At 45.4% G+C, this 72,089-nt stretch overlaps 4 protein-coding genes and 2 pseudogenes across 4 annotated transcripts in view; 1 reads left to right on the top strand and 5 right to left on the bottom strand.

Annotated features, from left to right (window-relative positions):
- Nucleotides 1-62, bottom strand: part of LOC123059605 (uncharacterized) — a 778-nt gene extending 716 nt beyond the window's left edge. Inside the window, exon 1 of the mRNA XM_044482135.1 lies at nt 1-62. This exon is cut by the window's left edge and continues 716 nt beyond it. Coding sequence (XP_044338070.1) covers nt 1-51 — 51 coding nt within the window. The 5' untranslated portion in view covers nt 52-62.
- Nucleotides 63-29,629: 29,567 nt separating this feature from the next.
- LOC123059604 (uncharacterized) lies at nt 29,630-30,277 on the bottom strand. Its single transcript, XM_044482134.1, has one exon. The coding sequence runs from the start codon at nt 30,264-30,266 to the stop codon at nt 29,874-29,876; it is 393 nt and encodes a 130-aa protein (XP_044338069.1). The 5' UTR covers nt 30,267-30,277; the 3' UTR covers nt 29,630-29,873.
- Nucleotides 30,278-36,705: 6,428 nt separating this feature from the next.
- LOC123059603 (uncharacterized) lies at nt 36,706-37,502 on the bottom strand. The gene has a single exon (XM_044482133.1). The coding sequence runs from the start codon at nt 37,398-37,400 to the stop codon at nt 36,939-36,941; it is 462 nt and encodes a 153-aa protein (XP_044338068.1). The 5' UTR covers nt 37,401-37,502; the 3' UTR covers nt 36,706-36,938.
- Nucleotides 37,503-45,954: 8,452 nt separating this feature from the next.
- On the bottom strand, nt 45,955-46,326 carry LOC123057339 (uncharacterized; annotated as a pseudogene).
- A 2,276-nt stretch (nt 46,327-48,602) lies between these two features.
- Nucleotides 48,603-49,290, top strand: LOC123059602 (uncharacterized; annotated as a pseudogene).
- Nucleotides 49,291-55,505: 6,215 nt separating this feature from the next.
- LOC123059601 (uncharacterized) lies at nt 55,506-56,570 on the bottom strand. Its single transcript, XM_044482132.1, has one exon. It carries the CDS (start codon nt 56,282-56,284, stop codon nt 55,715-55,717), a length of 570 nt encoding a protein of 189 aa, XP_044338067.1. The 5' UTR covers nt 56,285-56,570; the 3' UTR covers nt 55,506-55,714.
- Nucleotides 56,571-72,089: the final 15,519 nt, after the last annotated feature.

Below are 72,089 nucleotides of genomic sequence, written 5' to 3'. Positions count from 1 at the left end.
GCTGACGGCGAGCGCAAGCACAAGGAACAAGAGGAGGCGGTAGGCAGCCATGGCAGCTAAGTACAGTGTGCACCTATTCATCTCCTGAACAAGGATGTTAAGTATATATCATGTGATCGCAGTTACAACACCGATCGCATTGCACAACTGAAAGCTGCGTGAGTGGCAGAAGAAATCATGTGACTTATCTGATCGATTGACGTTGTGAGATCTGCCACAAAGCTATGTCACGTTTAAACCCTTATGAACTTTATACGCCTTTAATAATTCCTGGTATATATACCTTGGGAAGATATTTGTATGGATTTTGTTTTTGGATTACCATGCACTAAGAGGGGGAGTGATTCAATTTTTGTGGTGGTTGATAGGTTTACCAAGACGGCTCATTTTATCCCGTGTCATAAGAGCGATGATGCTTCACACATTGCCGATTTGTTTTCCAGAGAAGTCTTGCGACCACATGGAGTATCACACACTATTGTTTCAGACCGTGACACGAAGTTTCTGAGCTATTTTTGGAAAACGATGTGGACAAAGTAAGGAGCAAAGCTTCTCTTTTCCACTACATGCCACCCACAAACAAATGGAAAAACTGAAGTTGTCAACCGCATACTATCTATGATGCTAAGAGCAGTTTTAAAGAAAACAAATTAAAAATGTGGGAAGAGTGTCTCCCTCACGTGGATTTTGCATACAACAGGGTGGTACATTCGACTACTAAATTCTGTCCCTTTGAAGCTGTTTATGGTTTCAAACCTGCTACTCCCATAGATTTTTTTCCTTTAACATTGCAGGAGCGAACTAATCTTGATATAAGTAAGCGTGCTGACTTCTAAAAAAAATTCACGAGAAGACCAAGGAAAATATTGAGAAGATGACTGAACAATATGCAAGACAAGCAAACAAGGGAAGAAAGAAGGTGTTTTTTGAAGAAGGTGATCTTGTGTGGGTACACCTGCGGAAGGATCGTTTCCCGGACCAATGCAAATGCAAGTTGCAGTGTAACACCCCGGATATAATTTACCTTATTCGTATTCCAACTCTTGCCGTTTCCGGCACTAAGTTATTTTATTTCATCGTTGTCGGGTTTCTGTCTCCGTGTGTTTTGTCTTTGTCATGCATCTCATATCATGCCATCATATGCATTACATTTGCATACGTGTTCGTCTCATGCATTCGAGCATCTTCCCCGTTGTCCGTTTTGCCTTCCGGCGCTCCTATGTCCTCCGGTGTCCCTTTCTACCTCTTTTCGTGTGCGGGTGTTAAAAGTTTTCGGATTCGACCGAGACTTGTCATGCGGCCTTCATTTACTACCGGTAGACCGCCTGTCAAGTTTCGTGCCATTTGGACTTAGTTTGATACTCCAACGGTTAACCGAGGGACCGAAAAGGCCTCGTGTGTGTTGCAGCCCAACATCCCTCCAAAGTGGCCCAAAACCCACCTAAACCTCCTCCATCATCTAGAGCGTTCGATCACGATCGCGTGGCCGAAAACCACACCTCATTTGAAGCTTCCTAGCTCCCTCTACCTCTATAAATAGACCTCTCCTCGAAAATTCCGGGTCAAAACACCCCTAAACCCTAGATCCGCTCCTATGCAGTCGCCGGACATGTCCGGAGCCTAGCCGGACACGTCGCGCTGCCGCCGCTGACCAATCCCGAGCCGCCACTTGTCCCTGTCCTGCTCCGCTGCCGTCGAGGCCCGCCGAGCCCAGGGCGCCTCGTAGCCCATCGCGCCTCCTCCCCGCCGCCTGGGCGCCCCGCCGCCCGCGGGATCATCGCGCCGACTCCCCGCCTGCCCTTGCCGGATCGCCGCCGCCGCAAGGTCCGGCCACCGGAGCAAAGCTCCGCCGCGGCAAGCACCCCGACGTCCGCGCCTCGCCGTTCTTCCTCGAGCGAGCGCCGCGCGCTCGCCGTACGCCGCCTCACCGGCGACCCGCTGCCCCGGCCTCCTCTTCTTCCTCCAGCGAACCTCCCATATCCGGCGACGACGAACTCCGGCCGGCGAACCTTGGGATCCGCGCCCGGCTGGATCTGGATCTGAGATTCGAGACGGTTGACTTTCCCCCGAAACCCTAATCCCAGTTATATTTTGCATACTTTGACATGCCATAACTCTGCATCCGTGGCTCCGATTCGTGCGTGTAGCATATCAAAATGTTTGTCTCGAAGAGTACATCATTTCATCTCATTGGATCATTTTCATTTGAGCTCATCTTGATTCCCGAAATGCTGTTGGAAGAGGGCTATGTGATGATAGTTTCAGATCTGTTTCAGCAAATGCACTTTTATCATTTTTGCCATGATTAATGTGTGCATGCTATGATCCTGAGCTCTACATATGTTTTGAAGAATGTCATGCCATCTTTACAGGGGTGTATGCCATGTATTTTTGTGATCTTTGTGGTGACTAGCACAAGCATGCAAAGTAGCTTGCTCCATGATGCCGATTTCAGGGACTTAGAATTTCACTAAGTCCTTGCCCTGTCATTATTTTTATGCCATATGTTCATGTTGTTTCCTAGTGATCCGTGCCTCTTTTGGGGATGATCAGTAAGGATGTTGTGTAGATATTGTTGTGCGCTATCCATCCATGTCTTTGTTTGCAATTATGGAGCACCCTAGCTTGAGTTAATCGAGCTCTACTTTTGCTATAAAATGTTCCTGGCAGATTGTTAACATGTTTAGCAATTTTGCCAAGCTTGTTGTTGTTGATCCGTGCATGCTATCACTACTAGGAAAAGGGCTACTAATGGCGCACCAGTTTTGCCTACTAATGGCGCATCACTGGTGCGCCATTAGTATCACACCACTAGTATTTTTTACTAATGGCGCACCATTGGTGCGCCATTAGTATCTGGTATACTAATGGCGCACCACTGATGCGTCATTAGTATAGGCCATGGTGCGCCATTAGTATAGGCCACTGGTGCGCCATTAGTATTTTTGAATTTTGAAGGCGGGAAAATAGTAGTGGCGCACCGTCTAACCCTCACTGTGCGCCATTGCTATTTTTGAATTTTGAATTTGGATCTGGATCGTGATTTTTTGCCCATTTTTTGCTCGTTTTTTGCTCGTTTTTTGGCACGATATTATTTCAAATTTTGTTCCTGTTTTTGGATCTTGTACGTTCTTTTGCCGTGTTCTTTTGCCGGAGAGGAGTTCGCCGAAGAGGAGGAGGAGGTCACCGGAGAGGCGCTCGCGTACATCGCCGGAGAGGAGGAGGAGGAGTTCGCTGGAGAGGAGGAGGAGGAGGTCGCCGGAGAGGAGTTCACCGGAGCATCGGAGAGGAGGAAGGAGAAACCATGAGGGGATGGGAGGAGAGGAGGGAGGAGGAGCTCACCGGAGAGGAGGGAGTTGGAGCTCATCGGAGAGGAGGGAGGAGGAGCTCACCAAAGAGGAGGGAGGAGAAACCGTGAGGGGAGGGGAGAGGAGGAGAGGAGGGAGGAGGAGGTCGCCGGAGAGGAGGAGGAGGAGGTCGCCGGAGCGGAGGAGGGTAGTATGGTGGAGGAGAGAAGGGAAGATGGTGAAGGAGATGGAGTGGAGGAGAGGTGTAGTGGAGGAGAAGAATGAAGAGGTAAGGAGGAGAGGACCATGCCCAGCCATATATACGACATAGTAATGGTGCACCGCGGGCAGGTGCGCCATTACTAACTTTTTTTTATTTTTTTGATTTATTTTGAATTTTGAAGGCGGGAAGATACTAATGGGGCACCATGGGTAGGTGTGCCATTAGTAACTTTTATTATTTTTTTGGCTTATTTTGAATTTTGAAGGCGGGAAGATAGTAATGGCGCACCATGGGTAGGTGCGCCATTAGTAAGTTTGAATTTTTTTGCCTCTCCAGATCTTGAAAGCCCCGTATCTTTTTTTCTGTTAGGTTTTTGAGGATTTTGAAAATGTTTAACGGGGTTAAATTCGGATGTAACTTTTCGAGTAGATGATTTTTCATATAAAAAACTTTTTCATCCGAGTTCGTACGCAAAAGTTATGCCCATTTTACAAATTCTCGAGAGATTTCGCAAATAAAGTTGAAATTCATATTTGTAAATTTTCACAACAACTAGACCACATATCACATGAGAAACTTATTTTGTTTTATTTTTTTGACATTTCCATCATTTATTTTTATTTTTTTTAAACTGAAAAGGCGGTCCAGGGGGGTGTGTGCATTCGGTGGAAGTGCTGGCCAAGTTACTAATGGCGCACCGTGGGAGTGGTGCGCCATTACTAGTTACTAACTCCCACGATGCGCCATTAGTAGTTTTGAAAAAATAATTTTTTTACTAATGGCGCACCGTGGATGTGGTGCGCCATTAGTATTTGGACACTAATGGCGCACCAACACATGGTGCGCTATTAGTATATAGTAATGGCGCACCACATGTCTGGTGCGCCATTAGTGTCAATTCCATCTATAGCCCTTTTCCTAGTAGTGTATGATGTTGTTATTGCCATGTCTAGCTTCCATGCCATGTCTTCTTGCTGGGTGTATGCTTAGTTTGTCATGCAATGCCTCATAGTGAGTGCATCGAGCTCGTAAACATGCCTACTCGTTATCTGTTTTGGCATGCTCCAGTTTTTCACTAAGTCTGAATCTGTTTATGTTTTTGCTATGTTCCCATCCTTGCAATTGTATTTTCTGATCCTTTTTGGCTTATGGTTACTAAGACACGTTTATTATATGCTTTGAGTAGCTTCATGCCATGCCTTGCTTTGCCATGATATGTTCCCGTAGCATGTAGTTATCATGCTCTAAACATTGCTTCCTGATGATAAATTCCTGACATGCTATTAATTTTACTAAGTCTGTAACCTGTTATCTTTTGCACTTTTGCCATGCTTGTTTGAACCTGTTAATGAGTGTTGTAGCCGTAGCTCATTGTTCATCTTTTGTCAAGCATCATGAGTGGATCCCTGCCATGTATTGTGTTGTCATGTTTGAGTGCAGTAGCTTATTTATTATGATGCATTTAGAAGGCTACTTGCTGTTTATCGCAGACCGGTGTCATATTTGTTTTGCTTGTCATTTCCATACCGTGCATCCGATTCCGGTGATCTTTATATCGATTTCAACTGAAATCAACTCCCCTTTCCAGTGGCACTCTTGGTTTTCCAAGTTGAGGCCAGGTCCAATCATTCTTTTCCAAATCTTGCATATGCATCACATATCACATCCCGCATATCGTACCATGTTTGCATCATGTTGCTTGAGCATTGCACGTGGTTGATTGTGTTCCTTTTTGTTTGTTGTTCTTGCTTGGGTAGAGCCGGGAGACGAGTACGTGAACGAGGAGCCCGTTGAGTACGCTTACGAGGATCAAGTCGACTCTGAGAACTTTGCAGGTAAGATGACCATACCCTCGAAATCACTTATATCTTTGCTTGCTAGATGCTCGCTCTTTTGCTATGCCTATGCTGCGATACCTACCACTTGCTTATCATGCCTCCCCAATTGCCATGTCAAACCTCTAACCCATCTTGTCCTAGCAAACCGTTGTTTGGCTATGTTACCGCTTTGCTCAGCCCCTTTTATAGCGTTGCTAGTTGCAGGTGAAGATTGGAGATCGTTCCTTGTTGGAACTTGTTTATTGTTGGGATATCACCATATTATCGTGTTTATCTTAATGCACCTATATACTTGGTAAAGGGTGGAAGGCTCGGCCTTATGCCTAGTGTTTTGTTTCACTCTTGCCGCCCTAGTTTCCGTCATATCGGTGTTATGTTTCCAGATTTTGCGTTCCTTACACGGTTGGGTTATAATGGGAACCCCTTGACAGTTCGCCTTGAATAAAACTCTTCCAGCATGGCCCAACATTGGTTTTACCATTCGCCACCTAGCCTTTTTCCTTGGGTTTCGCGGACTCAAGGGTCATCTTTATTTTAAACCCCCGGGCCAGTGCTTCTTTAAGTGTTGGTCCAACCCAGAGCACCGTGCGGGGCTGTCCCTTGGCAACTTGCACTACAAGAAATATGTCAACTTATGACCTTTTGTCAGTGACCCTCGAAGAATTGGTCATAAATTTATGACCATTTTAGACCAATTGGTCAAAAGCTGTCTGGGGGCTCTAAACCCTAAACCATAACGACCATTTTGGTCAGAAAGGTCATAATTTCATTAGAGGAAATGGTCATAAAGCAAACAACGCTAGTCCGCTGCCTTATTTCGAGTTGTTAACGACCAATATAGATGGTCATAGCCTTGTAAATTGTGGTGGGTTGCTATGACTAGGCGCCACCTCATCAGTTTTGCCTATGTGTCATGTCCATGTGGCAGTTTTTGCCCTAGGTTGTGAAGCAACCTATATTTCTGTCATTCCCAAAATTCCCAAAAAAATCTCATAAATTCTTTGGGTCATATCTTCGTCAAATATGTAAAAACCTTCCTTGCCTAGTTCAAAAATAATTCAACAATATTCATTTTCCTATTCTGTTCACAACAACAGTTTGTGAAGGAAGTACCACTTTGACATGTCCAAATAGTATCCATTTTCTACAGTGCTTTCCTATGCCCAAATAACCATCCTCCACCAAATGCCAGCTCAATCCATTCATTATTTTGAGCCGAGCTTCAACATTCGTATTTATGTCCAGTGTGGTAGTTTGCAAAGCAAGTACCACCTAGGCTCCTCCTTTTGAGCTGAAAATTTATGAAGACGGTCTTCTTAGTAAATGATCATACTCAGCCAAAACACACACCCATTAGCCATGTACATTTCCTGTACCGCTAATCAAACAATTGGCTGCTAATTCATGTTTGAGCATCGATCGGTCTCCTCGTGAGAATCTTATGTTGTAATTTTCTTCCTAGCACCTACCTGGGGAGTGCCCAACCCACTAGACATGCCTAGGCCACCCAGAACACATGGCAACGCCATGGTCACGCGGTGACCACGCGACGGGCATGCGAGTTTACGCGCTCTAGAGTTGGAGCCCTCGGCCACCGTCCAAACCTCGACATATCGCAACCAAAGCATGTATTTATGATTAAATAGGTGCTTATGTAACTATAAATGATTTTTGGAAAAAATAAATAGCAAACTATGAGGCAGCTGCAGTTCAAATTTGACCCGCTTCCAACTGAATCGGCGGAAATTTGTCTTTTTCACGAGAGGTGGATCAAAACTTTTTACACCCAACCATTTTGTCAATTGTGCATTAAATATGTCTTAGTATTTTAGAAAAATGATTTGGTCCAATTTTGCAACAATTATTTTGGAGGTCCTTCACAAAAAAACTCCTTTTAGGCACTCGAAAAATGGAAAATGGTTTTTTGGTCCAAAGAAAATGAAAACTTCCTTAGGCAACATTGTTTGCCATTCCAATATGCACCCTTGTGCACAATATGAGATCATTTGAACAAACTATGCCATGAATGTGGCCATAAGATTGATCATTTGGCTTGAAAGCCATTGATCTCCACACGTGATAGCTCGTTTCTGAGAACACTTTTTTAAAATAATTGCCGTATTACAAGTTTGTTATTTTTCCTGGGAACTTGGCCACATATAATGACACAATGCGAAGGTTTCCCAATTTTTTAAATTTTTTTGAATTTTTTATGCCCGTTTCAAAATGCGGTCAAAACGGCGGGAATGACCGTTCCTAGCTAGTGGTTGAATCTTGGAATTTTTTTGGTGTTTCTATGATTAAATAGATACTTATGTACCTAGAAATGTTTTTTGGAAAAAATAAATAGCAAACTATGAGGCAGCTGCAGTTCAAATTTGACCCGCTTCCAACTAAATCGGCGGAAATTTGTCTTTTTCACGAGAGGTGGATCAAAACTTTTTACACCCCAACCATTTTGTCAATTGTGCATTAAATATGGCCTAGTATTTTAGAAAAATGATTTGGTCCAATTTTGCAACAATTATTTGGAGGTCCTTCACAAAAAAACCTCCTTTTGGGCACTCGAAAAATGGAAAATGGTTCTTTTGAGCAAAGAAAATGAAAACCTCCCAAATCAACATTGTTTGGAATTCCAAGATGCACCCCTGTGCACAATATGAGATCATTTGAACAAACTATGCCATGAATGTGGCCATAAGATTGATCATTTGGCTTGAAAGCCATGAATCTTCACGCATGACAGCTCATTTCTGAGAACACTTTTTAAAAATAATTTCCGTATTACAAGTTTATTATTTTTCCTGGAAACTTGGTCACATAAAATGACACAATGCGAAGGTTTTCCAATTTTTTTGATTTTTTTGAATTTTTTATGCCCGTTTCAAAATGCGGTCAAAACAGCGGGCTTGACCGTTCCTAGCTAGTGGTTGAATCTTGGAAAACATTTGATGTTTCTCTTATTCAATAGATACTTATGTACCTAGAAATGATTTTTGGAAAAAATAAATAGCAAACTATGAGGCAGCTGCAGTTCAAATTTGACCCGCTTCGAGCTGAATCAGCGGAAATTTGTCTTTTTTACCAGAGGTGGATCAAAACTTTTTACACCCAACCATTTGGTCAATTGTGCATTAAATATGGCCTAGTATTTTAGAAAAATGATTTGGTCTAATTTTGTAAGAAACATATGGTAGGTCCTTCACAAAAAACACATTTTGGTCACTCAGAAAATGAAAAATGGTTCTTTTGAGCAAAGAAAATGAAAACCTCCCAAATCAACATTGTTTGGAATTCCAAGATGCACCCTTGTGCACAATATGAGATCATTTGAACAAACTATGCCATGAATGTGGCCATAAGATTGATCATTTGGCTTGAAAGCCATGAATCTTCACGCATGACAGCTCATTTCTGAGAACACTTTTTTAAAATAATTTCCCTATTACAAGTTTATTATTTTTCCTGGAAACTTGGTCACATATAATGACACAATGCGAAGGTTTTCCAATTTTTTGATTTTTTTTGAATTTTTTATGCCCGTTTCAAAATGCGGTCAAAACAGCGGGCTTGACCGTTCCTAGCTAGTGGTTGAATCTTGGAAAACATTTGATGTTTCTCTTATTAAATAGATACTTATGTACCTAGAAATGATTTTTGGAAAAAATAAATAGCAAACTATGAGGCAGCTACAGTTCAAATTTGACCCGCTTCCAGCTGGATCAGCGGAAATTTGTCTTTTTTACCGGAGGTGGATAAAATCTTTTGACACCCAACTATTTGGTCATTTGTGCATTAAATATGGCCTAATAGTTTATAAAATTGATTTCATCCAATTTTGCAATAAATATATTGTAGGTCCTTCACAAAAAAACTCATTTTGGGCACTCGAAAAAGGGAAAATGTTTTTTTGTAAAAAACTCATTTCCGACGACACCTTTTTAAAGATATTTATCTTATTCCATGTTGTTATTTTTTCTGAAAACTTGTTCAAATTTTGGTGACACAATGAGAAGGTTTTCCATTTGTTTTAGAATTTCTCAGATCATAAAGTAGCTTAAATAATTTTAACACATTATTTTAAGTCAACTACGACCAATTTAGATGGTCATAAAATCGTACTGCATTCTGATTGGTCCGTGGACATATCACGCGGATCGTGCATCCAACACCGTCGGATGCTCGGGGATCCAACGGCTGTCCTCGACCCATCCACACCAACCCCGAAACCCTAGCTATGTCCTCCGGGTCAATTTCCATCCACCCCCCCGCCTCCTTTCTTTCCCTCGCTCCTCTCGATTCCGTCCCCTTCCTCACCAGCGCAAACCCTAGCTCCTCTCGATCCCGTCCCCTTCCTCCCCGCCAGCTCCACCGATCCTTCCCTCGATCTCGTCGGTGGGAAGCGCCGCGGCGATTCCCCACCCCTCCCCTTCTCTCCCACGGCCGCGGTCGGATCCGCGCTCGTCCCTTCCAGATCGCAGCCGCCACCTCCTCCCTTCCAGATCGCGGCCGCCACCTCCCTCCGATGGAGCTCCCCCCATCCATGGCCTCCCCCACGCCCTCCTCTCTCCCTTCCCCTCCCTCGCGCCGCCACCACCACCACTCCTTCCGAGCGCGTGCACGCGTTCCAGCTGCGGGCTTCTCCTTCCGCTTGCTTCGTGTCGCGGAGCCGTGGAGGAAGACCCACGGGCGCGGCGCCACTACTGCCGCCAACGACCATCGGCGGCGGCTGCTGCGTCGTTGGTCAGTCCCGCCTTGCTCATGCACTCCCCCCGCTTCCTCCTCCCTCCCCTCGCTAACGTCTCAGCCACGTGCAGGTAGTCAGGCAGGCAGGCAGGCAGGTGCGGATGCACCAATTCCGCTCCCCCACCCGCTCCGGCGATGTTGAGGAGGTCGACGGCGTGCGCTTCGCTCACCACCCGCTTCTCCTCCGCCGCCCCGCCCGCGTGGGTAAGTGCATCATCCTCTCCTCCCCCTCTCGCCTCCTCCATCGGCTGTGACGCGCGTGCGCCCACCAACCGGAGCACGGCTGGCAGATGGATGACGATTTTCATGTATTTTGACTCTGTTAGATCAGTCGATGCTTCCTAGTACATAATGAATGAGCGTTTGCTGCTGGATATTGCTCCTTCCCTACGGTTTTGTTCACCTTTGATTTCAGAGATGTTGTCAAACTAGAACCTCATCCAACCATCTGGAGTAATATCTTAGCGCGGTAGTTCCACAGCTGCTGCTACTACTAGGCTAATATTCTCATTCATAAACTTCCTGAAAAATGTCTTTTACGTACCTGCTACATGTGCATTGTCTCCATTGGAATTCTGCTCTTAAACTAGGCAATCATACACGATCTGCAACTTTGGGGTACCAAAATGTTTATTTTCGTAGACAGTACACAACTGATCTGTAAATTAGCTGAATAAATAGGCCCTGTAAACTGAGCATGGGCCTATGCCTGTTAATAATCTGCAAGTGGCAGTCACCACTATTTCTCTGAATAAAAGCAACATTGCTTGACAAGTCCAGTGTCTTGATTCTGCAGATCAAAATCCGGTCAGTGAAGTTAACAAGGAAGTATCTGAGAAGGGTTTCCTCCGAGCTTGAGGCCACACAAGCATTGCCTGGCAGTATGCTTCAGGCACGCGTTTCTTGTGGACGAGCTTGAACGCTTCGAGACGGCCGTCAGCAAACGCGCCGTAGAGATGGCCATGGGCACATACAGGTTAATTCTGCAGCTCCAGCGCCCCGGTGGCTGGGATTCTATGTTTTCTGTTTTGATGCTGTGAGCCCCCGCCATGATTGGTTCTGTTGCGGGATTTGGTTTGATTGGGATTTATTTAGGTCGTGTGGATTTAGGTCGTATGATTCTAGCACTGTGTACTAGTAGAAATTTAATATAATGACGATGGGACATGATCTCTTTTCTTTATGCTGTGTTAATAGGATACCGTAAACGTAGGCCGCCGACAAACATATCATAGTCTCAGTCAGTTCATTTTCTCTGTGGGGAATGAATTCTTAGCTCCTGCAAGTTTAGCAAATAGACACCGTACTCTTTTTTCTGTGTAAACATAGTTAGCACCTCTGTTTTTGAAGTAGTTCCTTACTTACCTCTGTTTTTGAAGTAGTTCCTTACCTCTGTGTAAACTGATTTTGGTTCAGCTAAAAAACTACACTACCTGACTGTTTTGGGCAGCGAGCTTCTAACTAAAAAATGAGTTCGTTATGCTCATAATTTCAAGTTGGCCTCTACATATGAGTTGTAAAGCATGTTCTAAGGTTTCCATAGAGTACTTGTTTGCTTCGTTTGGATGTACGGTTTGAGAGCAGCCATCTATTTAGTTTGCTGTCCAGAAATATACTACAGTTTGTAAAAGCAACCAATTCATGATAAGACTTGGTGAGGCTGATGCACATAGCTACTTTCAGTACCTTGTTAACAGTGTTGAGGACAAGTTAAATCCTGTATTGGGTCCTGTTCTTGTAAACATTATGTAAAGCTAAAATTCTTCTGTGTCTTGCTTCCTGTGTCTTGCTCATTTGATATAAACATTATGTAGAGCTCTGTTTCTTCTTCTTTTGCTTCCTGTATGTATGTATGTGTCTGACGACGAAGTTGGTTTCTTCAGAATTGATCAAGTCTGACAAAGTTGTTCTGAACATTTCTTGAAACAGGGCGAGGCCGGTGATGTCCATGCGGTGATGTCCCTGGGGTGGCGCCACTGTGCCCGACGCTTGCCCTGGTCACCGCGGTGGTGCTTCGGCGGCTTCCAGACCCTCTCCTGGATGTGGTGATGGTCACACCACAGCCGTGGTGTGGCTGAGCCTCTGCTACGGCTACAATGTCCCTCTGGTGAGCTCCTCCCCATTCCTTCTTCTCTGATGTAGCTCCTGCATGGCCTTGGCCATGATTTGGGTTGGACGTGGGGCTGTACTAGTTGCTGCTAGATGCTGTAACCAAGCATCAACTCCTACTGGAGCTCTCTGGTGATAAATTCATGTGGTTCTAGGGTCTGTCAGTAGCTGCCCACGTGTACTTGCTTTACATATGTGCCCCTGTGATGCTCTGGTGATATGGAGTGGCTGATATCAAAATCATGGTGGTGTTGATGCTTATCTTGCGTGTCTCTGGTGGTGGTGGTGTTGACAGCAGTTACACACCTAGCTTGTAACTAATATCATTACTGCTAATTTACCTCAAGTTAATCTGAACATGGTTGAAATGAGCGCTGCTAATTTTGATGTCTAATATCAATTTTTACCCCAAGTCCTTAAGTAATTATTTTCATTACATCAAAGTTAGCTGAGAATATTGACTAGAATATTTTATGTATGACATGATGCATGTACACATACGGTTGAGAAAATACCGAGCTGCAGTGGAACAACCTGGAGTTAGAGAACTTCAAGGACAAGATCAACGAGGTGACCGGCGTTATGGTGGCTGTGTACGGCGGCGACCACAAGTTCTTCGGTGAGCTGGCAGTGTCCATATTGTGTGATATATGATGCTGCTCCGTTGTGCATCTCTCTTTTCTTGTGTGTTGCATCATTGTTGCTTGATAGAGTAAATGATTTCAGTTTTGGTTGTGTCCAATCTTTACTATGTACCATGCTTAGTGTTTACTAAACTGAGGCATTGGGCATTGGAATTTAGGCATTTATGTATAATTTTAGTTTTGGATGTGTCCAATGCAAACATTGCTGTCAACTGTCAAGTTGATTTTAAAATGTCTCGTTAACTTCATTATTCTGTTATTTATTGTTAAATATGCTGTTAGATTTACTTCTATTTTGTTCCTAAACATTTTGTTCTGTAACATGCAGATGCTGGGCTTTCATGTTTCTTCGTGAGCATCAGGACAAAGAAGTCGGAGGAAGCATAGTTCTAACATTGCTGTCAAGTGTCAAGTTTTGCATTAATGAAGCCCTTTATGCTGCTCCTATTTGTATGTGTGTATGATGTAGCAGAACCTGGCTCATGTGATTGTACACTTGTGGAGCTTGTTATCTGATTGTAAACTTGATGCTGATCACATTTGTATGTGTGTTATATGATGTAGCACTTTGATGGTTGATAATATTTGAAGTATTTCATGTGTTTTCTGTGTGCCAATTTAAATACCAGGTATTTATTTGCGTGAAATAAAAAAATGAAGAATATTGCCCTGATGGCTAGGACCCAGTACTAGAACCTGACAATGGGGACCCACCTGACTAGTGAACCCAATTTATAAAAAAAGAAAAAAATGAAACTGTTGAGACAAAAAGGCCATGGGCCAAAAATAAAAAGGCTGCAATGTTGGGCTTGGTCCATGAAGCTGACAAAAAATTCACAGAAAAAATTTAAATGGGCTGAATTAATGGGCTCAGTCCATATAAACACCGAATTGGACCGGGCTGAATCTTGAGCCACGTCAGATTGCCACGTTGGGTGCCTACGTGGCCTGGGGAGGTTGCTAGTGACCAAAACAAAACAGTAGACGTATTTTGGTCGTAAACGTCTTCGACCATTCCAGAAGAAAGGTCGCTATAGTCAGTTTATGACCGCCAGCTTTTGACCTTCTGTTTTTGGTCACAAAAAGGTCGCAAATGAAAAACCATGACCTTTCAGTGACCAATAGTGGTGGTCACAAGTTGACATATTTCCTGTAGTGTTGGGTTACGTTGGCTCCCGTACGCTTAGCTTATCCGGTGTGCCCTGAGAACGAGATATGTGCAGCTCCTATCGGAATTTGTCGGCACAGTGGGTGGTCTTGCTGGACTTGTTTTACCATTGTCGAGGATGTCTTGTAACTGGGATGCCGAGTCTGATCGGATTGTCTTGGAAGAAGGAATATCCTTCGTTGACCGTGAGAGCTTGTGATGGGCTAAGTTGGGACTCCCCTGCAGGGATTTGAACTTTCGAAAGCCGTGCCCGCGGTTATGGGCAGATGGGAATTTGTTAATGTCCGATTGTAGATAATCTGAAACTTAACTTAAGAGCGCCGGAGGACATAGGAGCGCCGGAATGCAAAACGGACAACGGGGAAATGCTCGGATGCATAAGACGAATACGTATGCAAATGAAATGCACATGATGACATGATATGCAATGCATGACACGCAAGCAAAGACAAGGAAACAACAGCGAATAACTGGAAGACACCGGACACATCGGTCTCAGGGTGTTGCACTTAAATAGTCTTGATCGCGAGGGTGTGAGATTGCTGAGTCCCCGTGACTGACATATTACTTCCAAAACCAGATGCAGGGACCGATGATACCGCTCCAAGTGATTGAACTGAGCTCAAGTGGCTGTTCGATGAGGACTCAGGACGATACTACGTGTCTTTCCCAGATGATCAGTAGTGGTGCCCAGTTGGGGCGATCGGGGACTTTGTTGCATTTGGGGGTTGATCTTTATTTTGGTTCCGTAGTCGGACCTTGAGTGTATTGGATGAATGTAATGACTTATTTAGGTATTTGTGTGACCTGGCGAGTGTAAGCCAACTATGTACCTTTCCCCTTTATTTATTTACATGGGTTGTTGTGAAGATTACCTCACTTGCGACATTGCTTTCAATGCGGTTATGCCTCTAAGTAGTGCTTCGACACGTGGGAGATATAGTCGCATTGAGGGCGTTACAAGTTGGTAATCAGAGCCTTCCCCGACTTTAGGAGCCCTCCTGCTTGATCGAATCGTTGGCGTTGTTGAGTCTAGAAAAATGTTTTGAGTCTTTTAGGAATTATATATATCGGAAAGTAGGACTTCTTTTTACTCCTCAGTCCCTTCGTCGCTCTGGTGAGGCATCCTGACGTAGAGTTTTGACTTTTCTCTTCTCAAATGTCACTAATTTTTTTTATGATCACGCGGGTATCTTGGAATCGTTCCGATGGTTTTGTGACGAGAACATTGTTCTTGGTGCCTCCTGACATTTAGGGGTTGTGGCAGTGTCCCGGGGAGTTGAGCACCTAGGTGTTGTCGTCACAATTTTATCGTTGAGATTCTGGAATACCTGAGTTTCACCGACATCGAAAATCTCTTTTATGCAGTTGTTGGTGAGATAACCTCGACGCCACCCAATACTGGGGCGGGAGTTCAGGAGTATTGCCATAACTTGTATAACGGGTGCTTTTCGAAGGTTGAGGTAAATGATTTCCGAAGGTTTCTTGGTTATGTGTTGAAGGATGGATACAGCTGGATGTAGGATTTGCTAGCTTTGGGTGAGATATTATGCTTCCCCTGTATCCCCAACACCTGATTGCATAACCAGAAAGGTTCGGGAGTTTCATAGGTGGGAATTCATGTAGCTCTAGTTCTTCTTCTGCGGATATTTGGTTTGTGATTGGGTAATCCTCAACAAGTATTTGTTCTTGTCCGTACCTTGTTCTTTTATTCATCTACCTCTATCTAAGTGGCTTCTCAATTTATGGAAATGTGACCATTTCAATTGGTATTCATTCGTTCATGTTGTTCGTATGTGAAGACTTTATGTTGCAATTTCTATCCGTTGGATTCACCTTCAATATATGTCTGTCAAGATGCTAACGGATGTCACCCTCTTCAGGATGGCTCCTGCTAAGGGTCAGAATCAGAATCAGGATCCGCCACCACCACCTCCACCTCCGGAGGCATGGCAAGCTGTGATGGCTGCTACCAATGCAAACACGCAGCTGATCATGCAAATTCTGCAAGAGCGCAACCAAGGGAATCATGGCCATGGCAACAATCAGAATCAGTTTGCTACACTCAACCAGTTCCTCGCTAACCAGCCAAAGACCTTCAGCAACTGTGTCGAGGCCTCAGACGCTGATGATTGGCTCGTGTATATCTGCAAGCATTTCGAGTGCAGCAACGTCAGGCCTGAGGACTTTGTCAAGTTTGCCTCGTTCCAACTCAAAGACCAAGCTGCAGAATGGTTTCAGCAATACAAAGATTCCAGAGGAGGCCATGTGATTACCTGGGATGAATTCCGTCAAGACTTCAAAGCTCATCACATTCCTCAGAGTGTTGTTGAAAGCAAGCATGAGGAATTCCGCAACCTGAAGCAAGGCAGCTTGTCTGTTTACCAGTATAACATTCTGTTCCAGAGGCTCGCTCGTTTCGCCAAGCAAGACGTCCCTGACGAGAAGAGCATGATTTACCAGTTCAGGGGTGGCCTTAGAGAAGATCTCCAACTAGCTCTCGTCTTTTTTGAGCCGAAGAAGTACGATGATTTCTACAATATGGCAATGAAGCAAGAGACTGCTCAACTCAAGTGCGATGCTTCCAAGAAGCGAGTCAGAGATGCAACCCCTTCTTCCTCAACTCAAGTGGCTTCTAAGCAGCAAAAGTATTGGCTGCCTCCTCCTCCGTTCCGTCAGCTTTATCAGCAGAAGAGCAAACGTGGCAGTGGATCTTCCCACCCAGCCAACCCAGGCTTTCAGAACAAGACTTTGTCTCAAGCTCCAAGATCAAGTGCTCCGTATAACTGTCCACTCTCTGAGGTCACGTGCAACAAGTGTTAGTAGAAGGGTCACTATGCCAACAAATGCTTCAATCAGAGGCGTCTTCCTCCTCCTCCTCCCGTGAGGTCTGCCAGCACTGCAGTGGTCAAGCATAATCCCAAGCACGCCAAGGTCAACTTGTTGAACGCAGCTCAGGCAGAGGACTCGTCAGATGTGATTATGGGTAACTTTCCAGTTAAATCTACTCCTGCAAAAGTCCTTTTTGATACTGGTGCATGGCATTGTTTCATGTCAAGATCATTTGTTTCAAAGCATGACTTCGTTTCGGAAATGTTGGGTAAACCTATGGGAGTGGTTTCTCCAGCCAAGTCTATGAGGGCTACCTCAATAGTCCCGGATGTTTCTATCATGATGGGCGACTTCAAGTTTCTGGCTTCCCCAATGGTCCTTGGTAACTCAGATATTGATCTTATTCTTGGAATGGACTGGCTTTCTAAGCACAAGGCTCAGCTTGATTGTGCTGCCAGGCAGATTCAATTGACTCATTCGTCTGAGGATGTAATTGTCTTTGCTGCAAGGGATGATACCATTTCACTGTTTTCTCTCAATGAGAAAGGCGAGCTGGATGCCATCTCTCAAAGTCTGATCGTTTGCGAATATCAAGATGTCTTTCCAGAAGAGCTTCCAGGAATGCCTCCGCACCAGCCAGTTGAATTTGTCATCGATCTTGAGCCTGGCACGGAACCTGTTTGCAAACGTACTTACAAGCTTGGACATGAAGAGTTGAAGGAGCTGAAGAAGCAACTCGATATTCAAGAGCGAATGGGTCTCATCCGACCAAGTTCTTCTTCGTGGGGTTGTGGAGTTCTTTTTGTGAAGAAGAAGGATGGAACGGACCGACTCTGTGTTGACTACCATCCATTGAACAAGAAGACTATAAAGAATAAGTACCCACTTCCCAACATCAATGAGCTGTTTGAACAACTCAAAGGTGCTCAAGTATTCTCCAAGCTTGATCTCCGTATGGGCTATCATCAGATTCGCATTCGTGAAGAAGATATCCGCAAGACAGCATTCAGAACAAGCTATGGTTCATATGAATACACTGTCATGTCTTTCGGCCTCGTCAACACTCCTCCGACATTCTCTGACATGATGAACTTCATCTTCAACCCCTACACAAATGACTTCATCTTGGTCTACCTCAATGACATTTTGGTCTTTTCCAAAAACAAGGAGGATCATGCCAAGCAATTGCGTTTGGTGCTGGATAAACTTAGAGAACATCAGTTCTATGCGAAGTTTTCAAAGTGCTAGTTTTGGCTCGATGAGGTTATCTACCTTGGACATATCATCTCTGCCAAGGGCATAGCGGTGAATCCTGAGAAGGTGTCTGCAATTGTGAATTGGGAACCACCTCAGAATGTGAAGCAACTCCGCAGCTTCCTTGGGCCCGCAAGCTATTGTCGAAGGTTCGTTGAGAACTTCTCAAAGATTACGAAGCCTCTTTCCAACCTTCTCCAGAAGCACGTCAAGTACGTCTGGTCGCCTGAATGTGACATCGCTTTCAACACCCTGAAATAGAAGTTAGTCACTGCTCCAGTTCTGACTCCTCCTGATGAATCCAAACCGTTTGAGGTCTTCTGTGATGCTTCCCTTCAAGGTCTTGGTGCAGTGTTGATGCAAGAGAAGAAAGTTGTGGCCTATACCTCTCGCCAGTTAAAGCCCAATGAAAAGAACTGCCCCACTCACGACCTCGAGTTGGCGGCAGTTGTGCATGCTCTTTTAACTTGGAGACATCTCTTATTGGGAAGAAAAGTGGACATCTTTACTGACCACAAGAGTCTCAAGTACATCTTCACTCAGCCTAATCTCAACCTCAAGCAGACTCGTTGGGTCGAAATGATTCAAGAGTATAATCCGAGTATCAAATATACTCCGGGCAAGGCCAATGTAATTGCTGACGCATTGAGCAGAAAAGCTTACTGCAATAGTTTGATTCTCAAGCCTTACCAACCCGAGCTTTGTGAAGCTTTCCGCAAACTCAATCTGCAAGTTGTTCCTCAAGGATTTCTGGCCAACCTCCAAGTCTCTCCCACTTTGGAAGATTAGATTCGCGAGGCTCAACTTCTTGATGCTATGGTGAAGAAGGTGAAGATTGGGATTGCCAAGAGTCAACCTAAGAACAAGTGTTATCGCCTTGATGACAAGGATACTTTATTCTTCGATGATCGCATTATTGTGCCTAAAGGTGATCTTCGTAAAGTCATTATGAATGAGACTCACAATTCACTCCTCTCTATCCAACCTGGAAGTACAAAGATGTACCATGACCTCAAGCAGTCGTATTGGTGGACTCGAATGAAGCGCGAAATTGCTCAGTTCGTGAATGAATGTGATGTCTGCAGAAGAGTGAAAGTAGAACACCAATGGCCAGCTGGTCTCATCCAACCTCTTGCCATTCCAGAATGGAAGTTTGACCATATTGAGATGGACTTCGTGACTGGATTTCCAAAGTCCAAGCATGGCAATGATGCTATCTTCGTTGTCATCGACAAGCTCACTAAAGTGGCTCATTTCCTTCCTATCAAAGAATCAATCACAGCAGCTCAATTGGTAGAGCTATATACCTCCCGAATTGTCTCTCTCCACGGCATTCTGCAGTTGATATCTTCAGATCATGGCAGCATCTTCACCTCCAAGTTTTGGGATTCTTTTCAGAAGGCCATGGGCACCAACATTCGCTTCAGCACAGCTTTTCATCCTCAAACTAGTGGCCAAGTCGAGCGAGTAAATCAAATTCTTGAAGATATGCTCAGGGCTTGCGTCATCTCCTTCGGTATGAAGTGGGAAGATTGTCTTCCATATGCCGAGTTCTCCTACAACAACAGCTTTCAAGCGAGTTCGGGCAAGGCCCCATTCAAAATTCTCTATGGCAAGAAGTGCCGTACTCCTCTTAACTGGTCAGAGACTGGTGAATGTCAACTTCTTGGCAATGACTTGATCATAGAGGCAGAAGAGATGTGCAAAGTCATTCGTGATAATCTCAAAGCCACGCAATCGCGCCAGAAGAGTTACTATGATAGCAAACATCGTGACTTGGCTTTCGAGATCGGAGACCATGTCTACCTCCGTGTCTCTCCAATGAAAGGTACTTGTCACTTCGGTATCAAAGGGAAGCTTGCCCCTAGATACGTGGGTCCTTTCAAGATCGTCAGCAAGAGAGGCGATCTCGCCTATCAACTTGAGCTTCCATCCAACTTTGCAAACGTGCACGACGTGTTTCATGTCTCTCAACTCTGCAAGTGTTTCAAGACTCCTGACCGCACTGTCAACTTCGAAGACATTGATCTCCAAGAAGACCTGTCTTATCATGAGCACCCAGTCGCTATTCTTGTAGAAACTGAGCGCAAGACTCGGAACAAGTCTATCAAATTCCTCAAAGTCAAGTGGTCACATCATTCAGACCGTGAAGCCACCTAGGAACATGAGGATCACGTCCATTCTGAGTACCCAGAGTTTTTCCAGTCCTAGATCTCAGGACGAGATCCTTTCGTAGTGGTGTAGTGTTGTAACACCCCGGATGTAATTTACCTTATTCGTATTCCAACTCTTGCCGTTTCCGGCACTAAGTTATTTTATTTCATCGTTGTCAGGTTTTTTTCTCCGTATGTTTTGTCTTTGTCATGCATCTCATATCATGCCATCATGTGCATTGCATTTGCATACGTGTTCGTCTCATGCATTCGAGCATCTTCCCCATTGTCCGTTTTGCATTCCGGCGCTCCAATGTCCTCCGGTGTCCCTTTCTACCTCTTTCCGTGTGCGGGTGTTAAACGTTTTCGGATTGGACCGAGACTTGCCATGCGGCCTTCATTTACTACCAGTAGACCACCTGTCAAGTTTCGTGCCATTTGGACTTCGTTTGATACTCCAACGGTTAATCGAGGGACCGAAAAGGCCTCGTGTGTGTTGCAGCCCAACATCCCTCCAAAGTGGCCCAAAACCCACCTAAACCTCCTCCATCATCTAGAGCGTTCGATCACGACCGCGTGGCCGAAAACCGCACCTCATTTGGAGCTTCCTAGCTCCCTCTACCTCTATAAATAGACCTCTCCCCGAAAATTCCGGGTCAAAACACCCTAAACCCTAGATCCGCTCCTCTGCAGTCGCCGGACATGTCCGGAGCCTAGCCGGACAAATCGCGCCGCCGCCGCTGACCAATCCCGAGCCGCCACTTGTCCCTGTCCCGCTCCACCGCCGCCGAGGCCCGCCGAGCCCAGGGCGGGCCCTCGGAGCCCATCGTGCCTCCTCCCCGCCGCCTGGGTGCCCCGCCACCCGCGGTATCGTCGCGCCGCCTCCCCGCCTGCCCTTGCCGGATCGCCGCCGCCGCAAGGTCCGGCCACCGGAGCAAAGCTCCGCCGCGGCAAGCATCCCGACGTCCGTGCCTCGCCGTTCTTCCTCGAGCACCGCACGCCCCGCCGTACGCCGCCTCACCGGCGATCCGCTGCCCCGGCCTCCTCCTCTTCCTCTGGCGAACCTCCCATCTCCGGCGACGACGAACTCCGGCCGGCGAACCTCGGGATCCGCGCCCGGCTGGATCTGGATCTGAGATTTGAGACGGTTGACTTTCCCCCGAAACCCTAATCCTAGTTATATTTTACATACTTTGACATGCCATAACTCTGCATCCGTGGCTCCGATTCGTGCATGTAGCATATGAAAATGTTCGCCTCGAAGAGTACATCATTTAATCTCATTGCATCATTTTCATTTGAGCTCATCTTGATGCCCGAAATGCTGTTGGAAGAGGGCTATGTGATGATAGTTTCAGATCTGTTTCAGCAAATGCACTTTTGTCATTTTTGCCATGATTAATGTGTGCATGCTATGATCCTGAGCTCTACATATGTTTTGAAGAATGCCATGCCATCTTTACAGGGGTGTATGCCATGTATTTTTGTGATCTTTATGGTGACTAGCACAAGCATGCAAAGTAGCTTACTCAATGATGCTGATGTCAGGGACTTAGAATTTCACTAAGTCCTTGCCCTGTCATTATTTTTATGCCATATGTTCATGTTGTTTCCTGTGATCCGTGTATCTTTTGGGCATGATCAGTAAGGATGTTTTATAGATATTGTTGTGCTCTATCCATCCATGTCTTTGTTTGAAATTATGGAGCACCCTAGCTTGAGTTAATCGAGCTCTACTTTTGCTATAAAATGTTTCTGCCAGATTGTTAACATGTTTAGCAATTTTGACAAGCTTGTTGTTGTTGATCCGTGCATGCTATGATGTTGTTCTTGCCATGTCTAGCTTCCATATGCCATGTCTTCTTGCTGGGTGTATGCTTAGTTTGTCATGCAATGCCTCGTAGTGAGTGCATCGAGCTCGTAAACATGCCTACTTGTTATCTGTTTTGCCATGCTCCAATTTTTCACTAAGTCTGAATCTGTTTATGTTTTTGCTATGTTCACATGCGTGCAATTGTATTTTCTAATCCCTTTTGGCTTATGGTCAATAAGGGAATTTTGTTATATGCTTTGAGTAGCTTCATGCCATGCCTTGCTTTGCCATGATATGTTCCCGTAGCATGTAGTTATCATGCTCTAAACATTTCTTCCTGATGATAAATTCCTGACATGCTATTAATTTCACCGAGTCTGTAACCTGTTATCTTTTGCACTTTTGCCATACTTTTTCGAACCTGTTAATGAGTGATTTAGCCGTAGCTCAGTGTTCATCTTTTGTCAAGCGTCATGAGTGGATCCCTGCCATGTATTGTGTTGTCATGTTTGAGTGCAGTAGCTTATTTATTGTGATGCATTTAGAAGGCTACTTGCTGTTTATCGCAGATCGGTGCCATATTTGTTTTGCTTGTCATTTCCAAACAGTGCATCCGATTCCGGTGATCTTTATATCGATTTCGACCGAAATCAACTCCCCTTTCCAGTGGCACTCTTGGTTTTCCAAGTTGAGGCAAGGTCCAATCATTCTTTTCCAAATCTTGCATATGCATCACATATCACATCCCACATATCATACCATGTTTGCATCATGTTGCTTGAGCATTGCATGTGGTTGATTGTGTTCCTTTTTGTTTATTGTTCTTTCTTGGGTAGAGCCGGGAGACGAGTACGTGAACGAGGAGCCCGTTGAGTACGCTTATGAGGATCAAGTCGACTCTGAGAACTTTGCAGGCAAGATGACCATACCCTCGAAATCACTTCTATCTTTGCTTGCTAGATGCTCGCTCTTTTGCTATGCCTATGCTGCGATACCTACCACTTTCTTATCATGCCTCCCAAATTGCCATGTCAAACCTCTAACCCACCTTGTCCTAGCAAACCGTTGTTTGGCTATGTTACCGATTTGCTCAGCCCCTCTTATAGTATTGCTAGTTGCAGGTGAAGATTGGAGATCGTTCCTTGTTGGAACTTGTTTATTGTTGGGATATCACCCTCAGGATGCGCGACTCCCAAGGAAAAAAGGCTAGGTGGCGAATGGTAAAACCAAGGTTGGGCCTTGCTGGAGGAGTTTTATTCAAGGCGAACTGTCAAGGGGTTCCCATTATAACCCAACCGTCTAAGGAACGCAAAATCCGGGAACATAACAGCGATATGACGGAAACTAGGGCGGCAAGAGTGGAACAAAACACCAGGCATAAGGCCGAGCCTTCCACCCTTTACCAAGTATATAGATGCATTAATTAAATAGGAGATATTGTGATATCCCAACAAAATATCCATGTTCCAACAAGGAACAAACTCCAATCTTCATCTGCAACTAACAACGCTATAAGAGGGGCTGAGCAAATCGGTAACATAGCGAAACAACGGTTTGCTAGGAAAAGGTGGGTTAGAGGCTTGGCTCAACAATATGGGAGGCATGATAAGCAAGTGGTAGGTATCGCGACATAGGAATAGCAAAAGAGCGAGCATCTAGCAAGCAAAGATAGAAGTGATTTCGAGGGTATGGTCATCTTGCCTGAAACCCCGCAAGGAAAAAGAACGAGTCCATGAAGAAGACAAACAGACATAGTCGAACGGTTCCTCACAAACGCGACGTTATCGGAACCAACCCGAAGAAGCAACACCGGAAAGAAATAAACAACATAGTAAACAACCAACACATGAACATGGCATGATATGCGGGATGCGGTATGCGGTGCATATGCATGATTTGGAAAGGAATGATTGAACCTGGCCTTGACTTGGAAAATCAAGAGTGCCACTGGAAAGAGGAGTTGATTTCGGTTGAAATTGATATAAAGATCACCGGAATCGGATGCACGGTTTGGAAATGGCAAGCAAAACAAATATGGCACCGGTCTGCGATAAACAGCACGAGACCACCTAAATGCATCAAGAACAACATGCTACAGCACTCAAACATGGCAACAAAATACATGGCAGGGATCCTCTCATGATGCTTGACAAAAGATGAACACTGAGCTATGGCTAAATCACTCAATAGCAAGCTCAAACAATCATGGCAAAAGTGCAAAAGATAACAGGATTCAGACTTACTGAAATTAATAGGATATCATGAATTTATCATCAGGAAGCAAAGTTTAGAGCATGATAACTACATGCTATAGGAACATATCGTGGAAAAGCAAGGCATAGCATGAAGATACTCTAAGCATATAATAAAAGTCCCTTAGTGACCATGAGCCAAAAGGGATCAGAAAATACAATTGCAAGCATGTGAACATAGCAAAAATATAAACAGATCCAGACTTGGTGAAAAACTGGAGCATTCAAAACAGATTAACAAGTAGGCATATTTACGAGCTCGATGCATTCACTACAGAGCATGGAATAACAAACTAAGCATACACCCATCAAGAAGACATGGCATAGAAGCTATACATGGCAAGAACAACATCATAGCATGCACGGATCAATAGCAACAACCTCGGCAAAATCGCTAAACATGTTAACAATCTGCCAGGAACATTTTATAGCAAAAGTAGAGCTCGATTGACTCAAGCTAGAGTGCTCCATAAATGCAAACAAAGACATGGATGGATAGATCACCACAATATCTACAAAACATCCTTACTGATCATCCTCAAAAGAGGCACAGATCACTAGGAAACAATATGAACATATGGCATAAAAATAATGACAGGGCAAGGACTTAGTGAAATTCCAAGTCCCTGAAATCAGTATCATCGAGTAAGCTACTTTGCATGCTTGTGCTAGTCACCACAAAGATCACAAAAATACATGGCATACACCCCTGTAAAGATGTCATGACATTCTACAAAACACATGTAGAGCTCAAGATCATAGCATGCACACATTAATCATGGCAAAAAAGACAAAAGTGCATTTGCTGAAACAGATCTGACATAAACATCACATAGCCCTTTTCCAACAACATTTTGGGCATCAAGATGAGCTCAAATGAAAATGACGCAATGAGATGAAATGATGTACTCGTCGAGTCGAACATTTTGATATGCTACACGCACGAATCGAAGCTACGGATGCAGAGTTATGATGCGGAGAAAAAGCCTGAAAATACTAAGGACTTAGAGAAATATACCCTCTCGAGAAAAAAATATCAGGCCGGAGGAAGTGGAGCTGGGCCTCGAGAAGATGGGGCGGCGTTGGGCTGCGGTGGCGATTTCGTCCGGGCGCGAGGTAGAGGAAGGCTAGGGTTTCGTCCGCGAATTTGACGAGATGCACATATTTATAGGTAGAGGGAGCTAGGAGAGTCCAAATGAGGTGCGGTTTTCGGCCACACGATCGTGATCGAACAACCGAGAGGATGGAGGGGGTTTAGGTGGGGTTTGGGCCACTTTGGAGAGGTGTTTAGCTGCAACACACACGAGGCCTTTTCGGTTCCTCGGTTAACCGTTGGGGTATCAAACAAAGTCCAAATGGCACGAAACTTGACATACGGTCTACCGGTAGTAAACCAAGGCCGCATGACAAGTCTCGGTCCAATCCGAAAACTTTTAACACCCGCACACGAAAAGAGGTAGAAAGGACCACCGGAGGACATAGGAGCGCCGGAATGCAAAACGGACAACGGGGAAATGCTCGGATGCATAAGACGAATACGTATGCAAATGAAATGCACATGATGACATGATATGCAATGCATGACACGCAAGCAAAGACAAGGAAACAACAGCGAATAACTGGAAGACACCGGACACATCGGTCTCAGGGTGTTGCACTTAAATAGTCTTGATCGCGAGGGTGTGAGATTGCTGAGTCCCCGTGACTCACATATTACTTCCAAAACTAGATGCAGGGACCAATGATACCGCTCCAAGGGATTCAACTGAGCTCAAGTGGCTGTTCGATGAGGACTCACGACGATACTACGTGTCTTTCCTAGATGATCAGTAGTGGTGCCCAGTTGGGGCGATCGGGGACTTTGTCGCATTTGGGGGTTGACCTTTCTTTTGGTTCCGTAGTCGGACCTTGAGTGTATTGGATGAATGTAATGACTTATTTATGTATTTGTGTGACGTGGCGAGTGTAAGCCAACTATGTACCTTTCCCCTTTATTTATTTACATAGGTTGTTGTGAAGATTACCTCACTTGCGACATTGCTTTCAATGCGGTTATGCCTCTAAGTCGTGCTTCGACACGTGGGAGATATAGCCGCATCGAGGGCGTTACATGCAGCTACGTGGAGATGGTCCATTCAAAATGCTTGCGAAGATCAATGACAATGCTTACAAAATTGACCTTCCGATGGATTATGGAGTTAGTCCAACTTTCAATGTGTTCGACCTCTCCTCATACTTTGCACCATCAGACTCGAGGATGACTCAATTTTCAAGAGGGGGAGAATGATGAGGACACCACAACCATCGACAAGTCCCCAATAATTATAGGTCCAATCACAAGAAGTCGCGCCAAATTAATAAGTGATCAGATGAACGCTAACTTAAGTTTACCTTGTAACCTTGATGACACAACTATACTTTCATCTCCATTTTTTTGGTTGAACTTAGGTATCACATGAAAGAAATCCAACAACCTATGAGCTCTTGAAACAACCGGTTTGGAGGAACAAGTTTGGAGAATACTAGTTTCAAGTGAATTTGATGATGTCAGTTTTTACCCCTGATATTTCGTTGTGCTACACACATGTGATGGAGAGACAGGGCCATAGGGGTATATCACCAGAAGCTACATCAAATTTACTTTCCAATGTAAAAAACCTCACATCATTTGGAGTTGTGAGTCAAAAGCTCTAGTCATTCTTGTGGAAGGTTTCCAAGCTGTCAAGGCTTCGCAAATTTTTGAGGAGCTCTCCAACAACTCCCAAAGTTGACTGCTTATTCTCCAAAGAAAGCTATGCAAACCTGCTTAGTTTTAAAACCATTTTCACACCTAGCTAAGCGGAGTTGTCCCTACTATAAAACCCCATCTCCCCCATCCTCTTAGAAACATTTTGCCAAACCATTCAACTACAAGCTTATGCAGCAAGACTGGTAGAGAGATCCTTCCTACCTTTGCTTTTTTGAGTTCATCTGGATTCGCGAGAAGGAGCCTCTAGTCCCCCCCCCCCCAGCGCAATTGGTTCTCTACGGTTCCGGCCGTTTTGTGTTGGTTAGTCTCGATTTATGGTTCTGCGATTGTTCGAAGAGCGGGTTGGAGTTCTTGTAGCTCCAGTCAGCCATCCCAATGTACGGGTTGCATCCAACCTGGGCAGGTATAAAGCTAGTTATCCCAGCTGCTTACAACTAGTTATCCCTTCCGATTTGATCCTACCACGTGAAGAGCGGGCCACCCTCGACGTGAACTCGTTCATCGGGTTCCCACCTATGCCTAAGATAAATAACTTTTTTTCTCGCAAAAAAAAGATAAATAACTTTTTGGTTCATGTCTTAAATCCGTCCAGCAATAAAAAATATTGTGATGACGCGTGGACTACACTTAATTAGATATTCCATCGCTGGTGGTCCCGCAACGTCCTCCATCCTCTAAATTCTTAAATACTTGCATCCCTCACTAACTATTTTTTCTAAGCGCACAACCCTTCCACGTCAAAAAAGTCATGCATATCCGCCACACCAACAACCTGTCAAGTCACTACATATTTTTAGATGCATGCGGCCCTTCCACATCAACAAATCATGTGTGGCTACCATATACGAAAAATTAATCTCACAATTATTCATTTCATTGGACTAATTATCCATATCTTCAACCTACCTATTTTTAGCAGTGTTCCTGCGGCAATGTACGGTATCATCTATAGTTTATAGAATGTCTGTTACAGGTTGAAAAAATGTTGTTTAATAAAAAATAATATGAATTTCGCTATATTTTTTGGAAGCATAGTATTCCTGGCTACAGGCATGCCAAATAGTGTACAGATATGAAAACCACTAATAGGAAAGACACAATTTTTTTTGAGCATCAGTACAGACACAAGCGCTCATATACACGCACATACACTCGCCCCTAATTTTAAAGGACATCTAGGATGAAGGAGGTTTTTTTTGTTTGACAAAGAGACGAAATAAGGAGTTTATTTAGCGATTTTTTTTTGAAAGTCTGTGCTACTTAAACCAGGTGACCTCCTGTTTCGTCGCTACTATGGAGTAGTACTATTTTGTGAAAATATAACCAACCTTAAAAACATAACCTCCCTAGTACTATTACAAAACAGTAAGATTCAGCTACCTACGAGCCTCCACAACGATTTGAAGCTCTCAGCCATAGGATCACTCTAACGAACGCTTCAGATCTACTGGTCGTACCTCGAACGTCCCGCAGTGCCTCTCTGGCCCGTCACAGCGCGTGTAGGCTGACCCAACCTCACAGGGCCGCTGCTCCTCCAATTGACCTGGACGGCTTGTCGCTAATCGGGCCAAAATGACATGGGCCGCGCGGTTGCGAGGGGGATGACTCTGTTTTAGCGGGCCTACCAATCTACGCCGCATCGCAAGGATTTGTGTTCTTCGACCGAAGCCTCTCGTTCCTGTCCGTGCGGCCGGCGGCGGCGTAGCGATGCCGGGATGGTGATGAGCTCCTTGCGAAGATCTTGAAGGAGAAAAGGAGCCATGGAGCCGCAGTGCCCTGTAGACAGCTGCTCCACACCCGAAGATAATTCAGCTTCGAGGACTTGGGTCCGATCCATCCCAGTCCCATCTTTTTCCGTCCGCGACCTCAAATATGTACTACTAGACGCATGGTCTCACATTCGTAGAACTGCCTGGGTCGTGCTCACTGCTAAGGTAGTTATGTTCTTCATTTTTTTAATCGAAATACTATGTGATATTTCAAGCTCCTACAAAGTCTGATGTGCAGCTTGATGTGGGGGCATGAAATCATATTGCTGTATTTTCTATACAAATATATGTATGCACATGTGAATTTACAATTCTTTGTCCGCGTGTGCAAATCAGTGTCGTATTGTTTTACACACTGGCTTCGTTGCACGGATCACCACATGCTTGTTATTAGCACTTCTATGTCATATTTGCTCAATTCTAACTGAAAGTCAAACTTTGAACAAATATTGCGTAAAATCCAGATATCACATTTTCAAGAACTTTGCCCTATATATTTTTTTCTATTTCTCTGTATTTTTGTTCTCAAAGACAGACGGGCGCGGTAACGCGCGCCTTCATGTTTTAGTTAGTATTCAATAAAGTGTGGATACCAAGCTAAAAGAAAAGTACACCTGGAGGGACACATTTTTCAGCCTTTGAAGCAGCGCATTTCACGAACATCTGATTGTTCAAGCCAGCATGACAATGTTATGAGCCATGCATTGTACATGTCCTAGGTGAGATGGAGCACACGATAATCTATGCAGCTTCAACTTGGCTTAGATATTCACGGACGAACACAGGGAGCACTAACAGAGTAACAAAAGAAGCCACCTCGCTGACTAATGAAATACTGGTTACAAGCAAGCAAGGAAAATAACAGACGTTCCGCAGCCCAAGGCGTGAAGAAGGAACAAGAAGAAAAGTAAAGGTGGAGCTCCGACAACTGCGACATGCCGCAGCGCACGGACGGGAGCGCCATAACTAACATCAGCACACACATGGCACGCTAAGGCCAAAAAAGAAAGGTAGAGGTGGCGAACTGCCATGCATTTTACAGATCTTCGACTCCGAGGTCCCTTTTGAGGCATCTCGGACACGGGCCGAACTCCTGCTCCAGCAGCTCCTTGGCCGATGAGGACGCCTCCTCACTGCTACGGTCGTCGGCGCCGCTATCCATGGCCTTGTCAACGGCGTTGAAGATGGTCTTCCACCGCTGGGGGTGGGCCTGGACCTCACAGTCCAGCACCGCGAGCGCCCGCTTCACCTGCCTCACTGCTTCGGGGTCGGTGTTGGCCAGGTCGAAGCGGGTGACTACCCCGAGGGCCTGCACCATGGCCTCCTGCCGCAGCCGCACATCATCGTCGTCCGCAGCGGCCACTGTGCTGGCACTGTTGCTGGCGGCGAGCGCAAGCACGAGGACGAAGAGGAGGTGGAAGGCAGCCATGGCAGCTAAGTACACTGTACAACGATCCATCTCTTGAACAAGGACGCTAAGTATATATGGTGTGGTGGCAGTGGCAACGCCGATCGCATTGCACAACTGAAAGCTGCGTGAGTGGCAGAAGAAATCATCTGAGATATCTGATGGATTGGGCGCCGTTTTGACTGATCGATCTTGCCCACTTGCTTCAGCAGGCGCGTGGAGAGAAGACGTGCAGGATGTGATGTGACTATGTGAGTACTTAGTACGTGATAAAGCTGGCCCCCCACCCTCCACGCCTCCTGTTGTACCGTTGGTCACTGATCTAAAATCCAATATATAACCTAACCGTGGAAGTTTTGGAATCAATTAACTCCGGCTGTTGTATAATTCTGAATTTCTTTACAAGAAAAGCATTTACGTTTCCATACAAAGGCAGAAGTATAATCTAATTCGGACAAAAATGCCCAGTAGCTTCAGGCTGGCCCATAACCTCCTCCCAATCTTCATGCAACTCATTTTTTCTCGAATACACACGAGTGTGCGTACTTTATATTATAAAAAAAGAAAGGGTAAAAAGCCCTCATACAGCAGTTAATTACAAAGCGTGTGCACGCTTACTCCACCCGGCCTTGCCGGTGCACCTACAGACAACTAACTCCTCACACACGCCCACCTAGTTAACTCCTCGAAGAACGCTGCCGTGTCGCACTTGAAGAGTCCAGCCTTTTTCCATGTCTTCCCCTCCTCTTGTACTTGTTGCAACACGCGCCTTATGGATGGCGTTGCACCGTTGAAAACAATTACGTTTCTGTGCTTCCACAACTCTCATATCACTAGCATGAAGAGAGTTCTGACGTCTTTGCGGGCTGTTTTGTTCTAGACCTTGTCAGTGCACCACTCTCGTAGCGAACTGGGCCGGGCCAACACCCACTCAGGCTTCCCCAATGCCCGACAGAGCACCGTCCACGCCTCTCTGGCAAAAGACGCAGTGCAGCAGAATGTGTTGGATCGACTGTTCTTCTTGGTCGCAAAAAGGGCACGCCTCCTGGTGGTCCAATCCATGTTGTGCTAATTTGTCAGAGGTCCAACAACGATTTCTAAGTGCCAACCATGTGAAGAAGCGGCACCGCATTGGCGCCCCAGAGTTCCACGTGAATGCAGCTGCCGGATAACTTCACGTCCCTAGAACCTGGCTTCGTAGGCTGAGCGCATGGAGTGCTAAGCATTTTGCTCCCAGTCGCAGGACCAACTGATAGTGTCATCACATCCCGGCTGTAGTTGTGCTGTCCGCACCCTGGGCCACAACTGAAGGTATTCATGTAGCATCGGCTGTGTGCGCTCTAGGCCTATGTCCAATGCCCAGGTGCCTTCCTCAAAAGCTTGTTGCACTATGCGCGAGTAGCGCGTGCGTTTGGCCACAACGCTGTGCAGGGCCGGCGCAATCTCCTATATTCGCATTCCGTTCAGCCATCGTTCCTCCCAGAGTAGATTCGCTCTTCCATCCCCCACAGTTGCTCTAGCATCCGCACGAAAAAGCTGCATGGATTGTTCAGGCATCGAGATGGTGAACTCAGCCCACGGTTCGGTAGGATCGGACCTTTCTAACCATGGCCATCGTGACTGCAAGCCAGCTCAAGTTAGGGATACCAAGCCCTCCTGCCGACTTCGGTGTGCACACCTGGTTCCATGCCACTGCACATTGCCCACCATTTGTTTGTTGCTTTGCACACCACAGAAAGCCTCGACATATCTTGTTTTGGTCTACCCCGATCCAATAACTGTCATGCAGCTCATTGTTGTGGTTATCCATGCCCATACAAACTCAGATTTAGCGAATGTAAAAATCAAAGTTGTTGGCCTCGAAGAGGCATGCAACTTTCATGGCAAACTTTCAAGGCACGTATGCCGAGCCCCCCGGATGCTGAAGACATGGCCCTAGTAGGCAGTAACTAGGCGAGTCCATGCTCAAGTTTTGGACTCGTTTTCTCACGGCCACACACGTCAGGGCCACCACGGCCACACACGTAGCCAAAAACTAGGCCTAAATAGCACACGGCCACACACGTCAGGGCCACCACGCGCATGTACGCACTAGCTAACCCACTACGCGTGAACCAACCTCTAGTCGAGATGGTTAGGTGGACAGTGGTTCCGGTGATACGATTTCAGTGGGAGGAGACATTCCCGTTGACTACAAGGCGCCTACGGTGACTTCATAAAATCTCAAGATGATATGTCGGCTCAGTCTCTCAGAGATGCTCATAGGGGTAGGGTGTGCGTGTGCGCGTTCATAGGGGTGAGTGTATGCGTGTTTATATGAGCGCTTGCGTCTGTAGTGTGTTCAAAAAAAAAAAAAAAGCTAACCCACTACGCACACACGCCGGCCAAGTCACACAACGGTTTGATCCTTCTTTTGCTCTCCACTAACTATACGCATGCACACGTCTTATGATTGTGCTGCATCTCCACAACGGCCGTTTGACCCAGCAAAACAAACATGCATGTAGCTGCACAACGACCCGGCCGCCGCTCACGCACGAACGCGACTCCAGCTTGCCGCACGACGCCGTCGTCAAGATTAGTGGTGCTGACACAAACCTCATCACCACGCTGGCCTTCTCGCTGCTGCGGACGCTGGCGAGAGCAACCATGAGGAGGAGGAGGAACACGGCCATGGCGAATCGAATCGATCGGTCGTCCATCTCTCCTCTTGACTGAATGGTGACAATGGATCAACAAATAAGGAAGCTCAGTATATGTGGTGTGCTAGCTGATACTTCCTCCACTCCTAGATATAAGTCTTTTTAGAGATTTCAAATGAACTATCACATACAAACCTCTGTACTATGGTACGATTCCAACCTCTGCAGCCATCGCCGGCAAAAACGAAATTTTTTACCTGTGGACGAAAACAATTTATAAACTGAACTCGTTTGAAAAAAAAATTCGCTCAACTAGAGAGGCAAGAAAGGTGGACGTCCAGACTCCAGTTTTGCTTCACAAGGATGTGACTGAGCTGGTACTACCAACGTGATAAAGAGTGGCCGGGGTGACTGATGGTTTCCCTCTCGTTTGCTTTACAAATGGTAGCATGACTTGGTATAACTAGATGATACCCCGCACGTTGCTGTGGGAATGAGTAGACACATATTTATTGAACAATGCAAAAAAATAGAATATATTTAGTGACACTGAATAATATACATAAAACCATTTTCATATGCCTCATGGATGGCCGCGGATGCAAAACAAATCCCATGCATAATAAGTCCCAAAAACAAACAAAATGGCACCAGACATCCAAATAAAAAAAGTGGTTTGAATACTTGTAAATGTGCCTTAGTGTCCTGATCCCTGGAACCACACATGAAGAATCATCCTCATTAATGTGAAAGATATCTTTTATCTATAAAACTACAAAAAGTTCAGTTAAAACTTAGAATGATAGAACTAATTAACAACCACATTTACATTGGAAGTATGAAACTGCATTGACCACAGGACGGCCATCTTTAAGTTTGCATCTACGTTTAACAAAAGAAAACTGTGGAATGAACTTAATAGCAATGTCATATATTATATGGAAGTATTGTAACAGCAGTAAGTGAAACAATTCCTCAAATAAAAACTAAGTGAAAAAAATAAAGTATCCTAAAGCATCGAGCAACTACATTGGACACTAAATCTGCAGACAACATCTCCAATAAATCAGTTGAAAAAAGTCTCACCTCAGTTATAGAGTCTCACACACAGATATAGAGTGAGTGGGTGGTCACCTTTACTGCATCAGACATGATCATTATATTTGGCCATCAATGTTACTTGGATGTGACCGACTTAATTTTGAAATACTCCCTCTGCTGCCTTGATGCAAACTAATATTACATTCAGTTATGAAACCAAGGGGGGTGGGGGGTGAAAATATTCCAAGATCTGAACATTATATCATGGTAATAACAGGAAACAATTCTTTAAAAGTCAAAGCACTAACCTCAGCCTTTTGTGACTGTTCTTCTTGGATAAGCATATATATTGCCACACTCTGCTTGGAATAGATAAGTGTAAGAAAATCATCGAGAAAATAGTAGGGTGCAGTAATAATTGACCATCCTTTTCTTAAAAAAAGTAATAATTGACCATGCCTCATCCAAATTGGATGAGATGCAACAGGCAAAAAAATGTTTACACATATGAAAAATCAAGATCAGTTAGTACAATTCACAATAATGTCTTAACTATTAACAGAGAGAAAGGAATCACATATATGTACTGTTGAAGAGTATTGTATTTGCCCACCTTAGTGAATGACTTCATGAATCAGTTAATAGGCAACATCTTAACATATTTAGGATGGGCGTGACGGAGGAGGTCAGGAGCAAGGGAACACCCTGCACACGCCTAGCCGGGATGTTTTTAAACATCTGAAAGCTATATAGATAATGCAGAAGATTGATCACAAAGAATATTAGCAAGGATACTACAATGAGGTGATGATGCAAAACAGCTGAAGTATGAAATGCATATGTGCCAGCACTCATTAGAACAGATCTATCACAAAAATAAATGGTGTTAATATAATTAGATGTCATGCAAAAGCTGCAAACACAAATGGTCAGACGTTAGTGATGAAAGGGATAAATCACCAACATGTGCAGTTGGTGAACGAAGAAGGTACTACTCGTTGGCTTACATCTTTCGGCCTTTCCAGACATCTTGCAAATCATCGTTGCCGTTTGTACTCAGCGGCAGTGGGATGGAACACCGTTGATGTCTCTGGGCAGAGCTTTCGATGCGGATCAATCGTTGTCTGCTTATTGTGTCGTGGCCGGTGAGACGTACTGCTGCTGCTCAAGTGGAGCTTCTGGCATGGAGGCCTCCGACGGCAGCAGGAAGAGATCAGGCTTCTGCACCCAGATGAGCCTCCGTAGGTAAGCTTTCCTTGACGATCTCGATGGCCGGCAACAGAACTGTGACCCAGCGCACGTAGATAGGTGGAGATGAGGCAGACCGGTGTCGAGGAGTGGGCTCATGCGGAGGTTGCCTACTGGTCGCCGGCTGTAGCTAGGAGAAAAGGTGGTTTCCTTTTTGTTGAATGAGAGAGAGTAGTTGGCCATGGACGGCCGTGAGGTGCTTGTAGGCAAGGGATATGTGGGAGATCGAGATGCATTGCTTTTTGTTTTGATGGAGAGAGACTATTCGCCTCTTACGGTTGCAAACATTTGTATTAAATGTATTAACTGGAAAAAGAAGAGAGGCTGCTCGACTCCTACGTTTGAAACTGAACCATTTAGTACTCCATTAGAAGTATATATTGCGTATATGTTTCAGTAGGCAGCTGCAATTAATTAAAAAATACTGCTGACTTGGCATGAAGGTGATGTCGACAGTGTGCATGTTGAGAAAACCGATAGTAGTGGGGATCAAGTTCTTAAGAATGCAAGATGTGCTACTTATATATAGGGTTTGTTTGGTTCAGTGGCTATCCTTCGACGGGATAGGGATATTCACTTTTTAGGTTGATGGCGAGTGTTTGGTTTTAAGGATGAGAGGGATGTGGATAGCCTATATTCCAGCAATATTCACATTTTAGGTGGTTGAGCTTGTCCGCAAAAAACTGGCGGATATGGGCAGCCACTTTCGTCCGTTGATGTGCGGCGGCGGCGGTCGGGGACCTAGGGGTCAGGGCGGTGGCCTGAACTAGGCCGGTGGCGACGACAACCAGGTACGGCAGGCTAGCACGACATACTAGATTCGGAAAGTGCCGTGAGGAGACGGAGACCGGCATGTCATCTTGGCCATGGCGAACGAGAAAGAAAATGGTCATCGTGAAGCTTCATTGGACGAGAGGATGTGACATTCCCGGGGACGAGCTCGCCTCGTCAGTGCGCACCTTCTGGCAAAGGGAATCATCTCGAGGCAGTCTGAAGGAGTGAAACGACGACCGCGACACCAAGGCCGGGGTGGAGGCACGGATGGAACCACACCCACGCCATGGGAGAGCCGTGCTGAGCCGCCGCCAGGGTTGAGACCGTTGTCCGAGGCGTCGATGAGGAGGTGGACTTGTATGTAGGCATTTTATCCTATTGTCACGGGGCGCGAATACTAGAATTTGTGTGTAGGCATTTTATCCTATTTTGGCCGGTTATGGCTTGTGGTCTTGTAATTTTCCTTTTGCTTTTGTTAGAGATTCTTACTCGGGAGGACGAGGGCATTCCTCCTTTCCCTAAAAAAAATATGGCATTGTGTCGAAATCATGAGATCGTGAATGTTGTAGCTATATTTCCGAACGTAATGTAATCCGCCAAGAAGGCTTTCTATAAAAAAAAGGTCATGCGCCTTCGTAAAATTTGGCAAAGGCAACTACTTCTGCTTGTATTTTGGTTAAATTCCCTGTGAATTAGTGAAGCAAGGAGACATGCATGGTTGCTACTCATGGAAAAGACGGGGAGAAGAAAGAGAGTAACAAAATAACCACCTCGCTGACTAAGGAAATGCAAGCACAATCACAAACGTTCCGCAGCCAAAGGCGTCAAGAACGAAGCTCAAGGGAAATAATGGCGGTGCTCCGACAGCTGCGACAGGCCGCAGCGCACGGACGGGAGCACTATACATGACTAACAACACCACAGATATCTTGGGCGCGCTAAGGCCGATAGAGAAATTAAGGCAGAGGTGGGGAACTGGCGATGCATGTCACATATACCCGAAGTCGATCTTGAGGTCGTTGGGACCTTCCTGGCCGAGCTCGCGGTTGAGCTCCTCCTTGGCCTGGGCGAAGGCGTCCTCCTTGGTGCCGTCGTCGGCGCCGCTCTCCAGCACCGTGCTGACGGCTCTGAAGATGGGCTTCCACCGCTGGGCCTCGAGGTTCACCACCCCCAGCGCCCACTTGAGCTTCTCGGCGTCGCTGGTCTCTGGCCTGTGGCGAGAGATCACGGTAATGGCCTGCGCCATGGCTTCCTGCCGCAGCTGCAGGTCCTCGTCCCCAGCGGCGACTGGGCTGTTGCTGGCGGGGAGGACGAATTTGACCTCGATGGTGCGAGCATCATGTCTGAAAATCACACTGGCCCTCGCCTTGTACATCGCGCTGGCAGCGGCAATGCTGTTGCAGCTGGCGGAGAAGGCAAGCAGGAGGAAGAGGAGGCGGAAGGCGGCCATGGCGAATGGAAGATTGGTACGTCTCCTCTCCTGAACAACGGATGAAGTATATGGGGTGGGTGGCAGAAGAAATCATGTGACTTATCTGATCGATGGACTGGTCACACTCTCTTTAGCTTAGTACGATTACTAAGGCACGCCCATCGCATTGCACAACTGAAAGCTGAAGCCTTGCAGAGGAAAGCACGTGACTGATCTAATCGTTTTGGGCGGCTTTTTGACCAATTTGGCGCCCATCTTCAAACCTCTTGAGAGAGAAGACGTGCAGAACGTACGTACTCTACTCACAAGGATGTGATCAACAACTTGGGGCGGCTTTTTTGTACATGTTTGTTTACGTCCAACCACTTCTACCTTTTGTTTCACAAGGATGTGATCAGAGGACCGCGGAGATGATAAAGAGACCCGGCCGGCCGGTTGACTGGTTCCTCTCTCATTTTGCTTCTGTGATGCATGGTCATAGCAAATACATTACTGTGATGGATCTGGTCTTTGGCTCGGTTTTAATTCCAGGCCATCATCGTTCATCTGAATTTGTGTGTCTTCAGGTTAGATCCTTCAATTCTATGCTTCTCTTAATCGGCGGCGGTTGCTAACTTGCTTTTTTTTAGGCAAACTCCGAAGCTTTATTACGTCACAATGTTTACATGGACGAAAGAGAGTCCGTCCGGCTGTCCCAACCAAACATGTCGGCCAGCCGGAAGGGATAACGCGTGCTTCGCGAGCTTGTGAGCTTCGATATTCGAGCTCCTAAATTCATGGCATAAATTACACAAAAGGAAATTTGATCTATGCTCTATTATTTCATGTATGATCGCCCCATAAGTTGTAGGATTGTTGGCTCGGATGTCCTCGACCACCACCTTCGAGTCGGACGCCACTTGTATAGTTGAAACATTGAGGTCATCTGCAAGGGCCAATGCCTCCCTGATCGCCATGCACTCAAGGGTGGCCGGATCGGAAATTCCTGCAAAAACCACAGCCGATGCTCCCAGAAAAAGGCCATCAGAGTCTCTCGATATTGCCGCTACAGAACCGTGTCTACTACCCCTCCCCACTGCAGCATCCACATTCAGTTTTGTCAGCCCTGTTGGTGGGGGAATCCAGCTTGTCGGGCGAGGAATGGTGTTGCCACCCCGCCTCGTTTTAACAGTTTTGATAGCTTCCAGTTCCCTTATGTAAGACTGAATAAAACCATGTACCTGAAAAGGACTTTGGTATATTTGCTCATAGATTGCCTTTCGGCGCGCTCCCCACAGGGCCCATAGGGTGACCACGAGTGTTGTAAAACTCCCCTGGGATAGTGCCTCGTGCATGGCAGAGAGCCATTCACGTCCCCTTCTTCATTTCTACTCAGTGCATTGATGATATGCTCAGATGACAAAGCCCACATACTTCGGGAAACCAAGCAGTTTAGCAAAGCATGTCTCCAAGTGTCTTCCGCTCCGCAAAGGCCGCACGCCGGCGTGTCCGCCATGTTCCGATGATGCAAAAGTGCCCCGGTTGGTGTGGTATTCTTCGCAAATCTCCATAGGAACATCTTAAGCTTTGATGGAACGTTGAAACCCCATAGCTTTGTCCAGATCTCACTATCAGCTTGTGAGTGGGACGATCCCCCTTGCGGGAATGTATCTGGTGCACCGGGGCAATTTGTGCTACCGGTGCACCGGTCGCCCGTTGCACATTAAAAAATATTCGAAAAACTTCGAAAAAAATCTAATGCATTGACACAACATCAATGTATGTTGTCACAAAATTTTAATTCAATATTTGAAACATTGCTCGAGATACAAAAATAACAAATTTGACACTGAATAATACGTAACACAAGTTGGGCTTCAGTTTTGGCCCATTAGCACATTGAGGTCAAATTTATCATTTTTGTATCTTGAGCATTGTTTTGAATTTTTGTGACAACATATATTGATGTTGTGTCGATACACTAAATTATTTTCGATTTTTTTTGAATATTTTTGAATGTGCAAGGGGGTCCGGTGCACCGGTAGCACCAATTGTCTTGGTGCACTAGATACGTTCCCTCCCCCTTGCACATATAGCCATGCTTCTCTGCTTAGTTTCTTCTGGTGGATCATGTGGTAAGCAGTTCTAACAGAGAAAATACCCCGTCTGTCCTTGCTCCATGCCCAAAAGTCCTCAACCTGTCTAGTGCAGAGAGGAATTTGCATGATAGTTTCTGCATCGATTGGAACAAAGGTAGCCCGAACAAGTTGCTCATCCCAGGAGCATGTAGTACTGTTGATGAGTTCAGACACTTTTTGAGGAGGATGTTGAAGCAGAGAAGTTAATGGTCGCTTCATGTGTGTGCGAGGTAGCCAGTTATCGTGCCAGATGTCCGTGGTTTTGCCGTTTCCAATTCTTCTCACAAGTCCCTGCACCATGATATCTCGCCCATCCAGGATTGCCCGCCAAATTTGTGATGGATGATTCCCAAGACTTGCTTCAAAGAGAGATACATCAGGAAAGTAAACCCCCTTGAGAATACGGGCGCTCAAGGATGTAGGGTTTTGTAGCAACCTCCACGACTTCTTCGACAGTAGGGCAAGGTTGAAGATCTCCAGATCCCTGAAACCGAGGCCGCCTAGATGCTTTGGCTTTGTCATCTCCTCCCAGGCTACCCAACTCGGCTTGCGTTTTCCTCCCTTGCTCCCCCACCAAAACTGTATGATCAGGGATGTAATATTTTCACATAAACCTCGTGGGAGACGGAAGCAGGACATCGAAAAAACCGGTATTGACTGGGCTACCGATTTGATAAGAATTTCTTTGCCCGCTGAAGATAACAGTTTCTCCATCCACCCTCTTGTCTTTTCCCACACACGATCTCTCAGATATCTGAATGTGCCATTTTTTGAGTGCCCTACATCAGTAGGCATCCCCAGGTACCTGTCACTGAGCGATTCATTCTGAACGTTTAAAGTATTTTTGATACTCTCTCTCATGGCTTGTGGGCATCCTTTACTAAAGAAAATTGAGGATTTCTCATGATTTATCCGCTGTCCAGATGCCACACAGTAACTCTCCAGCAAGTTTGATACTACCACAGCCCCTTCAACACTCGATTTAAATAGCAGCAAGCTATCGTCAGCAAAAAGGAGATGGTTCACGGCTGGCGCCGTGGATGCCACCTTGATCCCTTCTAGCTGAGACGATGACGAACTGGATTTCAGTAGGCACGAAAGGCCCTCCGCTGCGATTAAAAAGAGATATGGGGATATCGGATCTCCCTGCCGAATGCCTCTGGATGGATTGAAAGTGTCAAGCCTCTCACCATTGAAAAGTACTGAAAAAGATACTGACCGAACCATGCTCATTACTATATGGACCCAAGATGGAGCAAAGCCAAGCTTTATCATCATCGCCTGTAGATAATCCCACTCTAGTCTATCGTATGCCTTCATCATATCAAGTTTAAGCGCACGAAAACTGTTAACTTTGGCCTTGCTGCGTTTCATAAAGTGAAGACACTCATAAGCACTAATGATATTGTCTATGATATGCCTGCCTGGCACAAAGGCTGATTGTTCCTCTGAAATGATGTCCGGAAGAATCATCTTCAATCTATTCGCAATCACCTTGGACGCAATCTTATATAATACATTGCATAAGCTGATGGGTCTAAACTGAGTTAGCATATGGGATTCATTACCTTAGGTATGAGAACCAGGACCGTATCATTGATGCTTTCCGGACTTTCCTCTCTTCGAATGATCCTGAGAACCGCCTCCGTAACCTCGGCACCGCACAGATCCCAGTGATGCTGATAAAAGTGAGCTGGGAAACCATCGGGCCCCGGTGCTTTGGTCGGAAACATCTGAAAGAGGGCTGTCTTTACTTCTTCTTCCTTGTATGGTGCAACCAGTAGCTCATTCATCTCCGCGGTGACCTTGGTTGATACACAATTTAGGACTGCTTCCATATTGTTTACACCTTCTGATGTATACAGGGTTTCATAAAATTGGTGTACCATTGCTTTGAGCTCATCTAGATCATTAGTCAAGACTCCGAGGGAATTTTGTAATGCCTTAATCATATTCTTCTTCCTGCGGATGCTTGCTCGCAAGTGGAAAAACTTTGTATTTTTGTCTCCGGATGTTAGCCACTCAATCCGTGAACGCTGTCTCCATAATATTTCTTCCCGATGGTAAAGTTCAACTAGATTCTCATTTATCTTGAGCTCGACGTGTGACGGAGCCCTTCGGCTAGGATCAGCCCGCAGCTTCTCACGCTCCGTCTTCAACTTTTTGATCTCTTTTCGAACGTTTCCAAAGGTCTCATTATTCCACCGTCCCAAATCCTGGGATATAGCTTGCAGTTTAGCCCGAAGTTCCACCACTCTATTGCTTGTTCCTCCGCCCGTCCATGCTGCACTGATTGTGTCTCTCCACGATTCATGGCCTTCCCACATTACTTCATAACGAAAAGCTTTCGGCTGCCTGCTCCGTGGCTGCTCTCTATTCAGACGCAGCAAGATGGGGCAATGATCTGAGGACGCTGCCGTCAAGTGTGTCAGGTCTGCAAGGGGAAACCTTGCGCGCCAATCAGGATTAGCTAGGGCGCGATCCAGTCGTACCCTCGTGTAGGATCCCCCCCTCACTTTCTTTTCAAAGGTCCAGAAACGACCCACATAACCCATATATAGCAACATGCAAACGTCAACCGCATCACGAAAATTCTGTATCTGCGCATTACTCCTTTGCCCAACTCCTTCATGCTCATCGGGACGTAGAACTTCATTAAAATCGCCCAAGCAAAGCCAAGGTAGCCTGCTGGAAGTGCTAATATTTTTCAAAGTGTCCCAAGTTTTATATCGAAGATGTGTCTGCGCTTCGCCATAAATCAAAGTAGCTCTCCAAGGCTCATAGCCTCCCTCCTCAACAGAACAATCAATATGGTAGTCCGAGTAACCAAGAATTTCCAACTTTATTTCACTGTTCCGGAAAATGCCTATACCTCCACTTCTACCACGACTATCAATAGCAAAACTATGATCGTAACCAAAAGTACCTGCTAATGCTTCTACCCTCGAGCCTTCTAACTGGGTTTCCACGATACATAAGAGGGTAGGGGCAAATTTGTTCGCGAACTCGTGAAACTCTCGAGCTGTCGCGGCTTTTCCCGCTCCACGATAGTTCCAACATAGCGCACTCATTGGGCCTGGCGGTGCTCCTCGAAGGAGCCCGCCAAATTCTTCACTATTGAAGTTGCAGCCTTGGTATCTTCCTCAGTCTTCTTGGTTCTCTTCATCTCTCTATGTGGCGGTGGGCTAGCAGCAGCCAAAATTGCTGGCACAATTGCCAGCGGGTTAACAGGCTCTCCTGAAGATTCAGTGCTTTGAGGCATGGTGACTTTGGCTCCCAGCTCGGTTGCCGCGTTTCTCTTTCTGTTCCAGTCCTCCATCTCCACATCGCTGGCCCCCCTGCTTGGGTCTACCACTGGATATACAGTATGAGCATGTTGATCTGACGCATCACCACGGCCTCCCCCTGAACGGGGACTAGCTCGGCCGCCGGATCGGCCTCCTCTCCTACCGCCCCTCTGGCTGCGTCCTTCTCCTGGACCACGACCAGAACGCATGGCCCAGCTGGCACGGAGGTCCTTGAAAACGAGCGCTGATGGAGGATGGATACCATTGCCATGTTCCTTGTATAAGTGACCTAGCATGCCACAAACCGCGCACCAGCCCGGAAGCTTTTCGTACTTTACTCTGTAAATCTGCTTCTTTCCATCTCTTATCATAGATACATCATTCTTGAGGGGTTTATGGACATTGATGCTGACCCAAACTCGATGAAAATTGCCCACAAAGTCATGTGAGTTCGGTTCCGAGAAAAGAACTTCTCCCACTTTTGCTGTCGACAGAGCCACCAAATGAGCATACAATTCTGGGACATCATGGATTTGAATCCATATCTTGATTGTCTCAAGCTTTACAGTTGAGGGCTTCGTGATTCCATCATACGGCAGCAGGATCACCGCGTCCCCCCTGAAGTTCCAAGGGCCCTCATTCATAACTCTCTCCCAATCACCTAGGCAGGTGAATTGGACAGTGCACAAATTTTCCTCCAGACGTTTGAACTTAGCCTCTTGCGCGATGTCCCATGCTGATCTCATGTTTCTGTAAAACCAAGTCTGGCTATAGCTCTTCGTCGTGTTAACCCTAGCTAGGGCAAGCCATCTAGGCCCCTCCGGCGGCGCGACTTGCTCGTCAAAGATCACATCATCCAGATCCTCCTCTCTCAGTCCCAGCTCTTGCATCATCTTCTCAACCTCAGTTATCCCCGAAGAACTTGATCCCCCGGAATTCGCCATTGGATCTCTCACCCGAAAAGAAAACAGATCGGGCTTGGTGCGGGAACCCTAATATCCACCGCTACCTCCCCCGACGCGGGCGAGGAGACAGCCTTGGTGGCCACCTCCCGCACAACACCGACGGAGAAGGAGTTGAACGGCGACGGTAGGGGAGCAAAACCTCAACGGCGGCGAGAGTCGCCCCGAGAGAAAAGAAACCCTAGCGAGAGGGAAAAGTCGTCAAGTCACCCCGCGGTTGCTAACTTGCTATTCTAATGTGCCTTCGCACGACGACTTACAACAAGGTTTGCCGGGCTGAGTGAGACGCAATAACGGCGGCGTGCCTTTAGCTTGCTCCAACGCTTGTAGTCGTCGCTAGATGGTCTACGATCTGGACACCATTTTTACTTATTGTGTTCATTGTACTGCCTTAAAAGATTGTGAATGGATAGAAAGTTTTTCCTGTAAAAAAATACATATTTTATCTTATACTCCTTCTGTTCCTCAATATAAGTCCTTTTAGAGATTCTAACAAGAGACTACATACAGAGCAAAATGACATGTCCATTTGAAACATCCGTATGTTGTAGTCCATTTGAAATCTCTAAAAGGACTTATATTTAAAAACGAAGGGAGTACTATATATCTACTTTGTTTCCACATATATATATATATACCTACTATTAAAGGGAACTAGCAAGGTGGCCCTAGCAAATGCGAGGGCTAGATTTTTGGTGCATTAAAAGTGTCGATTATTTATTTTTATCTCATGCACATATTTTTACGCACTTACACAGTTTCATTATGTAATGAATGCTGGTAGACAATGGTACATTCATAAAGGCGTAACTTTGATTTTATTTTTTATATGAGTATAGGATGACACTGCAAATAAATAATATAATAGTCAGGCACCGAGCCGCAAGGACAAAGAACAAATTAACCAATAATATGCGTCTATTTTTTTTCAATAATACATTTTTTTAAGGAATTAGAGAAATATTAAGCCATTTTCATTTTTTAAATAATACAGCGAAGCCGATTGGCTACAGTTGGTCACGCCGAAGCCGATTAGAATCCTATCGGCCAGTCAGCTCCAGGCGACAGCTCCAATCAGGTTTAGTGTGCCCATTTAGCACTAATTTTTCATTGAAACCAATTTGTTCCTATCGGCTTTGTCGAAGTGGACAGCTCCATCCAACCATATTTTTGTTCAAAAATACCACCTTGGCTAATCTAATTGACAAAAAGGACTACCTCGGGAGCAGATTGACAAAATGGACCCCCTTGGCTAATCAAATTCATAATTAAAATAAATAAATTATAATCATATTTATAAATCGTCGATCATTTTTTATTCACAACTGTTTTTCAAAATTAGCAAAAATACCGAGTGCTTTTCTTTTTCATGAGCAAAGCAGCAGGAGCAAATGGTGAACGGAAAGAAAATAACGTAGCCCACAGCCCCAGGAGCCTCCCGGTCCATTGAGCATGGTACATTGGGGCACCGTTCAAATGATTAGTTGTCCTTCCCGGCATATAAGGATACATCATAAGACTGCCACGTGTAGCCGTGTAGGATAAATGTTATCGTGGTGAAAATAGAAAGTAGAAAAAAAAGGCTTTCATTTTCTTAATTCAAAGATGAACTCTTAGCAATAATATCTCTCACAACATATTTAGGCATGTCTAGTTACTAATCACAAGACTAGCAGATAGCTTATTTTACATGATACTTGTATTGTCGTTTCTAGATTGCGTTTCAGGCTTAGGATAAGACTATCTTATGAGCTATATTCATGGAGGAACACGGGAGCGCCAGCAGTGTAACGAAAGAAGCCATCAAGGCTGATTAATGAATCAGGAAGGAAAGTAAAGGTGGAGGTTGGATGGTGGTCATGTAATAGGATAGTTGTTTAGTTTTCTATCTGTCTTTTGCCTGCCGGTTGGGGCTGTCCATGGTTCTGTTCTCGTGCTCTTTGTTGAGCACCTGTTCTTTTGTTTTGAGACTACGAGACTTCTGCTGCACTTTTTATTTATCAATAATATGGCCGTATGCATCTTTCCGATGCAGAGGTCGGGGTAAACCCTCTTTTCGGAAAAAAGTAAAGATGGAGGTCCACCATACCGACAACGGCGACAGCCGCCGTGCACGGACGGGAGCTCCGACAACTAACAACAGCATAGACAGGGCACGTTTAGGGAGAAAGAGAAAGGAGGAGGTGGCGAACAAGCGATTTAGAGATCACCGATTCCGAGGTCCCTTTTGAGGCAGTTGGGACTTGGGACACAGGCCGAGCTCGCGGTGGAGCAGCACCTTGAGCTCGGAGGACGCCTCCTCCCTGCTGCGGTCGTCGGCGCCGCCGTCCGTCGCCTTCTTGAGGGCCGTGAAGATGGGTTTCCACCGGTGGGGGTTGGCCTCCACCTCATGGAGTCATGGTTCAGCACCGCGAGCGCCCGCTTCACTTGCTTCACCGCCTCGGCGTTGATGCTGGCCAGGTCGAAACGGGCGACCACCCCGAGGGCCTGCACCATTGGCCTCCTTCCGCAGCTGCGCGTCGTCGACTGTAGCGGCCACTGTAGCAAGCCAAAGGAAGAAGAGGTGGAAGGCAGCCATGGCAGTTAAGTACAGTGTACATCGATCCATCTCTTGAACAAGGACGCTAAGGATATATGGTGTGGTGGCAGTGACAACGCGGATCGCATTGCACACCTTAAAGCGACGTGAGTGGCAGAAGAAATCATGTGAGTGGGCGGCTTCTTGACTGCTTGATCTCGCCCATGTTCAAACTTGCTGCAGCAGGCGCGTGGAGAGAAGACGTGCAGGATGCGATGTGACTATGTGAGTACTACGTACGTGATAAAGTGGTCCGAATGTCGAAAATTGCAAATGCTGCAGGAGAGGATAGAGAGGAGACACAGCTATCCTCGCATTACTGGTTTCACTCACTTGTACTCCCTCCATCCTATAATGTAACGGTTGTATGAATTATAGTGCAGGAGAGGATAGATAGGAGACACAGCTAGCCTCACATTGCTTGTTTCACTAGCTTGTACTCCCTCGTACCACAATGTAAGACGTTTTCTGCAAGCTAGTCTTACATTGTGCGATGGAGGAAATATATTTTAAAACTATTTGAAGATCATTCATCACCCCTGCCGTACATAAACCAGACATGATGCTAGATATCCTAGCTATGAAGTACGTGGTGGAATAAATTTTCATCCAAATAATTTTCATTGAATAAATTTTCATCCAAATAATTTTCATTGGTGGTACAAATCACTACAGTCGGCTTAAAAGTAGAAACCGCGTCAAAGAATTATGTTGGTCGGTTGGCAATTAAAACCGACAATAGTTTCATTGCAGCTGTTGTTCACCGAGACCGACAGCATGACCAAAGTTGATCCGGCCAACTTACTGGTTGAAATAATCCAGGCCAAAAAGGCCAATAACTGACTCTATGTTATTCTCCTCAGTGGGAACCCTAACCCCTCCCTTACAATCGCCCACCTCCTACTCCCGCATGACACAATGACATAGGTGCCCAACATAAGCAAAATCACCCCTTGCCCGGGCCTGGCCATGTGAGGTCAGTCGGTAGCCAAGCAGCCGAGGATGCCGCAGTGGCGCCACATGGCGAGGCGGTAGCTTCCACCCACACCCATCGCTCAGATGTAAATCAATAGGCACCGCATGGTTATGTCAGCTATGTCCAGCTGCCTTTGATTTGTTCTGTTGCTAGAACCATCCTATCTGAGCATAGGTCCACAATACATTATTTGTGTAACACTCCGTAAATATGTTTGCTACCCGCCCATCCCTCAATGTGAATTTTTTGGTGCTAAATAAGCACTCCGGAAGTAGAGTTTTTTTCCTAAATAATAATCAGCAGCTATTAATTTCCCGCACATACATAGCACCATAGCAGCTAAAAAGCACTTTTTCCACATTTTTTCAAAAAGAAGGATTACATCTGGCCTCTGCATCAAGCGATGCACACAACCATATATTGAAATGAATTAAGTATCAAAGTGCCAAGAACATCTCATGTGTACATGAACAACCGTAAGCACATATAGCAACAAACATATTCATATAGGTACACCCGTTGACAAGTTCCAAGTTCATAACAAAATCACATCATGCACGCTCAGTTCACAGAACAACCATCAGGTACAAAGTTAGAAATATAGAAGGTACCCAACCTATAACTATCTGAACACATACGTTAACGTCTTGAATGATCAACTCTTGATTCTCTTGTTGAGGCGCTTATCAGCAAACACATTCTATGTTTGTAACCTGAATATCAAGGGACACAAACTATTTCTAAGCATACCTAAATGTAACTTCAGACCCAAAGTACCGAAGTGTAAATTGTTTTACGAGTATTACTAGCATTTCCCTTTAACCTTATTTTCAGTTGATCGAAAGTACCTAAAAGTAACTTCAGACCCAAAGTGCATGTTTAGATGCATAAAACTGGAGCAGTGAACGAAACAGGCAAAACTCCGCTAGCCCGTTATTCCTATCTGTTACTCTGTCCCAAATTACCGATCATAGATTTGTCTATATACAAATGCACCTAAGACTAAAACATATTTTAACAAATCTAAGGCAATTAATTATCTAGGGCCACATAGTTCAGACTGCTAGCCTTTGTGAAGCAAATGAGAGGAAAACTATGGAACCACAGAACTAGTCAAACCGTCCGGGTCACCTTATCACATCCGCGTGAAGCAAAAACTGCAGCAGGCATAACAGGTTGGAACATTGGCGCCAGAGCCGCTCCATCTGTCCTCGATCAGCCACACTTTCTGCCAGTCAATCACGTTGCTTTCATGCAAGCCTCAACTGACCCCCAGTCGCAGTCGGGCAATGCGTTCTTGGTGCCACTGCCACCACACCATATATACTTAGCTTCCTCGTTGTGCAATGCACTAGTCTAGTATACTTACTTTCCATGGCGGCGTCCCCCCACCTACTCGTCTTCCTCGTTGTGGCGCTCGCGGCCAGCGGCAGCAACGGCGCCGTCGCCGCTGCGGGCGACCATGACGATGTGCAGGTGCAGCTGCGGAAGGTAGACCTGTCACAGGCCATCGAGGTCCTTTCCCGCTACCGCCCGGAGACCACTGATGCAGAGACCCTGAAGCGGGCCGTGGCGGTGGTGAATCGGGAGGCGCAGCGGTACTGGAAGCCCATCTTCAACAACGTCAACAAGGTGATGCACAGCGGCGCCAACGACTGCACCAAGGAGGAGGCGTTCGCCGCGGCCAAGGGCCAAGGCGCTGCTCAACCGCGAGCTCGGGCAAGGCCCGGACGCCATCAAGATGGACTTCGAGTACGTGTGACCTGCATGCACGCATGACACATCGCCACCTCTGGCTTTTTTTTTCTTTCCCTTGGGCCTTAGCGTCCCCTGTCTTTGTCTGCTGTTGTTAGTCCTGGTGCTGCCTGCTGTGGCCTGTCGCACTTGTCTGAGCCTTCCATTTTCCTTGTCGACGCCTGTTGTGATTGTGCTTGCCTGTAGCTTGTGTTCCCTTAATCAGCGAGGTGGGTAAGCTTATTTCGTTGTTACTCTCTGTGTTCATCACTTTCTCCATGTCTTCTCGATCGATTATTCCAAGCAACAAACACGAGCTAGACTTATTTAGTTGTGTGATCCAAGAGACTGAACTTCTTCGGTGTTCTGGTCTCCCAGACTTTGCATACATAGTGTGCTCTGGATCGGCCATGGAGTCCATGTATTTCTTCCGAGCGATGCTAGCTAGACGCACGAACGTTTACAGGGGGATCATGGAGTGATTAAAATTTGATTGGTTGGGATTTGGTTAAGTGAGGTGGGCCCACCATTTAAAATGAGGGGGGGGGGGGGGGGGGGGGCAATTAAAGTAGTGCATGCAGTTCAGTCCGTAAAAGCCCGTTGATTTGGTCCGTGCGTGTAGTATTATGGATTTCTTCCTGTTCGTCCATGTTCGCTATGCAATCAAATCCTATAATTATGGAACCTCTTTGAGGAAAACACTATTCTCTTTAAATAAATAAACAGGGAATTGCGTGAGTACACACAAATTGCGTGAGTACTGAAAATGCTAAAAAAAAATTCAGAAAGGCGACCCTGGTTGGCGGGGAAGTTCCCCTAGCCACATAACTGATGGGATCTGCACGCCATATTTCTTATTAAGCAACTGGGGCACAATTTGTGTTTTTCTTACCGATTAGTCCTTGAGTTGTGTTTTTTATTTGGACTAGGGGAACTTCCATCAGTTATCTTAAAGGGGGTTAATTTTGTGCAAGACAGAAAATGATGTCAACAAGTAGTAAAAATGTTTATTTCCAAATGTAACGTAAACATTGTTTGGCACAAAGTAATACTACTACATTGAAGACGCAAATAAAGCTTGGTCACACAGACAAACCTGATAAACGTACAATGGTAATAGTCATGAAAAGAAAGAAAGGCAGAAAGGAGTAGCATAGCCCATAGGATCCTGGTCCATGGGGCGTCATTATTCTAAGCATGATTTTAAATAGCCCGCTATAGCGTTTACAAAAGGTCCCGCGCTAAGAGTCTTTTGTTCAAACACTTGAGCAAACATTTTAAATAGCTCGCTATAGCTCCGCTATAGTACGCTATAGTATTTGAAAGAGGTCCGCCGCTAAGAGGCTTAGCGCGCTATTTAAAACTTTGATTCTAAAGAGTCTTGACTCTTGACTAAGAAACCAACATGCATGCATGCATGTTACAGAACTTCGAAGTGGACCGTGATGGTGTGAGCTCCAAACCTCATCACCACGCTCGCCTTGTCGCTGGTGTGGACACTGGTGAGAGCAACCATGAGGAGGAGGAGGAGGAACACAGCCATGGCGAATCGAATCGATCCATCTCTCCCCTTGAATGAATGGTGGCAATGGATCGACAAACAAGGAAGGTAAGTATATATGGTGTGGTAGCAGTGGCAACACCGATCGCATTGTACAACTGATAGTTAGTTGGTGCAGTGAAAGCGCCTGGCCTGTGCAAGTAGTGTGACTTATCTGATCTGATGCAGGAGGCATGGAGAGAGAAGAAGTGCAGGATGGCTGGTAACAGGGATGGCATGTGAGTGAGTACTATGTACTATGGTGGAGTCGGTTGATTGATTCCATTCTCTGCAGCAGTCGTATGGAGAGAGAAGACAGGGTGGTTCAGGTGCAACTTTCATTTTTGCTTCACAAGGATGTGACTGAGCTAGTACTACCTACGTGATAAAGAGTGACCGGTTGACTGGTGGCTTTCCTCTCATTTGCTTTCCAAATGGTAGCATGAATTAGCACAATGCGCTACATATAGTGTTACACAGAGGCAGGCCGGGGTTTAACCCCTTTTCGAAAAGAAGAAAACTAGAGGAACCGCAGTTTGCAGTGTGTTGCCTGTTACAGTCGCCGTTCGTGCCCACATGATTCTATTATTGCTTAACTTTATGCATCTAAACATGCATTTTGGCTGTGAAGTTAGATTTATGGTGGGCAACCACAAATAAACTATTGTGGAAGTTGCACGCTATCTTCTTCGGGTGTGTTCTCTTTTAAATCCTTGTACACAGACTGGATTAACATTGGATCTGTTATCCAGTCCCTACATGTCTGGAAAAGCAAAGTTTCTTTAAAGATTAAGATTTTCATCGTGTGATTCTCACCAAGGAAAAGTTGGCTAAGCGTAGATGGCAAGCTAGTAAAAAATGTTGTTTTTGTAACCAAGAGGAAATAATTCATCATCTTTTTCTAGCTTGCCCGCTTGTCAAGCTTTTGTGGTGTACTATTCATGTGTCTTTTAGTGTTCCTTCGCCGACTAGCATATCAAATATGTTTTGTAACTCGTTTGGTAGGGTGGAGCACAATGCTGCGGCGCGAATTCGGTCTGAGTTTCTGAACTACTTTGAGATATTTGGAACTATCGAAATGATTTTGTGTTTAACAAAACAAAGATTCATTTTTTCCAGCTTATCTACAAAGCGTTTGGATGGATCAGTGTGTTGTCATTACTTCACCATGAGGACGTGAGGGAACTTATGGCATCTTGGTGCAACCGATGTCAGACGGTAGCATGGAACATGTACAACTGTTTTTGGCGATGATTCCATACTAGGATTTGTGTTTACGCATTTTATCCTATTTTTGTTGGTTATGGTTTCTGGTCATGTAATTTTCCTTTTTACTTTTGTTGGGGATTGTTACTCTGTACTTGTTCATAAGTGGTTGTGTGCATCAAATGATGCAGAGGCCGGGGGTATTCCTTCTTTTCCAAAAAAAATGTGGCCTTGTATCAGACTCATGTGTTTATTGTTTTATGTTTTCTGGATTCTTGCTTAGGCAAGATGTATTTCCCCTTGGGTTCTTAAGGTTTTTGATATGTTTTTTGTATAAATTGGATCAATCTACTTTTGAAATGAAACCATATTGAGATGGGATTTCTCCCCTTCCCTGATTGTTGTTTCAAAACCAAAACAAAAGGCAAAGACTGCTGGTAAGGCATATATATCTGAGGTGGTTTTTGGTCACGACTTGCCCCAAAAAGGTACCTATCTAAATTGGGCTGAACCACATAAAGGGTATCAATTTTTTCCTCATAGAGGTGCCAACCTGGCTGGGCTAGCCAATTTAGGCCCGCCTCAGGCGATGTCCTATAGTATGCAAGCTGTTTTCCTGTAGTATTTACCTTTAGTAGTGACCTTACTAGAAAGTTATGTGCCTTGGTAGTAAGAAATGAATATTTTCCTAATAGGGATCTCCTGAACTGTAAACTGAAAAAGGTAGCTTCTTCAGTTGGCAGAGTTTATGGTCAGGAGTTCAAACATTTAAAAGAGGGCATATATGGAGTGTGGGGGATTTATTTTGAATGACCCATGGATCCCTAGAAGCTCCATGCGGAGCATTGTTACAAGAAGAGTTTGTGCTAACCAAAGTTTCAAAGATGATTGATCATAATTGAATAGTTTGGGACAAGGATCTTCTTAGAAATATTGTTTAGCCAATTGGTGCTAACTGTATACTCAAAATTCCTCTGGTTGTGGGAATGATGGAGGCCTTTGTTTCTTGGCACTTCAATAGGAACAATATTTTTTCGGTCAAATCATCATATCATGTTGGGTGGGATCATCAACATGGAATGAAATATTGGCGTACCAATCAATCCGGGAGCTCACCAAATAATAAGTTGCAGGAAATAGTTTTGTCTTTAAAACTGTTGGAGAGTTCTGTTGGGTGTAATTCGTTGCTTGGGTATATTGCAAAAAATCCCATGCAAAATAGTTCTCAGCTGGCGGCCATTGCATGCAGGATTGTGAGAGTGTTTGTGATGCTATTATCAAATGTTGTTGCATACTATCTGGATGAATCTTGGGATGGCTAAAATAATTGAAGGTGCTTGTGCTGTCGATGACGAAGGACCGTCGATCTTGGAGAGAATTCTTTTGGGCAAGTCTACTACAACACCTCTCTTGCCGGAGATATTTTGCATTCTAGTTTCTATAGCCATTTGGTATATTTGGTGGGAATGCTCGCTGGCAACTCGCAGTGAAACGATCCAATGTCCGGCTAGAACTACTCACGCAACTGCGGCTTTGGTGACGAATTACACAAGAGGTCAAAAGAAGCAATCTCCGGGGATCGATCAACATGGATGGCGAAAGACCAAGGAGTACTACATCAAACTTAACGTCGATGCATCCTTACACGATGACTCTTGTACTAGAGGAACGGACACGGCTATAAGAGATAATCATGGTCATTTAGTCGCAGCGGGAAGGAGTGGTATTCCGTTTGTTAATGTTGCCGCGCCAGCTGAGGACCGTGCTCTCATTAATGGATTAATTCTTGCAGGACAAATTGGCTGCAATAGGATCATAGCATCATGCAAAAAGGTGGTAACTCCCTTGGATCGGCTGTGGCGATTTACCAAGAGTGCTCTCTTTTATGTTGCAATTTTGATCATTTTATCATTAGTGTCTGTCTTAGAGAGGCCAAAAGAGCAGCTCAGTTCTGTTGAAATTTGGCGATGGCAACTAATTCTGCTTGTATCTCTACTCCTAATGGAGCAGTTGGTAGCCTCGTACGGTTTATTTTCGTTCCACCTTTCATGGTTTTTTTGGTACCTCCTCTCACCTTTGCGGGTTTTTTTGTCCCCTCCCTCCACCTCATTGGTTTATTTTCGCGTCACCCTCTCACACAACGCAAGAAATCTGAACAGATCAAAACTTTCCATACTGACGCAAGTTATTTAGTAATGTAGAATCAATCACAAACAATCACTAAAAATAAAATCTAAATTAATTAATCTTACTTTAAATCACTCAATCACATTAATTAAAATGCAAATATTTGATTTTCAGAAAAATCGCTCAATCACATTGACCTTACCTTAACTCACGCATAGTAATCAATCTCCAAACAAAGGAAACAATACATAGAGGGAGCAGTAAATAAACTCCCTTTCTTATGACATGTATATGATTTTCCCCTCCCTCTCCTTGTCGAGCGTTCTTGATTCTCGAGACCGATGCTTGGGCTGCGTCACTGGGCCGCGACTGTGCCGGAGGACGAGGACGGCGACGCCGGGTGCCGCGGCACCGCGTTGGCCGCGGCTGGTGAAGGGGACGAAGAAGGGCGGCTTCCAACCTCTCATGGTTTTTTTGGTACCTCCTCCCACCTTCGCAGGTTTTTTTCGTAGATTTTTTTGTCCCCTCCCTCCACCTCATTGGTTTATTTTCACGTCACCCTCTCACACAACGAAAGAAATCTGAACAGATCAGAACTTTCCATACTGGCGCAAGTTATTTAGTAATGTAGAATCAATCATGAACAATCTCTAAAAAATCTAAATTAATTAATCTTACCTTAAATCTCTCAATCACATTAATTAGAAAGAAAATATTTGATTTTCAAAAAAATCGCTCAATCGCATTAACCTTACCTTAACTCACGGATGGTAATCAATCTCCAAATAAAGGAAACAATATAAAGGGAGCAGTAAATAAACTCTCTTTCTTATGACATGTATATAATTTCTCCTTCCCTCTTCGTTGTCGAGCGTTCTTGATTCTCGAGACCCATGCTTGGGCTGCGTCACTAGGTCGCGACGGTGCCGGAGGACGAGGACGGCGAGGCCGGGTGCCGCGGCACTGCGTTGGCCACGACCGGTGAAGGGGGCGAAGAAGGGCGGCTTCCCTGGCCCTGGCCGTGGCCCTGGGAGTTGGTGCGGTGGAAGCGGCACTTGAAGGACCCGGCGTGAGTGGCCGGCGTGCAGACGCACTTGGAAGCGGGCCCGTGGCCCGCGCCGGACGGCGCCAACGCCAACCCGGGCCACCTCCTCCGCATATTCTTGGAGCTGTGGCTGGCCGATTTACATGAAATTAATTCCCTCAGTTGTGGTGGCAAATATAATACACATAATCCATACTGTTATGCACTAGCGTGCGTGTGTGTGTGTGAAATAGATGGATTATGGTCTCGTACCCAATAAGATGGATATGTGTGTGTGTGTTACAGAGAGAGAGAGAGAGAGAGAGAGAGAGATGGAGAGGGGGAGAGAGAGTGAGGAAGATGGAGGAAGAGAGTGTGTGTGAGGATTTGGTGGTAAAAAGGTCGCCAATGTAACTTGATATGTATGAGAATATTAATATTGAACTCTTTAAATTAATGTGGCCCCGTTACAACGCACGGGTGTTCTTCTAGTTTTAGTTAAATTCTTTATGAAGTAGTAAACCAATCAGACATGCATGGTTGCTACTCATGGAAAAGACAGGGACAACAAATAGAGTAAGAAAATAACCACCTCGCTGACTAAGAAATGCAAACACAATGACGAACGAAGTCGAAGGAAAATAATGGTGGAGCTCCGACAACTGCGACAAGCCGCAGCGCACGGACGGGAGCGCCCCACGACTAACAACACCATAGAGATCTAGGGCGCGCTAAGGCCGAAAGAGAAATTAAGGCAGAGGTGGCGAATTGGCGATGCATGTCACAGAAAGCGGAAGTCGAGCTTGAGGGCGTTGGGACCTTCTTGGCCGAGGTCGCGGTTGAGCTGCACCCTGGCCTGGGCGAACGCCTCCTCCTTGGTGCGGTCGTCGGCGCCGCTCTCCAGCACCCTGTTGACGGCCCTGAAGATGGGCTTCCACCGCTGAGCCTCGAGGTTCACCACCCCCATCGCCCGCTTGAGCGTCTGTTGGTCGGTGGTCTCTGGGCTGTAGCGGGAGAGGACCGTAATGGCCTGCGCCATGGCTTCCTGCCGCAGCTGCAGGTCCTCGTCCCCAGCGGCGGCTATGCTGTTGCTGGCGGGGAGTACGAAGTCGACCTTGATGGTGCGACCATCATGTCTGAAGAACGAGCTGGCCTTCTCCTTGTACATCACGCTGGTCTCCTCCTTGAGCGGCTCAGCGTCGACGGCAGCTTCCGGGCACGAAGAAGAAGACGACGCCATGCAGAACTCCTGCTGCGGCAGCGGCTGGTCGTCGACCGCGACAGCGACAACACTGTTGCAGCCAGCGGCGATGCAGGAAAGGACGAGGAAGAGGAGGCGGAAGGCGGCCATGGCGAATCAAACGGGTTGGTACGTACATCTCTTCTCCCGAGCAACGGATAAAGTATATATGGTGGGTAACAGACAAGCACACCTATCGCATTGCACAGCTGAAAGCAGCGTGATGAGTGCCAGAAGAACTCATGTGACTGATCTGATCAATTGGGTAGCTTTCTGATCAATAGCATTCTGGCTGCCAGAATGCCAGAATGCAACATGTGCTAAGTTCAAGTTGTTCACTTCCAACAATTTCCCACTTTTGTTTCACAAGGATAAAGTGACCCGGCCAATTGACTGGTCATTCTCTTATTTGCTTAGTAATGGTAGTAATTCAGTACCATTACTAAAGCACGCCCATCGCATTGCACAACTGAAAGCGGAAGACGTGCAAAACAAAGCATGTGACTGATCTAATCAATTGGGCGGCTTTTTGACCGATTTGGCGCCCATATTCAAACCTCTTTGGGAGAGAAGCCGTGCAGAACGAGAGTAGAATAGTACGTACTAAGTACAAGCTTGTTTACGTCCAACAACTTCCAGCTTTTGATTCACGAGGATGTGATCAGAGGACTACCGAGATGATAAACTGACCCGGCCGGTTGACTGGTTCCTCTCTCATTTGCTTCCGTGATGGTCATAACAAATACATAAATGTGATGGATCCAGTCTTCTTTCGTGTGTATTTGTGTCTCTTTACACTATGAGAATAAGGGCCTTTAGTCCCGATTCATAAGGGCCGGAACTAAAGGGTCGGTACTAAAGCCTCCCCCTTTAGTCCCGGTTCTTATACGAATCAGGACTAAAGGCCCTCCACATGGCCGCTGCCTGTAGGTCCACCTTTAGTCCGGTACTAAAGGAAATTTTATGATTTTTTTTTGATTTTTTTATTTTCAAATTTCTGAATTATTTTAACCTCTAATCTCTAATCACCCCTCATCACTGCTCAATTTAACCTTTAATCTCTAATCACCCCTCATCATTCCAAATCATCTAACTTTTCGAACGGTCACCCATCCTCTCACTACTCCAGCCTGAGCACACTTAACTTCCGGGTTCTATTCTTCCTCGTTTCCAAGTCTGCACTTGTTGTTTTCCTGACAATAGTTAGATGTCAATCCTATTAACCCTCGGGAATTTAGCTTGAGCATGTAGTCACACATTTCACTGTTTGAGTTTGAAACTATTGTTCTAAAAAAACAATAATTATTTAGTAACACTAATATTTCTTGAATAAGTAGTTTGACCACAGTTTGACCCTAGTTTGACCACAGTTTGACCATAGTTTGACCAGATTTGACCAAAATTCAAAAAAACTAAAATAATTATTTAGTAACACTAATATTTCTTGAATAAATAGTTTGACCATTGTTTGACCATAGTTTGACCATATTTGACCAAAATTCAAAAAAACTGAAATAATTATTTAGTAACACTAATATTCTTGAATAATTATTTAGTAACACTAATACTTCTTAAATAAGTAGTTTGACCAGATTTAACAAAAATTCAAAAAAAAAACTGAAATTTGAGCATAACTTTTTTCCTTTTAGAATGTGAGGATTTTCGTTCTGAACATTTTGATATATTATATGTTTTTTTCCGACATCTTATGCAAAAGTTATAGCCGTTTTACATTTTCCATATATTTTTTGCAAAACATGTCCAAATTTAAGTTTTTAAATTTTCCTTACTAGTAGATGTAGTAATATAACTACCTCTCGAAGGATTTTATTTTTTGAAGTTTTTATCATTTTCTTTTGATTTTTTCGAAATAAAAAAGGCGATCCACGAGGGGGTGGGGGGGTAGAGTTTGAAAATGAGACCTTTAGTCCCGGTTTGAGACACAAACCGGGACTAAAGCACCCTTTAGTCCCGGTTTGTGTCTCAAACCGGGACTAAAGGGCATCGCACCCTTTAGTCTCGGTTCGTGCCTCAAACCAGAACTAAAGGGCTCAGGTGAACCGGGACTAATGCCTTAGCCGCACGAACCGGGACCAATGCTCACATTAGTCCCGGTTCGTGACTGAACCGGGACTAATGGGCTGACCCGGCCTGGACCTTTGCCCCCTTTTCTACTAGTGTTAGGTTGGATTCTTCAATTCTATGTTTCACTTCATCAGCGGCGGTTGTTCACTTCCAACAACTTCCAGCTTTAGTTGCACAAGGATGTGAGACGCAAACTCCTTTTGCGCGTTAGCGGCACCTACCAGTGAAGAATCCGTGGTTCATTGCATGCTTTAATATTCACGCGCTCGTCAGTTCTTCCTTCTCGTTTTTTGATATACGAAATGAATGTCCTGACCCACGTTTTGGGTACCGAGCGAAATTTCGTGATCTCGCACGGTTACCGTTTCCCCTCGAGAAACACTCGTACCGAGCAAAATATCTCGAATATTTTGAAATTTTTGAATTCAAATGCTTATTGTCGGATTAAATAGCCGCCATCTCTTCTATAACAACAAGACAGGTAGTGGGCTAGTGGCAAAGGCATCCGTTCCTTATTAGCTAGTCGTGGGTTGGAGTCTGCGCTCTAGCATTTGTGTTCCTTTTTACGAAGCAAAAGTTCAAAAATGCTGAAGCATCCAGGGATCGTTCGCGAAGTAGGAAATTCTAGAGTCAAATACATATATATATATATATATATATATATATATCGACGTCAAAAATATTTAATTCTGTCTTGGCTAAACTAAATCATTCATATCTTTGAAGCCATAAGTTTGTTTTTAAAATAATTCATATATTTGAACTCCTGGCACCAATACCTTTACAACTAGGCCAATCTTGGATATATTTACACGTTTAAATTTCAAAACTTCACTTTTTTTATGTGAAACAAATATTTATCACTGGAAAAATATATAATAGATTTGATTTTTGTGAAACAAGCCAATGAAAAGTGAAATGTAGTTTCTGAATTGTGAAATAGTGACTACAGAAATCACATCTTTTTCTTTTGCACTTACTTATGTGAAATGACATATTTCACATTTTTGAGTTAAGTTGTTCCACAATCATACATTATAATTTTTCTTTATGTAGTTATTATTTCACAATTTAGAAATATGCTACTGGCTTAGTTCACAAAAATCACATCTTTTTAATTGTACATTACTGAAATGACACATTTACACACTTTTGAAACACATTGTTTCATATTTTCAAATAATCAGTTTCACAATCATACATTACAATTTCACTTTCCGTAGTTATTATTTCACAATTCAGAAATATGTTATTGGCTTAGTTCACAAAAATCACATCTTTTCAATTGTACATTTATGAAATGACACATCTGTCCTCATTCTGTTTCTAAGTTGGTTTCCCTACCTATCGCCGACGCCCCCGCTGCTAATGAATAATACCTTAGCTGCTGCAAATGCCGATGACTGCCAATGTTTTGAACCAGTAGAAATAAAATATCTGTTAGCAGGGAGAAGGCAAATAAATAACATATGAAATAATCTTAGTGAGATTGCCTGAACTTCAGATATTAGTGGATCATAGAAAACATCCTAGAAAAGTTCACAAGGTATTGCTTTGTAGAAATTTCTTATAATCATTTCATCAATGAATTTTCTCTTGTGTGGAAGGAACATATACCGGGCCTCATGAGATACCGAGAAAAACAGAATCACAAGTATCAATTTGGAGGATCAGAGAGATACAGAGAGTGAGAAAGATACATGGTGAAAGTTAACCGGCTTGATGGCGAGGGCCTCATAGTATAGGTGGCCAGCGTCGAAGTGGGGGATCAGAGTCGGCGGTGACGGAAGCCGAGTTCAGTGGCGATGGCGGAGGAGCGGAGGATCGGCGGTAGAGGTCGACTGCAGCGGGCGGCGACAGGAGATTGGAGCGGCGACGGAGTGGAGGATAAGCAAGCGACGGTGGCAGCCCGTATTGGCACATTCGCTGGGCAGCACAGAAGGAGCGGGCGGTGGCAGATGCCGATTGGAGCAGGCGGCGACGGTGATTGGAGCGGCGGCGGAGCGAAGGATTGGCAGGCGGTGGTGGCAGCTCTTGCTGGCACGTCCGTTGGGCAGCACAGAAGGAGCGGGCGGCGCACAAGAGGAGAGGGCGGAGGATACACAGGAGGAGCGGACAGAAATCATGGTTCGTTCGTGTGGAGTAGTTTTTTAATTGAAGGGGCATGTACTATTAGTCGATGGATTTAGTGGCTTGCTAGCATTAAAAACAGACAGACCATAGACCATTAGTTCATGTGATTAGGCGGCTAAGATGATGATTTGGATCAGCCCTTCTCGTACTTTTATAGCGACAGTGATGACGTCAAGCCACCATTATCGCGAGAGGAAAGGGTGAGATCCGGTGGAACGTCTCCTTGGGCACCTCTAGACCTGAGGAAATGCAATGTGAATCTTTTATATTTTTCTCCAGATTAACATGGGAACTTGAGCCGAATGCCTATGTATCCAGAAGCTTGAGCTATGTATGAATAATAATAACACAAAGCGACAAAATGATCATCTTATCCTTAACGTGTCAAGATGTCATGAGTTTTTATCTGTTTGATGAAAAAAACACATTTTGTCTGCCTGCGTGATTGGACAGATGGTTTTAGAGTTATAAAATCATAATGGAAAACAAAGCGAGCATGAACTCAATCAGCAATTTCTGTCACATAATAGTGAGTTGTTGAACTGAACGTTGGTCAAAATCTACTCGAAGTAATAAAAATGCACAATGAACGGTGTACATGTATAATGCATTGAAGCTAGTAAGTAATCCTGACATGCTACATATCTGGCGGGAGGAGCCACACAGGAGGTTCGTCACCATAAACATGGTACCCCGCCGACATAATTGTTGGAAATATGAGCAATTTACCGAATGATTTTATTAACAGAAATACTAGATAAAGCATGACTAATATAGTAGAGATAAAACAAGTCATGCGTTCTGACAGAGAGAAGGAAAATAGCTTCTACATATATGAACCGTAGCCTATCATATGTAAAGTAGACAGTATAGCAAGTAGCATATATGAAGTAGAACCTAACATGTGTAGGACAAGGACTAGAACAAGGAACTGCGGCAGAACCTTTAACAGGAAAGACAAGAACACGTACGGGACAGCAGCAGCGGAAGCGCTGGACTTGGGGTCGGTGTCCTCGCCTGCCATGTCGTCGAGGAGGTCGTGGACGTCGGGGAAGAAGTCGTCGGCGACCGGATCATCCGTGATGAAGCAGCCAGTAGTCGCGCTGAGCGCTCCCCAAAAACCTTATCACCCTTCTCCCGTACATGACTCAAAAGGTGCGGTTTCGAAGGCCTACTGTCCCGACCTGCGGTGCACGCCGCAAGCCGGGATGGGGAAGATCGTAGCAGCAGCGCAGTGCTCAGGAACTTTGTGGCGAGAGGAAGGGGATCTTCTGGTGTGTCCCTCTAGAGAGGAGCGACCTCTCTTGTATAGGCACAGGAGAAGGACGCGAAGAGGCTGCGGCGGGAGGTGAAGCAACGAAGGGAGACGAAGCGAACAGGCAGCGGCCGGAGAGGCGCGCACATCAGATCGGCTCATTCCCGCAACCCGCGGCGCGTCGTGACGAGGTGTGGCGTGGCGTGGCGTGGCGTGGCGTGGCGTGGCGTGGCGTGGCGTGGCGTGGCGAGGCGGGCGGCGGAGGAGGAGCGCGCGTGGATGTCCCTCTTGTTCTCATGCTCATACATGTGGGGAAAGAACCTCCCTTATAAAGAGGTCCAACTCCCTCTAAACTAGCAATGTGGGACTAAACTTTTGTTCCACCTCTTGCCTTGCACAAATGGGCTGCGTGGGCCTCTAGGATTTATTAGGAATTTCTGAAACTGCTATTGGACTAGGCCCAAAATAGACAAAATTCCAGCAATCCCCCACCAGATCCCAGAGGCACACAAAAATTTGCCTTTGGTTCCAAAACACTGTTTTATATATCGGTACTGCAGTGGAGACTGTTAAGTTGCACTTCCACCTAGAACTCTATGCTACACTAGTAAGCAACTTGAACAGTGGACTGGGCCTTGAACTGCAAGTTTTCTGCGAATCTAGCTTCACATAAAGCCTTGACCGATACGTGGCTACCGTGGGTCTTCCCCGCGGGTGGAGCTTATGCGTCATACTCCGTGACCTTTCATGAGTTTACTAGAGAGAACCCTACTCTCATAGATTACGACATTTGACAATCAGACTCATATAGGTGTGTTCTTCAAAAGATTTTCTGCAGGATAACATCTCTGCTTAAATAAGCCACTTAGAACATATTAAGATATACATCAACCTGCCATGCATATAAGGAGAGTATTGCATCTTCATGGAGTGGTATTGTGAACAGTAAGGATACTCTCCTCTCAGTTGACCAACAGCTTGTCTTCCACATCTAATTCACGGGATCTCCGATCACAAAGAATAGGTTACCACTGTGAACAACTCATCTTGTGGGTCTCATACCCATCTCCCTCGATGCATTATCTATCACATTACGTGATAGACCCTTAGTAAAAGGATCTGCTAGATTTTTAGACGTTTGGATATAATCCAACGCAATAACTCCAGAGTTTTTCATTTTCCTGACAGACTTTAACCTTCTCTGAACGTGTCTTGATGACTTCATGTTATCCTTTGAACTGCTCACTTTCATGATCACAGTTTGATTGTCGCAGTTCATAAGGACACCCGGTACAGGTTTCTCAACAACCGGCAAGTCATTCAAGAGCCGGCGAAGCCAATCTGCTTCAACCGTAGCTGTATCTAGTGCTGTGAGTTCTTCTTCCATTGTTGACCTCGTTAATATGGTCTGCTTGCAAGACTTCCAGGAAACAGCGCCACCTCCATGAGTGAATACATAACCACTCATGGCCTTTATCTCATCAGCATCTGAGATCCAGTTTGAGTCACTATACCCTTCAAGCACCTTTGGATGCCTGGTGTAGTGAATTCCATAATTTGCAGTGCCTTTCAAATAACGCAAAACTCTTTCTAGAGCTTTCCAATGCACATCTCCTGGTTTTGAAACAAACCGACTCAGTTTGCTAACAGCAAAAGAGATGTCAGGTCTTGTAGCACTGGCTAAGTACATAAGCGAGCCAATAATCTGAGAATACTTCAATTGGTCTCTAGAAATTCTTCGATTCTTTCGAAGCAACACACTAGCATCATATGGTGTTGGAGAGGGCTTGCAGTCACTATAGCCAAAGCGACTCAAGATCTTTTCCACATAGTGAGATTGAAGCAATGTAATCCCACCATCATCGTCTCTCAACAACTTGATGTTCAAAATGACATCAGCCACTCCTAAATCCTTCATCTCAAAACAACGAGATAGGAAATCCTTGATCTCCTTAATAACATTCAGATTGGTTCCGAAAATCAGTATGTCATCAACATACAAGCACATGATAACTTCCTCGCCCCCACCATGGCGATAGTACACACATTTGTCAGCTTCATTCACAACAAAGCCTGCAGCTGTTAAAGTTCTTTCAAACTTCTCATGCCACTATTTGGGTGCTTGCTTAAGTCCGTACAAAGACTTCAGCAACTTGCACACTTTCCCTTCCCGACCATCTAGTACAAACCCATCTGGTTGTTCCATATAAATTTCCTCGTCCAACTCTCCATTTAGGAAAGCAGTCTTAACATCCATTTGATGAACGAGAAGACCATGCGAGGCAGCTAGTGAAAGCAGAACTCGAATAGTGGTCAGTCGAGCTACAGGTGAGTAAGTATCAAAGAAGTCTTCACCTTCCTTTTGGGTATAACCCTTAGCCACGAGTTGAGGCTTGTACTTTTCAATAGTACCATCAGGCCTAAGCTTCTTCTTAAATACCCATTTGCATCCTATAGGTTTGCACCCATAAGGACGATCAGTTATCTCCCAAGTTTCATTTGCCAAGATGGAATCCATCTCGCTACGAACCGCTTCCTTCCAGTAGTCAGCATCTTCAGATGCATAGGCCTCTGAAATAGAACTGGGAGTGTCATCTATGAGGTTGAAAGTGCGTTATATCGACTAGAGGAGGGGTGAATAGGCGATTTTTATGAAAGTCTTCAAAACGTGGGAGTTATGAAGACAAACAGTGAAGATTTTGCCTATTTCTATGCAGTGGAAGTTAGATTACACTAGGCAAGCCATGGTCAAGTATTCAATAGAGTGAGAGCACAAAGACAAACAACTTCAGTGTAATAAGGATCAGGTAGGAAGAAGTTATGAAGCCAAACTGATCATACATTCACGTTGTGAAGACAAAAGATAGAGCAAGCATGCAATGGCTTCACAATGAGTAACAGTAAGTAAAAGGAAGTGAAGATGAAACCAGTTACACGTTGAAGACAATGATGTGTTGGGCCAGTTCCAGTTGCTGTGACAACTGTAGTCTGGTTGGAGCGGCTAGGTATTTAAACCTTAGGACACACAGTCCCGGACACCCAGTCCTGAACACGCAGCTCAGGACACCAAGTCCTCACCGTATTCTCCTTGAGCTAAGGTCACTTAGTCCTCGCCCAATCACTCTGGTAAGTCTTCAAGGTAGACTCCCAAACCTTCATAGACTTCGTTCACTGGCAATCCACAATGTCTCGTGGATGCTCTGAACGCGACACCTAACCGTCTGGAGGATTCACAATCCTCAAGTGTAATAAGTCTTTAGATCACACAGACAAGAAGACTTAAGTGATGCCCAATTTACTCTGGCTCTGGGTGGTTAGGGCTTTTCTCCTCGCTAGGAATTTTCTCTCAAAGGCTTCGAGGTGGGTTGCTCTCAAACGACAAAAGCCGTGCACTGAAATCTGAGCAACCAACCGTTTATGGTTGTGGGGGTGGGCTATTTATAGCCACTTGGCAACCCGACCTGATTTGTCCGAAATGACCCTGGGTCACTAAGGAACTGACACGTGTCTCAACGGTCAGATTTCAAACTCTCATGGCAACTTTACTTGGGCTACAAGCAAAGCTGACTTGTCCGGCTCTGGACAAGATTCGCTCTCATTGTCTTCGCTCGAAGACATAGGTTTTAGGTTTAGGCATCACTTCAGTCATTCTGACTAGTTCTCCTGGACCCCACTTAACAGTACGGTGGTTCCTATGACTCAACACAAAAGAAAAAGAACTACGAAAGATCTAAGTCTTCGAGCTCCATAGTCTTCATAACGTGTCTTCTTTTGTCATAGTCTTCAAAGTGAATATCTTCATATACCACCTTTGGCTTCAATGTCTTCACACATTTTTAGGGGTCATCTCTGGTAGTAAAACCGAATCAATGAGGGACTTCTACCTGTGTTATCCTGCAATTCTCACGAACACATTAGTCCCTCAACTAGGTTTGTCGTCAATACTCCAAAACCAACTAGGGGTGGCACTAGATGCACTTACAATCTCCCCCTTTTTGGTGATTGATGACAAACTAGTTGAAGTTTTAAACGGGGAATATAGTTTGTGAAATTGTAAAGGATAGTGAATTGTCTTCATAAGTTGCAAGGGCTCCCCCTGAAGATGTGCATATAAGTTGATTTGCTTTTGGAATGCAAATGCACATGGCAGGTTGTGCTTGCGGAGATCCACTTCAGCTTATGATGACAATCCACTATGCATATGAAAGTATATGAAGATAATGAAATGCATAATGGAAAATGGACGTCTGCAGAATGGGATAAGTGCGGAATTTATCATCGCACATGCGGAATTTATCTTCGCAAAACAGAGTGGCAAACAAGTAGCAGACGACCATCAAGTTTTAGTGTTACAACTCAAGGAACCAAATGAAGCAAAGACGAGAGTTGTAAGCATGAAGCAAAATATAGCAAAACATAAAGCACCCGCCCATATGGACCCGCTTGAAGACTATCAACCCATATGCGTCTCCCCCTTTTGTCAGCGAGGACCAAAAAGGTTTGAAGACATAGAGTGTCTACTCGTTCCCAGCAGCAGCAGGGTCGTTGGAGGTGTTTGGCGGTGTAGAAGAGCTTGGAGGTGCTAAAGCAGGTGGCGGTGATGTAGGATCGTCTTCTTCATCGATGATTCTAGCAGTGACTGTGGCAGCAGATGAAGAAAACTCAGAGTCTTCAAGTGATGGTGTGTTGCGCATCACAGCCGTTCTAGGAGGTGTGGTGTCAAACTTGAATCGCTCTGTGAAGCCATCCTCTTCAAGTTCAGCTTCAGTACATATCATTGAGAGCCCTTTCCATGTACGACGACAGGTTTCATGAGTGACGAAGGCATTCTTGGTGGCAAGATTTCGAAGACGATTAACATCCACCAAGAGGCTTTTCATCTGACGCTTTAGCCAGTCGTGATGCCGATCTTGTTTTTGATGAAGGGCCACAAGAAGCTCTCGGTCAGTGAGAACACGAGTGCGCTTCTTGGGTCTTGAAGCAGTTGCACTATCAATGGCTTCAGTTGAAGCAGGGTGTGGCGCACATGTAGTGCCAGCCAAAGGATACACCCTAGAGATGGCTTCAACACCTTCATCATTCTGAGTGAAACTCTGGTGTTCTGCATTCTAAAGACTCAACGGTTGCTTGGCAGGCTCAGGATATATAGCTTCAGCAGAGGTATCCACATCTGGCAAGAAGATCCGATGGTTTCGGGCTGAGGGCTGATACGAGATTGCAGAGTGCAGTTTGATCAGCTTCATCACCCAAGGAGCATAGAACTTCAAGCCAAATAGATCTGAGCCTGATGCAGCGAGTTGGCGTATGAAGAAATCCTGTGCGTTGAAGCATTTGCCATGAAGGATACAGAATATATTGCACCCTCGATCTTGGCATTTGGAGAGTGTCCCTTAATGGGCCAGAGAGTCCGCCGGATGATGTGATATATGGTCCTGGGCAGGAACTCAAGGTCTTCAACGAAGAACTCAGTTGGATATGGTGCATCATGGGGCAATGGCTTCATCATCAAGAGCATCTGACTCATATTGGGTTCATGTCTCTGGAATATGCTCTCAATAGCTTCAACATGTAGTTTACAGCCTTCCTCGAAGAATTCGCCAGGAGTGGGCAGGCCGGTGAGCTCAATGATATCAAATGCATTGGCTTCATGATGGACATTGCCGGTCATCCACTCTAGGACCCAAGTCTTCGAATCTCTGTTGTATCCTTTAATATGGAGGGTGGCATAGAACTGAAGCAGAAGCTCTTCATTCCAGTGCTCTTCATCAATGACAAACTGCAGCAGACCCACTTGCTTAAAGCAATCCAAAGCTTCCTCTAGACAGGGCAGACCAGCAATAGCTTCAACATCAAGGTGCTTGTGCGGGAACATGCGACCTTGGTTGTATAGGATGCACGAATGGTAGCTGCGCTGAGGATAGCTCCAGAACCTATCTGATGAAATCCTTTCCCTTGAATAGGGGTTCTTGGAGCTATTGAAAAATGTATTGTCTGCCTTGATGCTGTTGATGTCAAAGGAGCCAGGTGCTGATGCAGGACCTGGGAACCTTGGCAGCCTTGGGACTGGCTTCTGGACATGAGGCCTGTGCTCAACATGGTAATCAAATTGAGGACCAGCAGCAGACTCAGGAACAGAAGTGTCTGGTTCAGTAGCTTCGCTGTCTACTGAAGCTTTTGGTGGGGAGGGCTCCACATTGGTTTCAGTGTTGGTTGTGGCAGCCTCAGCATTTTCCGCCTCCGCTTGACTAGCTGGAGGGTCAGTGACAAGCACGTTCTCCTGGAGAACTGCTTCTTGGTGTAGCGGGGAAGTGGGATCTTGTGGCACTTCTTCATTTTCTTTGGCTGATGCAGCCTGAATGTCTTCAGCATAGACTTGAGGCCTTGGACCTTTGCGAAGCCCGCGGAACGAAGACGACGCCTGTGGTGTTGGAGCGGGCTGGGCCTCAAAGTCTTCTTCCTCTTGAGGGTGATCCGCCCATGACGCATCTTGTGCAATTGGCGTCAGAGGACGACCAATGCTGATGAGCTTGCTTTGTTCACACTGAGGAAGGGCTGCATCATCTTGTACATTGTCCTGATGACCAATGTCTTCAGCAGCAATTGGGTCGATTGCTGGTATGTCTTCAGCTTTAGGAGCCTCTGTGGAAGCAGGCTCATGAACTGTCAATTGGCGTTCTGCATTGGGGTGAACCATAGAGATAGGTTCAACAATCAAGGGCTCTGTGGGAGCAGCCCGAGATTTCTTGATCTTGCGCTTCTTCTTGCTGGGGGCAGTAGGAGAGGCTTCAGAGCTTTTCCTTTTCCTTGCTTCAGTCTCAGCAGTTCTTGTCTTCTTGAGCTCCGAAGCTGTTGACCGGCTCTTTGGCTTCGAGACAGTCGTTGCAGTTGGGAAGACAATTGGAACTGCTTCTTGCCTAGGTGCCTCTGGTTCAGCCATAGCAGGCTTCTTCTTCTTCTTCGCGGCCATCTTGGGGTCGATGCCTGGACGCCCAAGTGCCTTGCGCTTTTCAGCCTCGTTGTAGGCTTGTACACATCTTTCTGCCAGAGACTTCATCCGCCCACGTGAACCCTGAGCTTCTGCACGCTTCTTGAGAAAATTTTCTTTGAGCTCATGCAGCATGGTTTTGAAGCTCTTCACTTCTTGCACGCAGAGCTTGGCCATATTCTTCTTGAACTGAGCCTTTTCATGATCAATTTTCTGCTTCAGCTCAACAATGCGCTGAGCAATGGCAAGTTCTGAAGCAATTGCGCCTTGGAAGGCGACGCTCAGGCAAACAGGCAACTGCAGATCTTCGAAGCTTATGTCTGGTGTGGTAAACCATTCGTCAATGAAGCTGTGGATGATGGCGACATCAAAGAGAGGCAAATTGTTGAAGATTTCAGCTTCTTCTTTGCTTTTGATGAACTGCTCTAGAGCGTCATCTCCAAGATCTTCATCACTTGATAGATCTATGGCTTCGCTGCGCAGAATGGCAGCAGCTGTCAGCTCTTTGCCGGTGTGTGGCTGAGGCACTTTGTCCTTCTGGGGCTAGGAGATGCGGAATACGTCTTCAGACTGCACACTGGCTTCTGGAGGTGCAGTTGCCAATGGCTTCGCCCTTGAGACTTTTGAGGAAGGGGCCGTCTTTGAAGCTTTTGGCTTCTTCGACTGCTTTGGCTTCGGTTCAGCAGGAGCTTCATCAGACTCAGAGTCAGCTGGAGGGTCATTCACGGCAGTCCCTTGGACTAAGATGTGGGTGATGAGGCCCTCAAGGTTGGCAAACGGACCGATGATATTGGGTTCTGCGTAGCGTGTGCCATCTGCCCTTGGTGCGGAGGGGCCAGGGTTGAAGTCTAACCCAAATTTCTTCTTGTTCAGCTTCGCTAACTGTTGGGCAAACTGGAAGTTGCGCTTGAATAGATTGTCGTCACGACACCAGAGGAGTGACGACGGATGCGCATCATCAGGCTGTGGTCCTCGGACCATGCATGGGTAGAAGCCTTGAGCAATGGCTTCATCTCTGGTCCTGGGTATGAGAATCTTGTAAATGATGTCCCCCCATGGCTTCTTGATGGCACATTTCTCAGCATACTCTTGAGTGACGAAGCGGTATTTGAACCACTGTTCTGCCCAATAGCGTCGAATCCATTGGATTCGGGTCTTGCGCTGCCCATAACTCTCTTCTGGATCTGTTTTATACATTTCTGCCAGGTCTTCAGGCAGATCTTTGGAAGTTCCTTCACGTCTCTGTCTGCCCCCCTTCCTTGCTGCTGCTTCTGAAGCCATAAACTTTAGCTTGAAAGGCTTCAAGACTTTCAAAGGCTTCAAAGGCTTTCTTTTGCTGGACCAACAGGAACTGGCTTCCGGAGAGTTTATGTGATGCTGTAGGAATTCTGCAAATGAATGCAGACTATGAGAACTGAAGGATTCTCCCACAGACATGTACCTGTGACAGCATTAAGGTGCGAGGGAAGGGGAAGAGGTCATATGCATTCTCAGAAGGTTTTGAAGATTAATCAGTTTAGAAGACATTGACCTCATCGTGCGAAGACATTCACTCATAGATAAGAAGTTGGTTCCAAGTGAGGAATCTAAGTACTTCATGAAGCACAAGTGAATATACTAGGCATGTTATGAGATGCAGATTGAGAGATCTACTTGTGTGAAGATAAACTTCTTATGGTAGAAAGTGTCAGAACCATGAAATCAAGAGGGGCTGTAAAATGAAGTTTTATTTACCACACTTGGAACTGCTAGACGGAAGTGGGAGATGATGCCGAGCAGCTTAGTCCTCCGTGCCCTAACTTGGCGACGGAAGACACCTACGGCGACGGCGGAGAGGACGATGTCCGCAGTCGGCGTGAGGACGGCGTCGGAGAAGTTGCGGCAGCAAAGCGCTTCGTCGCCGGCGTCGTCGAGTGCTAGCGGTGGCGCTAGGGTTCGTGCGAGGGTGGAAGAAGGAGATAATGACCGTGGTAAGTGTGAATTTATAGGCTCAGGGGCGGCAGTGTGCTATTACACAGGTGCCCCTAGCGATTTGCATCTGAGGAACGCGTGGCCAGTTAGCGGAAGTTTTGGGTTTGTTCCACGTCCCACGCACGCCTGGATTGTCGGGCGGTCGTTCCTGCTTCTCCGGATTTTATGTGGAGGAATGAGCATTAAAAACGGACTTTATGGTTGTCTCTATATCTTCTGCTGACAAGGACGCAGTGAAGACATTCGACAGTTTCAATAGAATGCATATGACTTGGAGAGATAGAATTTGGGATAGAAAGCATAGAGAGATTAGGGTCCGATCACATTCACTTAGTTCAAAAAGATTCAACTAAGAAGACACAGCTATAAGTGAATGCTGTAGAGGACAGAACACTAGTATGTATATATCTATATAATCAACTTAGTGAAGATAATCATGAAGACATGCTGAGTTCGAAGCCAAACCAAATGTGAAGATATTGCAAGGTAACGACATGAGTGAAACACTTCAAAATGGAACGTTTGGTGGTGGGGTTACCCACCGTATAGGAAGTATTAGACCCAGACACGGCGCACAATTATCGTGGCGCTCCGAAGTCAAATTCCACATTAATGTATTCACACTTATAATGTAAGTCTTCATTGATTGAAGATATACTTTACTTTGTGTGTTGCACATCTAAGTCATCAATATGCATGAGTGTTAGGATGTGTGCCTGATCACAGGACATTTGAGGATTCCAAGATATTTAGCTCACACTGTAACTTGCAAAACCTCTTCTCATCCAAGGGCTTTGTGAAGATATCTGCCAATTGCTCTTCAGTGTTGACGTGTATGATATCAATGTCTTCCTTCACAACATGATCTCTGAGAAAGTGATGACGAATTTCAATGTGCTTTGTCTTTGAGTGCTGAACTGGGTTGTTGGCAATCTTGATGGCGCTTTCGTTGTCGCAGTAGAGTGGCACTTGCTTCAGATGAATGCCATAATCCTTAAGTGTTTGCTTCATCCACAGAAGCTGAGCGCAGCAAGATCCAGCAGCAATGTATTCAGATTCAGCAGTGGAGAGAGATACACAGTTCTGCTTCTTTGAAGACCAACATACAAGTGATCGTCCCAGAAATTGACAAGTGCCTGATGTAGACTTGCGATCAACCTTGTCACCAGCATAATCAGCATCCGAAAATCCAACCAAATCAAACTCTGAGCCATTTGGATACCATAATCCTAGAGTTGGGGTGTCAGCCAAATATCGAAGAATTCGCTTCACAGCTAAGTGATGCGACTCCTTTGGTGCCGCTTGAAATCGAGCACACATGCAAACACTAAGCATAATATCTGGCCTAGATGCACATAAATAAAGCAAAGAACCAATCATGGAGCGGTATACCTTTTGATCGAACTCTTTACCATTGTCGTCAGGACCTAGATGATGTTTGGCTGGCATTGGTGTTGTGAAGCCTTTGCAGTCTTGCATACCGAACT

This window comes from Triticum aestivum, chromosome 3A (assembly GCF_018294505.1).
Source record: "Triticum aestivum cultivar Chinese Spring chromosome 3A, IWGSC CS RefSeq v2.1, whole genome shotgun sequence".
NCBI lineage: Eukaryota > Viridiplantae > Streptophyta > Magnoliopsida > Poales > Poaceae > Triticum > Triticum aestivum.
The sequence above is the reverse complement of the archived record's forward strand: the minus strand, read 5'-3'. Positions and strand labels throughout refer to the sequence as shown.

What these genes read in the sequence shown, in the direction of transcription:
- LOC123059603 (XM_044482133.1), bottom strand. Translation starts at nt 37,400, where the DNA reads ATGGCCGCCTTCCGCCTCCTCTTCCTCCTGCTTGCCTTCTCCGCCAGC.
- LOC123059601 (XM_044482132.1), bottom strand. Translation starts at nt 56,284, where the DNA reads ATGGCCGCCTTCCGCCTCCTCTTCCTCGTCCTTTCCTGCATCGCCGCT.
- LOC123059604 (XM_044482134.1), bottom strand. Translation starts at nt 30,266, where the DNA reads ATGGCTGCCTTCCACCTCCTCTTCGTCCTCGTGCTTGCGCTCGCCGCC.